Source organism: Cervus elaphus, chromosome 22, assembly GCF_910594005.1.
Source record: "Cervus elaphus chromosome 22, mCerEla1.1, whole genome shotgun sequence".
Taxonomy (NCBI): domain Eukaryota; kingdom Metazoa; phylum Chordata; class Mammalia; order Artiodactyla; family Cervidae; genus Cervus; species Cervus elaphus.
In genome coordinates, this window is record NC_057836.1 from 68,017,103 (window position 1) to 68,089,191 (window position 72,089).

Here is a 72,089-nt window from a genome sequence, read left to right on the forward strand (position 1 = left end):
ACGGTAGCAACACGAAAGAGGTCCGTGGACCAAAAATCAACTCGAGATGAGAGGTTAGTCCCTGGCTTCGACTCCAGAGGAATACCACCTTACCACAAGCACCTCAAGAGAAGGCTTCTCTCAGCTCTAGCTATGTGCTGAGTTTGCGGCCTCAAGTGGAATGGACACCGCGATGCCCTGACTCGAATTAAGGCCGGATATCCCTGCAGTGACTTGAATGCAGGCTCGTCTTGCATCTCCCAAGACGAAAGGATGTCCGAAACCCTGTGGAGACCACAGAAAAAGACCTAGTTCCCCACCTCATCGCGACCGGAGGCCTCACATCCTTTGAAAACTCCAGAGGTATGCGGAGATCAGTGCCTCCAAAGGAGACGATGCCTGACTCCTCGTGAAACTTGATAGGAGTCCCAGGATTCCTGTGGCACGTGGAAAGGGACACTTGGTCTCCCGCCTCAGCTGGAGAGGCGTCCCAATTGCCCTGCCAAGCCTCGAGGAGAATCCCGAGTTGTCCCTTGCAACTAGCCAGGAGTCCTGATGTCGCTGAAGAAACACGTGGGTGGAAGGGCCATCCCCGTCGTAACTCGAGAATATATCCGAGGTTCCCGCTGCAACTCGAGAAAAACCATGAGACTTCCCCCTCGCCGCGAGATGAGGCCCGATTCCCCTGCACTGCGTGCAGAGCAATTCCGTGTTGCACATCACACATGAAAGGAGCCTTGATTTCCTTGATGGCACTCCAGAGAAACCCCAAGAACACTGTTTCAAGGCTAGAGTGATCCTGAGGTCACTGTAGCAACACGAAAGAGCTCCGTGGACTAAGAATCAACTCGAGATGAGAGGTTAGTCCCTGGCTTCGACTCCAGAGGAATACCACCTTACCACAAGCACCTCAAGAGAAGGCTTCTCTCAGCTCTAGGTATGTGAGAGGGACACTGAGTTTGCGGCCTCAAGTTCAATGGACACCGCGATGCCCTGGCTCGAAATAAGGCCGGGTATCCCTGCAGTGACTTGAATGCAGGCTCGTCTTGCATCTCCCAAGACGAAAGGATGTCTGAATCCCCTGTGGAGACCACAGAGAAAGACCTAGTTCCCCACCTCATCGCGACCGGAGGCCTCACATCCTTTGAAAACTCCAGAGGTAGGCGGAGTTCAGTGCCTCCAAAGGAGACGATGCCTGACTCCTCCTGAAACTTGATAGGAGTCCCAGGATTCCTGTGGCACGTGGAAAGGGACCCTTGGTCTCCCGCCTCAGCTGGAGAGGCGTCCCAATTGCCCTGCCAAGCCTCGAGGAGAATCCCGAGTTGTCCCTCGCAAATAAGCAGGAGTCCTGACGTCGCTGAACAAACACGTGGGTGGAAAGGCCATCCCCGTCGTAACTCGAGAATATAACCCAGGTTCCCGCCGCAACTCGAGAAAAACCATGAGACTTCCCCCTCGCCGCGAGATGAGGCCCGATTCTCCTGCACTGCATGCAGAGCAATTCCGTATTGCACATCACACATGAAAGCAGCCTTAATTTCCTTGATGGCACTCCAGAGAAACCCCAAGAACACTGTTTCAAGGCTAGAGGGATCCTGAGGTCACTGTAGCAACACGAAAGAGCTCCGTGGACCAAAAATCAACTCGAGATGAGAGGTTAGTCCCTGGCTTCGACTCCAGAGGAATACCACCTTACCACAAGCACCTCAAGAAGAGGCTACTCTCAGCTCTCGGTATGTGAGAGGGACCCTGATTTTGCGGACTCAAGTGGAATGGACACTGCGATGCCCTGACGCGAATTAAGGCCGGATATCCCTGCAGTGACTTGAATGCAGGCTCGTCTTGCATCTCCCAGGATGAAAGGATGTCTGAATCACCTGTGTAGACCACAAAGAAAGACCTAGTTCCCCAACTCATCCCGACCGGAGGCCTCATATCCTTTGAAAACTCCAGAGGTACGCGGAGATCAGTGCCTCCAAAGGAGACGATGCCTGACTACTCGTGAAACTTGATAGGATTCCCAGAATTCCTGTGGCACGTGGAAAGGGACCCTTGGTCGCCCGCCTCAGCTGGAGAGGCGTCCCAATTGCCCTGCCAAGCCTCGAGGAGAATCCCGAGTTGTCCCTCGCAACTAGGCAGGAGTCCTGACGTCGCTGAACAAACACGTGCGTGGAAGGGCCATCCCCATCGTAATTCGAGAATATACCACAGGTTTCCGCCGCAACTCGAGAAAAACCATGAGACTTCCCCCTCGCCGCGAGATGAGGCCCGATTCCCCTGCACTGCGTGCAGAGCAATTCCGTGTTGCACATCACACATGAAAGGAGCCTTGATTTCCTTGGTGGGAATCCAGAAAAAGCCCAAGAACACTGTTTCAAGGCTAGAGGGATCCTGAGGTCACTCTAGCAACATGAAAGAGCTCCGTGGACCACAAATCAACTCGAGATGAGAGGTTTGTTCCTGGCTTCGACTCCAGAGGAATACCACCTTACCACAAGCACCTCAAGAGGAGGCTTCTCTCAGCTCTAGCTATGTGCTGAGTTTGCGGCCTCAAGTGGAATGGACACCGCGATGCCCTGACTCGAAATAAGGCCGGATATCCCTGCAGTGACTTGAATGCAGGCTCGTCTTGCATCTCCCAAGACGAAAGGATGTCTGAATCCACTGTGGAGACCAGAAAGAAAGACCTAGTTCCCCACCTCATCGCGACCAGAGGCCTCACATCCTTTGAAAACTTCAGAGGTACGCGGAGATCAGTGCCTCCAAAGGAGACGATGCCTGACTCCTCGTGAAACTTGATAGGAGTCCCAGGATTCCTGTGCACGTGGAAAGGGACCCTTGGTCTCCCGCCTCAGCTGGAGAGGCGTCCCAATTGCCCTGCCAAGCCTCGAGGAGAATCCCGAGTTGTCCCTCGCAACTAGGCAGGAGTCCTGCCGTCGCTGAACAAACACGTGGTTGGAAGGGCCATCCCCGTCGTAACTCGAGAATATACCCCAGGTTCCCGCCGCAACTCGAGAAAAACCATGAGACTTCCCCCTCGCCGCGAGATGAGGCCCGATTCCCCTGCACTGCGTGCAGAGCAATTCCGTGTTGCACATCACACATGAAAGGAGCCTTGATTTCCTTGATGGCACTCCAGAGAAACCCCAAGAACACTCTTTCAAGGCTAGAGGGATCCTGAGGTCACTGTAGCAACACGAAAGAGCTCCGTGGACCAAAAATCAACTCGAGATGAGAGGTTAGTCCCTGGCTTCGACTCCAGAGGAATACCACCTTACCACAAGCACCTCAAGAGGAGGCTTCTCTCAGCTCTAGCTATGTGCTGAGTTTGCGGCCTCAAGTGGAATGGACACCGCGATGCCCTGACTCGAAATAAGGCCGGATATCCCTGCAGTGACTTGAATGCAGGCTCGTCTTGCATCTCCCAAGATGAAAGGATGTCCGAATCCCCTGTGGAGACCACAGAAAAAGACCTAGTTCCCCACCTCATCGCGACCGGAGGCCTCACATCCTTTGAAAACTCCAGAGGTATGCGGAGATCAGTGCCTCCAAAGGAGACGATGCCTGACTCCTCGTGAAACTTGATAGGAGTCCCAGGATTCCTGTGGCACGTGGAAAGGGACCCTTGGTCTCCCGCCTCAGCTGGAGAGGCGTCCCAATTGCCCTGCCAAGCCTCGAGGAGAATTCCGAGTTGTCCCTCGCAACTAGGCAGGAGTCCTGACGTCGCTGAAGAAACACGTGGGTGGAAGGGCCATCCCCGTCGTAACTCGAGAATATATCCCAGGTTCCCGCTGCAACTCGAGAAAAACCATGAGACTTCCCCCTCGCCGCGAGATGAGGCCCGATTCCCCTGCACTGCGTGCAGAGCAATTCCGTGTTGCACATCACACATGAAAGGAGCCTTGATTTCCTTGATGGCACTCCAGAGAAACCCCAAGAACACTGTTTCAAGGCTAGAGTGATCCTGAGGTCACTGTAGCAACACGAAAGAGCTCCGTGGACTAAGAATCAACTCGAAATGAGAGGTTAGTCCCTGGCTTCGACTCCAGAGGAATACCACCTTACCACAAGTACCTCAAGAGAAGGCTTCTCTCAGCTCTAGGTATGTGAGAGGGACACTGAGTTTGCGGCCTCAAGTGGAATGGACACCGCGATGCCCTGGCTCGAAATAAGGCCGGATATCCCTGCAGTGACTTGAAGGCAGGCTCGTCTTGCATCTCCCAAGACGAAAGGATGTCTGAATCCCCTGTGGAGACCACAGAAAAAGACCTAGTTCCCCACCTCATCGCGACCGGAGGCCTCACATCCTTTGAAAACTCCAGAGGTAGGCGGAGTTCAGTGCCTCCAAAGGAGACGATGCCTGATTCCTCATGAAACTTGATAGGAGTCCCAGGATTCCTGTGGCACGTGGAAAGGGACCCTTGGTCTCCCGCCTCAGCTGGAGAGGCGTCCCAATTGCCCTGCCAAGCCTCGAGGAGAATCCCGAGTTGTCCCTCGCAAATAAGCAGGAGTCCTGACGTCGCTGAACAAACACGTGGGTGGAAGGGCCATTCCCGTCATAACTCGAGAATATAACCCAGGTTCCCGCCGCAACTCGAGAAAAACCATGAGACTTCCCCCTCGCCGCGAGATGAGGCCCGATTCTCCTGCACTGCATGCAGAGCAATTCCGTATTGCACATCACACATGAAAGCAGCCTTAATTTCCTTGATGGCACACAAGAGAAACCCCAAGAACACTGTTTCAAGGTTAGAGGGATCCTGAGGTCACTGTAGCAACACGAAAGAGGTCCATGGACCAAAAATCAACTCGAGATGAGAGGTTAGTCCCTGGCTTCGACTCCAGAGGAATACCACCTTACCACAAGCACCTCAAGAAGAGGCTACTCTCAGCTCTCGGTATGTGAGAGGGACCCTGATTTTGCGGACTCAAGTGGAATGGACACTGCGATGCCCTGACGCGAATTAAGGCCGGATATCCCTGCAGTGACTTGAATGCAGGCTCGTCTTGCATCTCCCAAGATGAAAGGATGTCTGAATCACCTGTGTAGACCACAGAGAAAGACCTAGTTCCCCAACTCATCCCGACCGGAGGCCTCATATCCTTTGACAACTCCAGAGGTACGCGGAGATCAGTGCCTCCAAAGGAGACGATGCCTGACTCCTCGTTAAACTTGATAGGTGTCCCAGGATTCCTGTGCACGTGGAAAGGGACCCTTGGTCTCCCGCCTCAGCTGGAGAGGCGTCCCAATTGCCCTGCCAAGCCTCGAGGAGAATCCCGAGTTGTCCCTCGCAACTAGGCAGGAGTCCTGCCGTCGCTGAACAAACACGTGGTTGGAAGGGCCATCCCCGTCGTAACTCGATAATATACCCCAGGTTCCCGCCTCAACTCGAGAAAAACCATGAGACTTCCCCCTCGCCGCGAGATGAGGCCCGATTCCCCTGCACTGCGTGCAGAGCAATTCCGTGTTGCACATCACACATGAAAGGAGCCTTGATTTCCTTGATGGCACTCCAGAGAAACCCCAAGAACACTCTTTCAAGGCTAGAGGGATCCTGAGGTCACTGTAGCAACAGGAAAAAGCTCCGTGGACCAAAAATCAACTCGAGATGAGAGGTTAGTCCCTGGCTTCGACTCCAGAGGAATACCACCTTACCACAAGCACCTCAAGAGGAGGCTTCTCTCAGCTCTAGCTATGTGCTGAGTTTGCGGCCTCAAGTGGAACGGACACCGCGATGCCCTGACTCGAAATAAGGCCGGATATCCCTGCAGTGACTTGAATGCAGGCTCGTCTTGCATCTCCCAAGACGAAAGGATGTCCGAATCCCCTGTGGAGACCACAGAAAAAGACCTAGTTCCCCACCTCATCGCGACCGGAGGCCTCACATCCTTTGAAAATTCCAGAGGTATGCGGAGATCAGTGCCTCCAAAGGAGACGATACCTGACTCCTCGTGAAACTTGATAGGAGTCCCAGGATTCCTGTGGCAGGTGGAAAGGGACCCTTGGTCTCCCGCCTCAGCTGGAGAGGCGTATCAATTGCCCTGCCAAGCCTCGAGGAGAATCCCGAGTTGTCCCTCGCAACTAGGCAGGAGTCCTGACGTCGCTGAACAAACACGTGGGTGGAAGGGCCATCCCCGTCGTAACTCGAGAATATATCCCAGGTTCCCTCCGCAACTCGAGAAAAACCATGAGACTTCCCCCTCGCCGCGAGATGAGGCCCGATTCCCCTGCACTGCGTGCAGAGAAATTCCGTGTTGCACATCACACATGAAAGGACCCTTGATTTCCTTGATGGCACTCCAGAGAAACCCCAAGAACACTGTTTCAAGGCTAGAGGGATCCTGAGGTCACTGTAGCAACACGAAAGAGCTCCGTGGACCAAAAATCAACTCGAGATGAGGGGTTAGTCCCTGGCTTCGACTCCAGAGGAATACCACCTTACCACAAGCACCTCAAGAGGAGGCTTCTCTCAGCTCTAGGTATGTGAGAGGGACACTGAGTTTGCGGCCTCAAGTGGAATGGACACCGCGATGCCCTGACTCGAAATAAGGCCGGATATCCCTGCAGTGACTTGAATGCAGGCTCGTCTTGCATCTCCCAAGACGAAAGGATGTCTGAATCCCCTGTGGAGACCACAGAGAAAGACCTAGTTCCCCACCTCATCGCGACCGGAGGCCTCACATCCTTTGAAAACTCCAGAGGTAGGCGGAGATCAGTGACTCCAAAGGAGACGATGCCTGACTCCTCGTGAAACTTGATAGGAGTCCCAGGATTCCTGTGCACGTGGAAAGGGACCCTTGGTCTCCCGCCTCAGCTGGAGAGGCGTCCCAATTGCCCTGCCAAGCCTCGAGGAGAATCCCGAGTTGTCCCTCGCAACTAGGCAGGAGTCCTGCCGTCGCTGAACAAACACGTGGTTGGAAGGGCCATCCCCGTCGTAACTCGAGAATATACCCCAGGTTCCCGCCGCAACTCGAGAAAAACCATGAGACTTCCCCCTCGCCGCGAGATGAGGCCCGATTCCCCTGCACTGCGTGCAGAGCAATTCCGTGTTGCACATCACACATGAAAGGAGCCTTGATTTCCTTGATGGCACTCCAGAGAAACCCCAAGAACACTCTTTCAAGGCTAGAGGGATCCTGAGGTCACTGTAGCAACACGAAAGAGCTCCGTGGACCAAAAATCAACTCGAGATGAGAGGTTAGTCCCTGGCTTCGACTCCAGAGGAATACCACCTTACCACAAGCACCTCAAGAGGAGGCTTCTCTCAGCTCTAGCTATGTGCTGAGTTTGCGGCCTCAAGTGGAATGGACACCGCGATGCCCTGACTCGAAATAAGGCCGGATATCCCTGCAGTGACTTGAATGCAGGCTCGTCTTGCATCTCCCAAGATGAAAGGATGTCCGAATCCCCTGTGGAGACCACAGAAAAAGACCTAGTTCCCCACCTCATCGCGACCGGAGGCCTCACATCCTTTGAAAACTCCAGAGGTATGCGGAGATCAGTGCCTCCAAAGGAGACGATGCCTGACTCCTCGTGAAACTTGATAGGAGTCCCAGGATTCCTGTGGCACGTGGAAAGGGACCCTTGGTCTCCCGCCTCAGCTGGAGAGGCGTCCCAATTGCCCTGCCAAGCCTCGAGGAGAATCCCGAGTTGTCCCTCGCAACTAGGCAGGAGTCCTGACGTCGCTGAAGAAACACGTGGGTGGAAGGGCCATCCCCGTCGTAACTCGAGAATATATCCCAGGTTCCCGCTGCAACTCGAGAAAAACCATGAGACTTCCCCCTCGACGCGAGATGAGGCCCGATTCCCCTGCACTGCGTGCAGAGCAATTCCGTGTTGCACATCACACATGAAAGGAGCCTTGATTTCCTTGATGGCACTCCAGAGAAACCCCAAGAACACTGTTTCAAGGCTAGAGTGATCCTGAGGTCACTGTAGCAACACGAAAGAGCTCCGTGGACTAAGAATCAACTCGAAATGAGAGGTTAGTCCCTGGCTTCGACTCCAGAGGAATACCACCTTACCACAAGCACCTCAAGAGAAGGCTTCTCTCAGCTCTAGGTATGTGAGAGGGACACTGAGTTTGCGGCCTCAAGTGGAATGGACACCGCGATGCCCTGGCTCGAAATAAGGCCGGATATCCGTGCAGTGACTTGAATGCAGGCTCGTCTTGCATCTCCCAAGACGAAAGGATGTCTGAATCCCCTGTGGAGACCACAGAGAAAGACCTAGTTCCCCACCTCATCGCGACCGGAGGCCTCACATCCATTGAAAACTCCAGAGGTACGCAGAGATCAGTGCCTCCAAAGGAGACGATGCCTGACTCCTCGTGAAACTTGATAGGAGTCCCAGGATTCCTGTGGCACATGGAAAGGGACCCTTGGTCTCCCGCCTCAGCTGGAGAGGCGTCCCAATTGCCCTGCCAAGCCTCGAGGAGAATCCCGAGTTGTCCCTCGCAACTAGGCAGGAGTCCTGACGTCGCTGAATAAACATGTGGGTGGAAGGTCCGTCCCAGTCGTAACTCGAGAATATACCCCAGGTTCCCGCCGCAACTCGAGAAAAACCATGAGACTTCCCCCTCGACGCGAGATGAGGCCCGATTCCCCTGCACTGCGTGCAGAGCAATTCCGTGTTGCACATCACACATGAAAGGAGCCTTGATTTCCTTGATGGCACTCCAGAGAAACCCCAACAACACTGTTTCAAGGCTAGAGGGATCCTGAGGTCACTGTAGCCACACGAAAGAGCACCGTGGCCCAAAAATCAACTCGAGATGAGAGGATAGTCCCTGGCTTCGACTCCAGAGGAATACCACCTTAACACAAGCACCTCAAGAGGAGGCTTCTCTCAGCTCTAGGTATGTGAGAGGGACCCTGAGTTTGCAGCCTCAAGTCGAATGGACACCACGATGCCCTGACTCGAAATAAGGCCGGATATCCCTGCAGTGACTTGAATGCAGGCTCGTCTTGCATCTCCCAAGATGAAAGGATGTCTGAATCCCCTGTGGAGACCACAGAGAAAGACCTAGTTCCCCACCTCATGGCGACCGGAGGCCTCACATCCTTTGAAAACTCCAGAGGTACGCGGAGATCAGTGCCTCCAAAGGAGACGATGCCTGACTCCTGGTGAAACTTGATAGGAGTCCCAGGATTCCTGTGGCACATGGAAAGGGACCCTTGGTCTCCCGCCTCAGCTGGAGAGGCGTCCCAATTGCCCTGCCAAGCCTCGAGGAGAATCCCGAGTTGTCCCTCGCAACTAGGCACGAGTCCTGACGTCGCTGAATAAACATGTGGGTGGAAGGTCCATCCCAGTCGTAACTCGAGAATATACCCCAGGTTCCCGACGCAACTCGAGAAAAACCATGAGACTTCCCCCTCGCTGCGAGATGAGGCCCGATTCCCCTGCACTGCGTGCAGAGCAATTCCGTGTTGCACATCACACATGAAAGGAGCCTTGATTTCCTTGATGGCACTCCAGAGAAACCCCAACAACACTGTTTCAAGGCTAGAGGGATCCTGAGGTCACTGTAGCAACACGAAAGAGCTCCGTGGACCAAAAATGAACTCGAGATGAGAGGTTAGTCCCTGGCTTCGACTCCAGAGGAATACCACCTTACCACAAGCACCTCAAGAGGAGGCTTCTCTCAGCTCTAGGTATGTGAGAGGGACACTGAGTTTGCGGCCTCAAGTGGAATGGACACCGCGATGCCCTGGCTCGAAATAAGGCCGGATATCCCTGCAGTGACTTGAATGCAGGCTCGTCTTGCATCTCCCAAGACGAAAGGATGTCTGAATCCCCTGTGGAGACCACAGAGAAAGACCTAGTTCCCCACCTCATCGCGACCGGAGGCCTCACATCCTTTGAAAACTCCAGAGGTACGCGGAGATCAGTGCCTCCAAAGGAGACGATGCCTGACTCCTCGTGAAACTTGATAGGAGTCCCAGGATTCCTGTGGCACGTGGAAAGGGACCCTAGGTCTCCCGCCTCAGCTGGAGAGGCGTCCCAATTGCCCTGCCAAGCCTCGAGGAGAATCCCGAATTGTCCCTCGCAAATAACAAGGAGTCCTGACGTCGCTGAACAAACACGTGGGTGGAAGGGTCATTCCCGTCATAACTCGAGAATATACCCCAGGTTCCCGCCGCAACTCGAGAGAAACCATGAGACTTCCCCCTCGCCGCGAGATGAGGCCCGATTCTCCTGCAATGCATGCAGAGCAATTCTGTATTGCACATCACACATGAAAGGAGCCTTAATTTCCTTGATGGCACTCCAGAGAAACCCCAAGAACACTGTTTCAAGGCTAGAGGGATTCTGAGGTCACTGTAGCAACACGAAAGAGGTCCGTGGACCAAAAATCAACTCGAAATGAGAGGTTAGTCCCTGGCTTCGACTCCAGAGGAATACCACCTTACCACAAGCACCTCAAGAAGAGGCTACTCTCAGCTCTCGGTATGTGAGAGGGACCCTGATTTTGCGGACTCAAGTGGAATGGACACTGCGATGCCCTGACGCGAAATAAGGCCGGATATCCCTGCAGTGACTTGAATGCAGGCTCATCTTGCATCTCCCAAGACGAAAGGATGTCTGAATCCCCTCTGGAGACCACAGAGAATGACCTACTTCTCCACCTCATCGCGACCGGAGGCCTCACATCCTTTGAAAACTCCAGAGGTACGCGGAGATCAGTGCCTCCAAAGGAGACGATGCCTGACTCCTCGTGAAACTTGATAGGAGTCCCAGGATTCCTGTGGCACGTGGAAAGGGACATTTGGTCTCCCGTCTCAGCTGGAGAGGCGTCCCAATTGCCCTGCCAAACCTCGAGGAGAATCCCGAGTTGTCCCTCGCAACTAGGCAGGAGTCCTCATGTCGCTGAACAAACACGTGCGTGGAAGGGCCATCCCCATCGTAATTCGAGAATATACCACAGGTTTCCGCCACAACTCGAGAAAAACCATGAGACTTCCCCCTCGCCCCGAGATGAGGCCCGATTCCCCTGCACTGTGTGCAGAGCAATTCCGTGTTGCACATCACACATGAAAGGAGTCTTAATTTCCTTGATGGCACTCCAGAGAAACCCAAAGAACACTGTTTCAAGGCTAGAGGAATCCTGAGGTCACTTTAGCAACACGAAAGAGCTCCGTTGACCAAGAATCAACTCGAGATGAGAGGTTAGTCCCTGGATTCGACTCCAGAGGAATACCACCTTACCACAAGCACCTCAAGAGGACGATTCTATCAGCTCTAGGTATGTGAGAGGGACCCTGATTTGCGGCCTCAAGTGGAATGGACACTGCGATGCCCTGACGCGAAATAAGGCCGGATATCCCTGCAGTGACTTGAATGCAGGCTCGTCTTGCATCTCCCAAAATGAACGAATGTCTGAATCCCCTGTGGAGACCACAGAGAAATACCTAGTTTCCCACCTCATGGCGACCGGAGGCCTCACATCCTTTGAAAACTCCAGAGGTACGCGGAGATCAGTGCCTCCAAAGGAGACGATGCCTGACTCCTCGTGAAACTTGATAGGAGTCCCAGGATTCCTGTGGCACGTGGAAAGGGACACTTGGTCTCCCGCCTCAGCTGGAGAGGCGTCCCAATTGCCCTGCCAAGCCTCGAGGAGAATCCCGAGTTGTCCCTCGCAACTAGGCAGGAGTCCTGATGTCGCTGAAGAAACACGTGTGTGGAAGGGCCATCCCCGTCGTAACTCGAGAATATACCCCAGGTTCCCGCCGCAACTCGAGAAAAACCATGAGACTTCCTCCTCGCCGCGAGATGAGGCCCGATTCCCCTGCACTGCGTGCAGAGCAATTCCATGTTGCACATCACATATGAAAGGAGCCTTGATTTACTTGATGGCACTCCAGAGAAACCCCAAGAACACTGTTTCAAGGCTAGAGGGATCCTGAGGTCACTGTAGCAACACGAAAGAGCTCCGTGGACCAAAAATCAACTCGAGATGAGAGGTTAGTCCCTGGCTTCGACTCCAGAGGAATACCACCTTTCCACAAGCACCTCAAGAGGAGGCTTCTCTAAGCTCTAGGTATATGAGAGGGGCCCTGAGTTTTCGGCCTCAAGTGGAATGGACACCGCGATGCCCTGACTCGAAATAAGGCCGGATATCTCTGCAGTGAATTGAATGCAGGCTCGTCTTGCATCTCCCAAGATGAAAGGATGTCTGAATCCCCTGTGGAGACCACAGAGAAAGACCTAGTTCCCAACCTCATGGCGACCGGAGGCCTCACATCCTTTGAAAACTCCAGCGGTACGCGGAGATCAGTGCCTCAAAAGGAGACGATGCCTGACTCCTCATGAAACTTGATAGGAGTCCCAGGATTCCTGTGGCATATCGAAAGGGACCCTTGGTTTCCCGCCTCAGCTGGAGAGGCGTCCCAATTGCCCTGCCAAGCCTCGAGGAGAATCCCGAGTTGTCCCTCGCAACTAGGCAGGAGTCCTGACGTCGCTGAAGAAACACGTGGGTGGAAGGGCCATCCCCGTCGTAACTCGAGAATATACCCCAGGTTCCCGCCGCAACTCGAGAAAAACCATGAGACTTCCCCTTCGCCGTGAGATGAGGCCCGATTCCCCTGCACTGCGTGCAGAGCAATTCCGTGTTGCACATCACATATGAAAGGAGGCTTGATTTCCTTGATGGCACTCCAGAGAAACCCCAAGAACACTGTTTCAAGGCTAGAGGGATCCTGAGGTCACTGTAGCAACACGAAAGAGCTCCGTGGACCAAGAATCAACTCCAGATGAGAGGTTAGTCCCTGGATTCGACTCCAGAGGAATACAACCTTACCACAAGCACCTCAAGAGGAGGATTCTCTCAGCTCTAGGTATGTGAGAGGACCCTGATTTTGCGGTCTCAAGTGGAATGGACACTGGGATGCCCTGACGCGAAATAAGGCCGGATATCCCTGCAGTGACTTGAATGCAGGCTCGTCTTGCATCTCCCATAATGAACGAATGTCTGAATCCCCTGTGGAGACCACAGAGAAAGACCTAGTTTCCTACCTCATGGCGACCGGAGGCCTCACATCCTTTGAAAACTCCAGAGGTACACGGAGATCAGTGCCTCCAAAGGAGACGATGCCTGACTCCTCGTGAAACTTGATAGGAGTCCCAGGATTCCTGTGGCACGGGGAAACGGACCCTTGGTCTCCCGCCTCAGCTGGAGAGGCGTCCCAATTGCCCTGCCAAGCCTCGAGGAGAATCCCGAGTTGTCCCTCGCAACTAGGCAGGAGTCCTGACGTCGCTGAACAAACACGTGGGTGGAAGGGCCATCCCCGTCGTAACTCGATAATATACCCCAGGTTCCTGCCGCAACTCCAGAAAAACCATGAGACTTCCCCCTCGCCGCGAGATGAGGCCCGATTCCCCTGCACTGCGTGCAGAGCAATTCCGTGTTGCACATCACATATGAAAGGAGCATTGATTTCCTTGATGGCACTCCAGAGAAACCCCAAGAACACTGTTTCAAGGCTAGAGGGATCCTGAGGTCACTCTAGCAACACGAAAGGGATCCGTGGACCAAGAATCAACTCGAGATGAGAGGTTAGTCCCTAACTTCGACTCCAGAGGAATACCACCTTACCACAAGCACCTCAAGAGGAGGCTTCTCTCAGCTCTAGGTATGTGAGAGGGACCCTGAGTTTGCGGCCTCAAGTGGAATGGACACTGCGATGCCCTGACTCGAAATAAGGGCGGATATCCCTGCAGTGACTTGAATGCAGGCTCGTCTTGCATCTCCCAAGATGAAAGGATGTCTGAATCCCCTGTGGAGACCACAGAGAAAGACCTAGTTCCCCACCTCATCGCGACCGGAGGCCTCACATCCTTTGAAAATTCCAGAGGTACGCGGAGATCAGTGCCTCCAAAGGAGACGATGCCTGACTCCTCGTGAAACTTGATAGGAGTCCCAGGATTCCTGTGGCACGTGGAAACGGACCCTTGGTCTCCCGCCTCGGATGAAGAGGCGTCCCAATTTCCCTGCCAAGCCTCGAGGAGAATCCCGAGTTGTCCCTCGCAACTAGGCAGGAGTCCTGCCATCGCTGAACAAACACGTGTGTGAAAGGGCCATCCCCGTCGTAACTCGAGAATATACCCCAGATTCCCGCCGCAACTCGAGAAAAACCATGAGACTTCCCCCTCGCCGCGAGATGAGGCCTGATTCCCCTGCACTGCGTGCAGAGCAATTCCGTGTTGCACATCACACATGAAAGGAGCCTTGATTTCCTTGATGGCACTCCAGAGAAACCCCAAGAACACTGTTTCAAGGCTAGAGGAATCCTGAGGTCACTGTAGCAACACGAAAGAGCTCCGTGGACAAAAAATCAACTCGAGATGAGAGGTTAGTCCCTGGATTCGACTCCATAGGAATACCACCTTACCACAAGCACCTCAAGAGGAGGCTTCTCTCAGCTCTAGGTATTTGAGAGGGACCCTGATTTTGCAGCCTCAAGTGGAATGGACACTGCGATGTCCTGACGCGAAATAAGGGCGGATATCCCTGCAGTGACTTGAATGCAGGCTCGTCTTGCATCTCCCAAGACGAAAGGATGTCTGAATCCCCTGTGGAGACCACAGAGAATGACCTACTTCTCCACCTCATCGCGACCGGAGGCCTCACATCCTTTGAAAACTCCAGAGGTACGCGGAGATCAGTGCCTCCAAAGGAGACGATGCCTGACTCCTCGTGAAACTTGATAGGAGTCCCAGGATTCCTGTGGCACGTGGAAAGGGACACTTAGTCTCCCGTCTCAGCTGGAGAGGCGTCCCAATTGCCCTGCCAAACCTCGAGGAGAATCCCGAGTTGTCCCTCGCAACTAGGCAGGAGTCCTCATGTCGCTGAACAAACACGTGCGTGGAAGGGCCATCCCCATCGTAATTCGAGAATATACCACAGGTTTCCGCCACAACTCGAGAAAAACCATGAGACTTCCCCCTCGCCCCGAGATGAGGCCCGATTCCCCTGCACTGTGTGCAGAGCAATTCCGTGTTGCACATCACACATGAAAGGAGTCTTAATTTCCTTGATGGCACTCCAGAGAAACCCAAAGAACACTGTTTCAAGGCTAGAGGAATCCTGAGGTCACTGTAGCAACACGAAAGAGCTCCGTTGACCAAGAATCAACTCGAGATGAGAGGTTAGTCCCTGGATTTGACTTCAGAGGAATACCACCTTACCACAAGCACCTCAAGAGGACGATTCTATCAGCTCTAGGTATGTGAGAGGGACCCTGATTTGCGGCCTCAAGTGGAATGGACACTGCGATGCCCTGACGCGAAATAAGGCCGGATATCCCTGCAGTGACTTGAATGCAGGCTCGTCTTGCATCTCCCAAAATGAACGAATGTCTGAATCCCCTGTGGAGACCACAGAGAAATACCTAGTTTCCCACCTCATGGCGACCGGAGGCCTCACATCCTTTGAAAACTCCAGAGGTACGCGGAGATCAGTGCCTCCAAAGGAGACGATGCCTGACTCCTCGTGAAACTTGATAGGAGTCCCAGGATTCCTGTGGCACGTCGATAGGGACCCTTGGTCTCCCGCCTCAGCTGGAGAGGCGTCCCAATTGCCCTGCCAAGCCTCGAGGAGAATCCCGAGTTGTCCCTCGCAACTAGGCAGGAGTCCTGATGTCGCTGAAGAAACACGTGTGTGGAAGGGCCATCCCCGTCGTAACTCGAGAATATACCCCAGGTTCCCGCCGCAACTCGAGAAAAACCATGAGACTTCCTCCTCGCCGCGAGATGAGGCCTGATTCCCCTGCACTGTTTGCAGAGCAATTCCGTGTTGCACATCACATATGAATGGAGCCTTGATTTCCTTGATGGCACTCCAGAGAAACCCCAAGAACACTGTTTCAAGGCTAGAGGGATCCTGAGGTCACTGTAGCAACACGAAAGAGCTCCGTGGACCAAAAATCAACTCGAGATGAGAGGTTAGTCCCTGGCTTCGACTCCAGAGGAATACCACCTTTCCACAAGCACCTCAAGAGGAGGCTTCTCTAAGCTCTAGGTATATGAGAGGGACCCTGAGTTTTCGGCCTCAAGTGGAATGGACACCGCGATGCCCTGACTCGAAATAAGGCCGGATATCTCTGCAGTGACTTGAATGCAGGCTCGTCTTGCATCTCCCAAGATGAAAGGATGTCTCAATCCCCTGTGGAGACCACAGAGAAAGACCTAGTTCCCAACCTCATGGCGACCGGAGGCCTCACATCCTTTGAAAACTCCAGCGGTACGCGGAGATCAGTGCCTCAAAAGGAGACGATGCCTGACTCCTCATGAAACTTGATAGGAGTCCCAGGATTCCTGTGGCATATCGAAAGGGACCCTTGGTCTCCCGCCTCAGCTGGAGAGGCGTCCCAATTGCCCTGCCAAGCCTCGAGGAGAATCCCAAGTTGTCCCTCGCAACTAGGCAGGAGTCCTGACGTCGCTGAACAAACACGTGGGTGGAAGGGCCATCCCCGTCGTAACTCGAGAATATACCCCAGGTTCCCGCCGCAACTCGAGAAAAACCATGAGACTTCCCCTTCGCCGTGAGATGAGGCCCGATTCCCCTGCACTGCGTGCAGAGCAATTCCGTGTTGCACATCACATATGAAAGGAGGCTTGATTTCCTTGATGGCACTCCAGAGAAACCCCAAGAACACTGTTTCAAGGCTAGAGGGATCCTGAGGTCACTGTAGCAACACGAAAGAGCTCCATGGACCAAGAATCAACTCCAGATGAGAGGTTAGTCCCTGGATTCGACTCCAGAGGAATACAACCTTACCACAAGCACCTCAAGAGGAGGATTCTCTCAGCTCTAGGTATGTGAGAGGACCCTGATTTTGCGGTCTCAAGTGGAATGGACACTGCGATGCCCTGACGCGAAATAAGGCCGGATATCCCTGCAGTGACTTGAATACAGGCTCGTCTTGCATCTCCCATAATGAACGAATGTCTGAATCCCCTGTGGAGACCACAGAGAAAGACCTAGTTTCCTACCTCATGGCGACCGGAGGCCTCACATCCTTTGAAAACTCCAGAGGTACACGGAGATCAGTGCCTCCAAAGGAGACGATGCCTGACTCCTCGTGAAACTTGATAGGAGTCCCAGGATTCCTGTGGCACGGGGAAACGGACCCTTGGTCTCCCGCCTCAGCTGGAGAGGCGTCCCAATTGCCCTGCCAAGCCTCGAGGAGAATCCCGAGTTGTCCCTCGCAACTAGGCAGGAGTCCTGACGTCGCTGAACAAACACGTGGGTGGAAGGGCCATCCCCGTCGTAACTCGAGAATATACCCCAGGTTCCTGCCGCAACTCCAGAAAAACCATGAGACTTCCCCCTCGCCGCGAGATGAGGCCCGATTCCCCTGCACTGCGTGCAGAGCAATTCCGTGTTGCACATCACACATGAAAGGAGCCTTGATTTCCTTGATGGCACTCCAGAGAAACCCCAAGAACACTGTTTCAAGGCTAGAGGGATCCTGAGGTCACTCTAGCAACACGAAAGGGATCCGTGGACCAAGAATCAACTCGAGATGAGAGGTTAGTCCCTAACTTCGACTCCAGAGGAATACCACCTTACCACAAGCACCTCAAGAGGAGGCTTCTCTCAGCTCTAGGTATGTGAGAGGGACCCTGATTTTGCGGCCTCAAGTGGAATGGACACTGCGATGCCCTGACTCGAAATAAGGCCGGATATCCCTGCAGTGACTTGAATGCAGGCTCGTCTTGCATCTCCCAAGACGAAAGGATGTCTGAATCCCCTGTGGAGACCACAGAGAAAGACCTAGTTCCCAACCTCATCGCGCCCGGAGGCCTCACATCCTTTGAAAACTCCAGAGGTACGCGGAGATCAGTGCCTCCAAAGGAGACGATGCCTGACTCCTCGTGAAACTTGATAGGAGTCCCAGGATTCCTGTGGCACGTGGAAGGGAGCCTTGGTCTCCCGCCTCAGCTGGAGAGGCGTCCCAATTGCCCTGCCAAGTCTCGAGGAGAATCCCGAGTTGTCCCTCGTAACTAGGCAGGAGTCCTGACGTCGCTGAACAAACACGTGGGTGGAAGGGCCATCCCCGTCGTAACTCGAGAATATACCCCAGGTTCCCGCCGCAACTCGAGAAAAACCATGAGACTTCCCCCTCGCCGCGAGATGAGGCGCGATTCCCCTGCACTGCGTGCACAGCAATTCCGTGTTGCACATCACACATGAAAGGAGCCTTGATTTCCTTGATGGCACTCCAGAGAAACCCCAAGAACACTGTTTCAAGGCTAGAGGGATCCTGAGGTCACTGTAGCAACACGAAAGAGCTCCGTGGACAAAAAATCAACTCGAGATGAGAGGTTAGTCCCTGGATTCCACTCCATAGGAATACCACCTTACCACAAGCACCTCAAGAGGAGGCTTCTCTCAGCTCTAGGTATGTGAGAGGGACCCTGATTTTGCGGCCTCAAGTGGAATGGACACTGCGATGCCCTGACGCGAAATAAGGGCGGATATCCCTGCAGTGACTTGAATGCAGGCTCGTCTTGCATCTCCCAAGACGAAAGGATGTCTGAATCCCCTCTGGAGACCACAGAGAATGACCTACTTCTCCACCTCATCGCGACCGGAGGCCTCACATCCTTTGAAAACTCCAGAGGTACGCGGAGATCAGTGCCTCCAAAGGAGACGATGCCTGACTCCTCGTGAAACTTGATAGGAGTCCCAGGATTCCTGTGGCACGTGGAAAGGGACCCTTGGTCTCCCGCCTCAGCTGGAGAGGCGTCCCAATTGCCCTGCTAAGCCTCGAGGAGAATCCCGAGTTGTCCCTCGCAACTAGGCAGGAGTCCTGACGTCGCTGAACAAACACGTGGGTGGAAGGGCCATCCCAGTCGTAACTCGAGAATATACCCCAGGTTCCCGCCGCCACTCGAGAAAAACCATGAGAGTTCCCACTCGCCTCGAGATGAGGCCCGATTCCCCTGCACTGCGTGCAGAGCAATTCCTTGTTGCACATCACACATGAAAGGAGCCTTGATTTCCTTGATGGCACTCCAGAGAAACCCCAAGAACACTGTTTCAAGGCTGGAAGGATCCTGAGGTCCCTGTAGCAGCACGAAAGAGCTCCGTGGACCATGAATCAACTCGAGATGAGAGGTTAGTCCCTGGCTTCGACTCCAGAGGAATACCACCTTACCACAAGCACCTCAAGAGGAGGCTTCTCTCAGCTCTATGTATGTGAGAGGGACCCTGAGTTTGCGGCCTCAAGTGGAATGGACACCGCGATGCCCTGACGCGAAATAAGGCCGGATATCCCTGCAGTGACTTGAATGCAGGCTCGTCTTACATCTTCCAAGACGAAAGGATGTCTGAATCCCCTGTGGAGACCACAGAGGAAGACCTAGTGCCCCACCTCATCGCGACCGGAGGCCTCACATCCTTTGAAAACTCCAGTGGTACGCGGAGATCAGTGCCTCCAAAGGAGACGATGCCTGACTCCTCGTGAAACTTGATAGGAGTCCCAGGATTCCTGTGGCACGTGGAAGGGACCCTTGGTCTCCCGCCTCAGCTGGAGAGGCGTCCCAATTGCCCTGCCAAGTCTCGAGGAGAATCCCGAGTTGTCCCTCGTAACTAGGCAGGAGTCCTGACGTCGCTGAACAAACACGTGGGTGGAAGGGCCATCCCCGTCGTAACTCGAGAATATACCCCAGGTTCCCGCCGCAACTCGAGAAAAACCATGAGACTTCCCCCTCGCCGCGAGATGAGGCGCGATTCCCCTGCACTGCGTGCAGAGCAATTCCGTGTTGCACATCACACATGAAAGGAGCCTTGATTTCCTTGATGGCACTCCAGAGAAACCCCAAGAGCACTGTTTCAAGGCTAGAGGGATCCTGAGGTCACTGTAGCAACACGAAACAGCTCCGTGGACCAAAAATCAACTCGAGATGAGAGGTTAGTCCCTGGCTTCGACTCCAGAGGAATACCACCTTACCACAAGCACCTCAAGAGGTGGCTTCTCTCAGCTCTAGATATGTGAGAGGGACCCTGATTTGGCGGACTCAAGTGGAATGGACACTGCGATGCCCTGACGCGAAATAAGGCCGGATTTCCCTGCAGTGTCTTGAATGCAGGCTCGTCTTGCATCTCCCAAGACGAAAGGATGTATGAATCCGCTGTGGAGACCACAGAGAAAGACCTAGTTCCCCACCTCATCGCGACCGGAGGCCTCACATCCTTTGAAAACTCCAGAGGTACGCGGAGATCAGTGCCTCCAAAGGAGACGATGCCTGACTCCTCGTGAAACTTGATAGGAGTCCCAGGATTCCTGTGGCACGTGGAAAGGGACCCTTGGTCTCCCGCCTCAGCTGGAGAGGCGTCCCAATTGCCCTGCCAAGCCTCGAGGAGAATCCCGAGTTGTCCCTCGCAACTAGGCAGGAGTCCTGACGTCGCTGAAGAAACACGTGGGTGGAAGGGCCATCCCCGTCGTAACTCGAGAATATACACCAGGTTCCCGCCGCAACTCGAGAAAAACCATGAGATTTCCCCTTCGCCGTGAGATGAGGCCCGATTCCCCTGCACTGCGTGCAGAGCAATTCCGTGTTGCACATCACACATGAAAGGAGCCTTGATTTCCATGATGGCACTCCAGAGAAACCCCAAGAACACTGTTTCAAGGCTAGAGGGATCCTGAGGTCACTGTAGCAACACGAAAGAGCTCCGTGGCCCAAAAATCAACTCGAGATGAGAGGTTAGTCCCTGGCTTCGAATCCAGAGGAATACCACCTTACCACAAGCACCTCAAGAGGAGGCTTCTCTCAGCTCTAGCTATGTGCTGAGTTTGCGGCCTCAAGTGGAATGGACACCGGGATGCCCTGACTCGAAATAAGGCCGGATATCCCTGCAGTGACTTGAATGCAGGCTCGTCTTGCATCTCCCAAGACGAAAGGATGTCCGAATCCCCTGTGGAGACCACAGAGAAAGACCTAGTTCCCCACCTCATCGCGACCGGAGGAATCACATCCTTTGAAAACTCCAGAGGTACGCGGAGATCAGTGCCTCCAAAGGAGACGATGCCTGACTCCTCGTGAAACTTGATAGGAGTCCCAGGATTCCTGTGGCACGTGGAAAGGGACCCTTGGTCTCCCGCCTCAGCTGGAGAGCCGTCCCAATTGCCCTGCCAATCCTCGAGGAGAATCCCGAGTTGTCCCTCGCAACTAGGCAGGTGTCCTGACGTCGCTGAAGAAACACGTGTGTGGAAGGGCCATCCCCGTCGTAACTCGAGAATATACCCCAGGTTCCCACCGCAACTCGAGAAAAATCATGAGACTTCCCCCTCGCCGCGAGATGAGGCCCGATTCCCCTGCACTGCGTGCAGAGCAATTCCGTGTTGCACATCACACATGAAAGGAGCCTTGATTTCCTTGATGGCACTCCAGAGAAACCCCAACAACACTGTTTCAAGGCTAGAGGGATCCTGAGGTCACTGTAGCAACACGAAAGAGCTCCGTGGACCAAAAATCAACTCGAGATGAGAGGTTAGTCCCTGGCTTCGACTCCAGAGGAATACCTCCTTACCACAAGCACCTCAAGAGGAGGCTTCTCTCAGCTCTAGCTATGTGCTGAGTTTGCGGCCTCAAGTGAAATGGACACTGCGATGCCGTGACGCGAAATAAGGCCGGATATCCCTGCAGTGACTTGAATGCAGGCTCGTCTTACATCTCCCAAGACGAAAGGATGTCCGAATCCCCTGTGGAGACCACAGAAAAAGACCTAGTTCCCCACCTCATCGCGACCGGAGGCCTCACATCCTTTGAAAACTCCAGAGGTACGCGAAGATGAGTGCCTCCAAAGGAGACGATGCCTGACTCCTCGTGAAACTTGATAGGAGTCCCAGGATTCCTGTGGCACGTGGAAAGGGACACTTGGTCTCCCGCCTCAGCTGGAGAGGCGGCCCAATTGCCCTGCCAAGCCTCGAGGAGAATCCCGAGTTGTCCCTCGCAACTAGGCAGGAGTCCTGACGTCGCTGAACAAACACGTGGCTGGAAGGGCCATCCCCGTCGTAACTCGAGAATATACCGCAGGGTCCCACCGCAACTCGAGAAAAACCATGAGACTTCAACCTCGCCAGGAGATGAGGCTCGATTCCCCTGCACTGCATGCAGAGCAATTCCGTGTTGCACATCAAACATGAAAGGAGCCTTGATTTCCTTGATGGCACTCCAGAGAAACCCCAAGAACACTGTTTCAAGGCTAGAGGGATCCTGAGGTCACTGTAGCAACAGGAAAGAGCTCCGTGGACCAACAATCAACTCGAGATGAGAGGTTAGTCCCTGGCTTCTACTCCAGAGGAATACCACCTTACCACAAGCACCTCAAGAGGAGGCTTCTCTCAGCTCCAGATATGTGCTGAGTTTGCGGCCTCAAGTGGAATGGACACCGCGATGCCCTGACTCGAAATAAGGCCATATATCCCTGTAGTGACTTGAATGCAGGCTCGTCTTGCATCTCCCAGGACGAAAGGATGTCTGAATCCCCTGTGGAGACCACAGAAAAAGACATAGTTCCCCACCTCAAATTGACCGGAGGCCTCACATCCTTTGAAAACTCCAGAGGTACGCGGAGATCAGTGCCTCCAAAGGAGACGACGCCTGACTCCTCGTGAAACTTGATAGGAGTCCCAGGATTGCTGTGGCACATGGAAAGGGACCCTTGGTCTCCCGCCTCAGCTGGAGAGGCGTCCCAATTGCCCTGCCAAGCCTCGAGGAGAATCCCGAGTTGTCCCTCGCAACTAGGCAGGAGTCCTGACGTCGCTGAACAAACACGTGGTTGGAAGGAACATCCCCGTCGTAACTCGAGAATATACCCCAAGTTTCCGCCACAACTCGAGGAAAACCATGAGACTTCCCCCTCGCCGCGAGATGAGGCCCGATTCCCCTGCACTGCGTGCAGAGCAATTCAGTGTTGCACATCACACATGAAAGGAGCCTTGATTTCCTTGATGGCAATCCAGAGAAACCCCAAGAACACTGTTTCAAGGCTAGAGGGATCCTGAGGTCACTGTAGCCACACGAAAGAGTTCCGTGGACCAAAAATCAACTCGAGATGAGAGGTTAGTCCCTGGCTTCGACTCCAGAGGAATAACACCTTAACAGAAGCACCTCAACAGGAGGCTTCTCTCAGCTCTAGGTATGTGAGAGGGACCCTTAGTTTGCGGCCTCAAGTGGAATGGACACCGCGATGCCCTGACTGGAAATAAGGCCGGATATCCCTGCAGTGACTTGAATGCAGGCCCGTCTTGCATCTCCCAAGACGAAAGGATGTCTGAATCCCCTGTGGAGACCTCAGAGAAAGATCTAGTTCCCCACCTCATCGCGACCGGAGGCCTCACATCCCTTGAAAACTCCAGAGGTACGCGGAGATCAGTGCCTCCAAAGGAGACGTTGCCTGACTCCTCGTGAAACTTGATAAGAGTCCCAGGATTCCTGTGGCACGTGGAAAGGGACCCTTGGTCTCCCGCCTCAGCTGGAGAGGCGTCCAAATTGCCCTGCCAAGCCTCGAGGAGAATCCCGAGTTGTTCCTCGCAACTAGGCAGGAGTCCTGAAGTCGCTGAACAAACACGTGGCTGGAAGGGCCATCCCCGTCATAACTCGAGAATATAACCCAGGTTCCCACCGCAACTCGAGAAAAACCTTGAGACTTCCCCCTCGCCGCGAGATGAGGCTCGATTCTCCTGCACTGCATCTGGAGCAATTCCGTGTTGCACATCAAACATGAAAGGAGCCTTGATTTCCTTGATGGCACTCCAGAGAAACCCCAAGAACACAGATTCAAGGCTAGAGGGATCCTGAGGTTACTGTAGCAACACGAATGAGGTCCGTGGACCAAAAATCACCTCGAGATGAGAGGTTAGTCCCTGGCTTCGACTCCAGAGGAATACCACCTTACCACAAGCACCTCAAGAGGAGGCTTCTCTCAGCTCTAGGTATGTGAGAGGGACCCTGAGTTTACGGACTCAAGTGTAATGGACACTGGGATGCCCTGACGCGAAATCAGGCCGGATATCCCCGTAGTGACTTGAATGCAGGCTCGTCATGCATCTCCCAAGATGAAAGGATGTCTGAATCCCCTGTGGAGACCATAGAGAAAGACCTAGTTCCCCACCTCATCGCGACCGGAGGCCTCACATCCTTTGAAAACTTCAGAGGTACGCGGAGATCAGTGCCTCCAAAGGAGACGATGCCTGACGCCTCGTGAAACTTGATAGGAGTCCCAGGATTCCTGTGGCACGTGGAAAGGGACCCTTGGTCTCCCGCCTCAGCTGGAGAGGCGTCCCAATTGCTCTGCCAAGCCTCGAACAGAATTCCGAGTTGTCCCTCGCAATTAGGCAGAAGTCCTGATGTCGCTGAACAAACACGTGGGTGGAAGGGCCATCCCCGTCGTAACTCGAGAATATACCCCAGGTTCCCGCCGCAACTCGAGAAAAACCATGAGACTTCCCCCTCGACGCGAGATGAGGCCTGCTTCCCCTGCACTGCGTGCAGAGCAATTCCGTGTTGCACATCACACATGAAAGGAGCCTTAATTTCCTTGATGGCACTCCAGAGAAACCCCAAGAACACTGTTTCAAGGCTAGAGGGATCCTGAGGTCACTGTAGCAACACGAAAGAGCTCCGTGGACCAAAAATCAACTCGAGATGAGAGGTTAGTCCCTGGCTTCGACTCTAGAGGAATACCACCTTACCACAAGCACCTCAAGAGGAGGCTTCTCTCAGCTCTAGGTATGTGAGAGGCACCCTGAGTTTGCGACCTCAAGTGGAATGTACACTGCGATGCCCTGACTTGAAATAAAGCCGGATATCCCTGCAGTGAATTGAATGCAGGCTCGTCTTGCAGCTCCCAAGATGAAAGGATGTCTGAATCCCGTGTGGAGACCACAGAGAAAGACCTAGTACCCCACCTCATCGCGACCGGAGGCCTCATATCCTTTGAAAACTCCAGAGGTACGCGGAGATCAGTGCCTCCAAAGGAGACGATGCCTGACTCCTCGTGAAACTTTATAGGAGTCCCAGGATTCCTGTGGCACGTGGAAAGGGACCCGTGGTCTCCCGCCTCAGATGGAGAGGCGTCCCAATTGCCCTGCCAAGCCTCGAGGAGAATCCCGAGTTGTCCCTCGCAACTAGGCAGGAGTCCTGACGTCGCTGAACAAACAAGAGGGTGGAAGGGCCATCCCCGTCGTAACTCGAGAATATACTTCAGGTTCCCGCCGCAACTCAAGAAAAACCATGAGACTTCCCCCTCGCCGCGAGATGAGGCCCGATTCCCCTGCACTGCGTGCAGAGCAATTCCGTGTTGCACATCACACATGAAAGGAGCCTTGATTTCCTTGATGGCACTCCAGAGAAACCCCAAGAACACTGTTTCAAGGCTAGAGGGATCCTGAGGTCACTGTAGCAACACGAAAGAGCTCCGTGGACCAAAAATCAACTCGAGATGAGAGGTTAGTCCCTGGCTTCGACTCCAGAGGAATACCACCTTACCACAAGCACCTCAAGAGGAGGCTTCTCTCAGCTCTAGGTATGTGAGAGGGACCCTGAGTTTGCGGCCTCAAGTAAAATGGACACCGCAATGCCCTGACTCGAAATAAGGCCGGATATCCCTGCAGTGACTTGAATGCAGGCTCGTCTTGCATCTCCCAAGACGAAAGGATGTCTGAATCCCCTGTGGAGACCACAGAGAAAGACCTAGTTCCCCACCTCATCGCGACCGGAGGCCTCACATCCTTTGAAAACTCCAGAGGTACGCGGAGATCAGTGCCTCCAAAGGAGACGACGCCTGACTCCTCGTGAAACTTGATAGGAGTCCCAGGATTCCTGTGGCACGTGGAAAGGGACCCTTGGTCTCCCGCCTCAGCTGGAGAGGCGTCCCAATTGCCCTGCCAATCCTCGAGGAGAATCCCGAGTTGTCCCTCGCAACTAGGCAGGAGTCCTGACGTCGCTGAACAAACACGTTTGTGGAAGGGCCATCCCCGTCGTAACTCGAGAATATACCCCAGGTTCCCGCCGCAACTCGAGAAAAACCATGAGACTTCCCCCTCGCCGAGAGATGAGGCCCGATTCCCCTGCACTGCGTGCAGAGCAATTCAGTGATGCACATCACACATGAAAGGAGCCTTGATTTTCTTCATAGCACTCCAGAGAAACCCCAAGAACACTGTTTCAAGGCTAGAGGGATCCTGAGGTCACTGTAGCCACACGAAAGAGCTCCGTGGCCCAAAAATCAACTCGAGATGAGAGGTTAGTCCCTGGCTTCGACTCCAGAGGAATACCACCTTAACACAAGCACCTCAACAGGAGGCTTCTCTCAGCTCTAGCTATGTGCTGAGTTTGCGGCCTCAAGTGGAATGGACACCGCGAAGCCCTGACTCGAAATAAGGCCGGATATCCCTGCAGTGACTTGAATGCAGGCTCGTCTTGCATCTCCCAAGTCGAAAGGATGTCTGAATCCCCTGTGGAGACCACAGAGAAAGACCTAGTTCCCCACCTCATAGTGACCGGAGGCCTCACATCCTTTGAAAACTCCAGAGGTAAGCGGAGATCAGTGCCTCCAAAGGAGACGATGCCTGACTCCTCGTGAAACTTGATAGGAGTCCCAGGATTCCTGTGGCACGTGGAAAGGGACACTTGGTCTCCCGCCTCAGCTGGAGAGGCGGCCCAATTGCCCTGCCAAGCCTCGAGGAGAATCCCGAGTTGTCCCTCGCAACTAGGCAGGAGTCCTGACGTCGCTGAACAAACACGTGGCTGGAAGGGCCATCCCCGTCGTAACTCGAGAATATACCGCAGGGTCCCACCGCAACTCGAGAAAAACCATGAGACTTCAACCTCGCCAGGAGATGAGGCTCGATTCCCCTGCACTGCATGCAGAGCAATTCCGTGTTGCACATCAAACATGAAAGGAGCCTTGATTTCCTTGATGGCACTCCAGAGAAACCCCAAGAACACTGTTTCAAGGCTAGAGGGATCCTGAGGTCACTGTAGCAACAGGAAAGAGCTCCGTGGACCAACAATCAACTCGAGATGAGAGGTTAGTCCCTGGCTTCTACTCCAGAGGAATACCACCTTACCACAAGCACCTCAAGAGGAGGCTTCTCTCAGCTCCAGATATGTGCTGAGTTTGCGGCCTCAAGTGGAATGGACACCGCGATGCCCTGACTCGAAATAAGGCCATATATCCCTGTAGTGACTTGAATGCAGGCTCGTCTTGCATCTCCCAGGACGAAAGGATGTCTGAATCCCCTGTGGAGACCACAGAAAAAGACATAGTTCCCCACCTCAAATTGACCGGAGGCCTCACATCCTTTGAAAACTCCAGAGGTACGCGGAGATCAGTGCCTCCAAAGGAGACGACGCCTGACTCCTCGTGAAACTTGATAGGAGTCCCAGGATTGCTGTGGCACATGGAAAGGGACCCTTGGTCTCCCGCCTCAGCTGGAGAGGCGTCCCAATTGCCCTGCCAAGCCTCGAGGAGAATCCCGAGTTGTCCCTCGCAACTTGGCAGGAGTCCTGACGTCGCTGAACAAACACGTGGGTGGAAGGAACATCCCCGTCGTAACTCGAGAATATACCCCAAGTTTCCGCCACAACTCGAGGAAAACCATGAGACTTCCCCCTCGCCGCGAGATGAGGCCCGATTCCCCTGCACTGCGTGCAGAGCAATTCAGTGTTGCACATCACACATGAAAGGAGCCTTGATTTCCTTGATGGCAATCCAGAGAAACCCCAAGAACACTGTTTCAAGGCTAGAGGGATCCTGAGGTCACTGTAGCCACACGAAAGAGTTCCGTGGACCAAAAATCAACTCGAGATGAGAGGTTAGTCCCTGGCTTCGACTCCAGAGGAATAACACCTTAACAGAAGCACCTCAACAGGAGGCTTCTCTCAGCTCTAGGTATGTGAGAGGGACCCTTAGTTTGCGGCCTCAAGTGGAATGGACACCGCGATGCCCTGACTGGAAATAAGGCCGGATATCCCTGCAGTGACTTGAATGCAGGCCCGTCTTGCATCTCCCAAGACGAAAGGATGTCTGAATCCCCTGTGGAGACCTCAGAGAAAGATCTAGTTCCCCACCTCATCGCGACCGGAGGCCTCACATCCCTTGAAAACTCCAGAGGTACGCGGAGATCAGTGCCTCCAAAGGAGACGTTGCCTGACTCCTCGTGAAACTTGATAAGAGTCCCAGGATTCCTGTGGCACGTGGAAAGGGACCCTTGGTCTCCCGCCTCAGCTGGAGAGGCGTCCAAATTGCCCTGCCAAGCCTCGCGGAGAATCCCGAGTTGTCCCTCGCAACTAGGCAGGAGTCCTGAAGTCGCTGAACAAACACGTGGCTGGAAGGGCCATCCCCGTCATAACTCGAGAATATAACCCAGGTTCCCACCGCAACTCGAGAAAAACCTTGAGACTTCCCCCTCGCCGCGAGATGAGGCTCGATTCTCCTGCACTGCATCTGGAGCAATTCCGTGTTGCACATCAAACATGAAAGGAGCCTTGATTTCCTTGATGGCACTCCAGAGAAACGCCAAGAACACAGATTCAAGGCTAGAGGGATCCTGAGGTTACTGTAGCAACACGAATGAGGTCCGTGGACCAAAAATCACCTCGAGATGAGAGGTTAGTCCCTGGCTTCGACTCCAGAGGAATACCACCTTACCACAAGCACCTCAAGAGGAGGCTTCTCTCAGCTCTAGGTATGTGAGAGGGACCCTGAGTTTACGGACTCAAGTGTAATGGACACTGGGATGCCCTGACGTGAAATCAGGCCGGATATCCCCGTAGTGACTTGAATGCAGGCTCGTCATGCATCTCCCAAGATGAAAGGATGTCTGAATCCCCTGTGGAGACCATAGAGAAAGACCTAGTTCCCCACCTCATCGCGACCGGAGGCCTCACATCCTTTGAAAACTTCAGAGGTACGCGGAGATCAGTGCCTCCAAAGGAGACGATGCCTGACGCCTCGTGAAACTTGATAGGAGTCCCAGGATTCCTGTGGCACGTGGAAAGGGACCCTTGGTCTCCCGCCTCAGCTGGAGAGGCGTCCCAATTGCTCTGCCAAGCCTCGAACAGAATTCCGAGTTGTCCCTCGCAATTAGGCAGAAGTCCTGATGTCGCTGAACAAACACGTGGGTGGAAGGGCCATCCCCGTCGTAACTCGAGAATATACCCCAGGTTCCCGCCGCAACTCGAGAAAAACCATGAGACTTCCCCCTCGCCGCGAGATGAGGCCTGCTTCCCCTGCACTGCGTGCAGAGCAATTCCGTGTTGCACATCACACATGAAAGGAGCCTTAATTTCCTTGATGGCACTCCAGAGAAACCCCAAGAACACTGTTTCAAGGCTAGAGGGATCCTGAGGTCACTGTAGCAACACGAAAGAGCTCCGTGGACCAAAAATCAACTCGAGATGAGAGGTTAGTCCCTGGCTTCGACTCTAGAGGAATACCACCTTACCACAAGCACCTCAAGAGGAGGCTTCTCTCAGCTCTAGGTATGTGAGAGGCACCCTGAGTTTGCGACCTCAAGTGGAATGTACACTGCGATGCCCTGACTTGAAATAAAGCCGGATATCCCTGCAGTGAATTGAATGCAGGCTCGTCTTGCAGCTCCCAAGATGAAAGGATGTCTGAATCCCGTGTGGAGACCACAGAGAAAGACCTAGTACCCCACCTCATCGCGACCGGAGGCCTCATATCCTTTGAAAACTTCAGAGGTACGCGGAGATCAGTGCCTCCAAAGGAGACGATGCCTGACTCCTCGTGAAACTTTATAGGAGTCCCAGGATTCCTGTGGCACGTGGAAAGGGACCCGTGGACTCCCGCCTCAGATGGAGAGGCGTCCCAATTGCCCTGCCAAGCCTCGAGGAGAATCCCAAGTTGTCCCTCGCAACTAGGCAGGAGTCCTGACGTCGCTGAACAAACACGTGGGTGGAAGGGCCATCCCCGTCGTAACTCGAGAATATACCCCAGGTTCCCGCCGCAACTCGAGAAAAACCATGAGACTTCCCCTTCGCCGTGAGATGAGGCCCGATTCCCCTGCACTGCGTGCAGAGCAATTCCGTGTTGCACATCACATATGAAAGGAGGCTTGATTTCCTTGATGGCACTCCAGAGAAACCCCAAGAACACTGTTTCAAGGCTAGAGGGATCCTGAGGTCACTGTAGCAACACGAAAGAGCTCCATGGACCAAGAATCAACTCCAGATGAGAGGTTAGTCCCTGGATTCGACTCCAGAGGAATACAACCTTACCACAAGCACCTCAAGAGGAGGATTCTCTCAGCTCTAGGTATGTGAGAGGACCCTGATTTTGCGGTCTCAAGTGGAATGGACACTGCGATGCCCTGACGCGAAATAAGGCCGGATATCCCTGCAGTGACTTGAATACAGGCTCGTCTTGCATCTCCCATAATGAACGAATGTCTGAATCCCCTGTGGAGACCACAGAGAAAGACCTAGTTTCCTACCTCATGGCGACCGGAGGCCTCACATCCTTTGAAAACTCCAGAGGTACACGGAGATCAGTGCCTCCAAAGGAGACGATGCCTGACTCCTCGTGAAACTTGATAGGAGTCCCAGGATTCCTGTGGCACGGGGAAACGGACCCTTGGTCTCCCGCCTCAGCTGGAGAGGCGTCCCAATTGCCCTGCCAAGCCTCGAGGAGAATCCCGAGTTGTCCCTCGCAACTAGGCAGGAGTCCTGACGTCGCTGAACAAACACGTGGGTGGAAGGGCCATCCCCGTCGTAACTCGAGAATATACCCCAGGTTCCTGCCGCAACTCCAGAAAAACCATGAGACTTCCCCCTCGCCGCGAGATGAGGCCCGATTCCCCTGCACTGCGTGCAGAGCAATTCCGTGTTGCACATCACATATGAAAGGAGCATTGATTTCCTTGATGGCACTCCAGAGAAACCCCAAGAACACTGTTTCAAGGCTAGAGGGATCCTGAGGTCACTCTAGCAACACGAAAGGGATCCGTGGACCAAGAATCAACTCGAGATGAGAGGTTAGTCCCTAACTTCGACTCCAGAGGAATACCACCTTACCACAAGCACCTCAAGAGGAGGCTTCTCTCAGCTCTAGGTATGTGAGAGGGACCCTGAGTTTGCGGCCTCAAGTGGAATGGACACTGCGATGCCCTGACTCGAAATAAGGCCGGATATCCCTGCAGTGACTTGAATGCAGGCTCGTCTTGCATCTCCCAAGACGAAAGGATGTCTGAATCCCCTGTGGAGACCACAGAGAAAGACCTAGTTCCCAACCTCATCGCGCCCGGAGGCCTCACATCCTTTGAAAACTCCAGAGGTACGCGGAGATCAGTGCCTCCAAAGGAGACGATGCCTGACTCCTCGTGAAACTTGATAGGAGTCCCAGGATTCCTGTGGCACGTGGAAGGGAGCCTTGGTCTCCCGCCTCAGCTGGAGAGGCGTCCCAATTGCCCTGCCAAGTCTCGAGGAGAATCCCGAGTTGTCCCTCGTAACTAGGCAGGAGTCCTGACGTCGCTGAACAAACACGTGGGTGGAAGGGCCATCCCCGTCGTAACTCGAGAATATACCCCAGGTTCCCGCCGCAACTCGAGAAAAACCATGAGACTTCCCCCTCGCCGCGAGATGAGGCGCGAGTCCCCTGCACTGCGTGCACAGCAATTCCGTGTTGCACATCACACATGAAAGGAGCCTTGATTTCCTTGATGGCACTCCAGAGAAACCCCAAGAACACTGTTTCAAGGCTAGAGGGATCCTGAGGTCACTGTAGCAACACGAAAGAGCTCCGTGGACAAAAAATCAACTCGAGATGAGAGGTTAGTCCCTGGATTCCACTCCATAGGAATACCACCTTACCACAAGCACCTCAAGAGGAGGCTTCTCTCAGCTCTAGGTATGTGAGAGGGACCCTGATTTTGCGGCCTCAAGTGGAATGGACACTGCGATGCCCTGACGCGAAATAAGGGCGGATATCCCTGCAGTGACTTGAATGCAGGCTCGTCTTGCATCTCCCAAGACGAAAGGATGTCTGAATCCCCTCTGGAGACCACAGAGAATGACCTACTTCTCCACCTCATCGCGACCGGAGGCCTCACATCCTTTGAAAACTCCAGAGGTACGCGGAGATCAGTGCCTCCAAAGGAGACGATGCCTGACTCCTCGTGAAACTTGATAGGAGTCCCAGGATTCCTGTGGCACGTGGAAAGGGACCCTTGGTCTCCCGCCTCAGCTGGAGAGGCGTCCCAATTGCCCTGCTAAGCCTCGAGGAGAATCCCGAGTTGTCCCTCGCAACTAGGCAGGAGTCCTGACGTCGCTGAACAAACACGTGGGTGGAAGGGCCATCCCAGTCGTAACTCGAGAATATACCCCAGGTTCCCGCCGCCACTCGAGAAAAACCATGAGAGTTCCCACTCGCCTCGAGATGAGGCCCGATTCCCCTGCACTGCGTGCAGAGCAATTCCTTGTTGCACATCACACATGAAAGGAGCCTTGATTTCCTTGATGGCACTCCAGAGAAACCCCAAGAACACTGTTTCAAGGCTGGAAGGATCCTGAGGTCCCTGTAGCAGCACGAAAGAGCTCCGTGGACCATGAATCAACTCGAGATGAGAGGTTAGTCCCTGGCTTCGACTCCAGAGGAATACCACCTTACCACAAGCACCTCAAGAGGAGGCTTCTCTCAGCTCTATGTATGTGAGAGGGACCCTGAGTTTGCGGCCTCAAGTGGAATGGACACCGCGATGCCCTGACGCGAAATAAGGCCGGATATCCCTGCAGTGACTTGAATGCAGGCTCGTCTTACATCTTCCAAGACGAAAGGATGTCTGAATCCCCTGTGGAGACCACAGAGGAAGACCTAGTGCCCCACCTCATCGCGACCGGAGGCCTCACATCCTTTGAAAACTCCAGTGGTACGCGGAGATCAGTGCCTCCAAAGGAGACGATGCCTGACTCCTCGTGAAACTTGATAGGAGTCCCAGGATTCCTGTGGCACGTGGAAGGGACCCTTGGTCTCCCGCCTCAGCTGGAGAGGCGTCCCAATTGCCCTGCCAAGTCTCGAGGAGAATCCCGAGTTGTCCCTCGTAACTAGGCAGGAGTCCTGACGTCGCTGAACAAACACGTGGGTGGAAGGGCCATCCCCGTCGTAACTCGAGAATATACCCCAGGTTCCCGCCGCAACTCGAGAAAAACCATGAGACTTCCCCCTCGCCGCGAGATGAGGCGCGATTCCCCTGCACTGCGTGCAGAGCAATTCCGTGTTGCACATCACACATGAAAGGAGCCTTGATTTCCTTGATGGCACTCCAGAGAAACCCCAAGAGCACTGTTTCAAGGCTAGAGGGATCCTGAGGTCACTGTAGCAACACGAAACAGCTCCGTGGACCAAAAATCAACTCGAGATGAGAGGTTAGTCCCTGGCTTCGACTCCAGAGGAATACCACCTTACCACAAGCACCTCAAGAGGTGGCTTCTCTCAGCTCTAGATATGTGAGAGGGACCCTGATTTGGCGGACTCAAGTGGAATGGACACTGCGATGCCCTGACGCGAAATAAGGCCGGATTTCCCTGCAGTGTCTTGAATGCAGGCTCGTCTTGCATCTCCCAAGACGAAAGGATGTATGAATCCGCTGTGGAGACCACAGAGAAAGACCTAGTTCCCCACCTCATCGCGACCGGAGGCCTCACATCCTTTGAAAACTCCAGAGGTACGCGGAGATCAGTGCCTCCAAAGGAGACGATGCCTGACTCCTCGTGAAACTTGATAGGAGTCCCAGGATTCCTGTGGCACGTGGAAAGGGACCCTTGGTCTCCCGCCTCAGCTGGAGAGGCGTCCCAATTGCCCTGCCAAGCCTCGAGGAGAATCCCGAGTTGTCCCTCGCAACTAGGCAGGAGTCCTGACGTCGCTGAAGAAACACGTGGGTGGAAGGGCCATCCCCGTCGTAACTCGAGAATATACACCAGGTTCCCGCCGCAACTCGAGAAAAACCATGAGATTTCCCCTTCGCCGTGAGATGAGGCCCGATTCCCCTGCACTGCGTGCAGAGCAATTCCGTGTTGCACATCACACATGAAAGGAGCCTTGATTTCCATGATGGCACTCCAGAGAAACCCCAAGAACACTGTTTCAAGGCTAGAGGGATCCTGAGGTCACTGTAGCAACACGAAAGAGCTCCGTGGCCCAAAAATCAACTCGAGATGAGAGGTTAGTCCCTGGCTTCGAATCCAGAGGAATACCACCTTACCACAAGCACCTCAAGAGGAGGCTTCTCTCAGCTCTAGCTATGTGCTGAGTTTGCGGCCTCAAGTGGAATGGACACCGGGATGCCCTGACTCGAAATAAGGCCGGATATCCCTGCAGTGACTTGAATGCAGGCTCGTCTTGCATCTCCCAAGACGAAAGGATGTCCGAATCCCCTGTGGAGACCACAGAGAAAGACCTAGTTCCCCACCTCATCGCGACCGGAGGAATCACATCCTTTGAAAACTCCAGAGGTACGCGGAGATCAGTGCCTCCAAAGGAGACGATGCCTGACTCCTCGTGAAACTTGATAGGAGTCCCAGGATTCCTGTGGCACGTGGAAAGGGACCCTTGGTCTCCCGCCTCAGCTGGAGAGCCGTCCCAATTGCCCTGCCAATCCTCGAGGAGAATCCCGAGTTGTCCCTCGCAACTAGGCAGGTGTCCTGACGTCGCTGAAGAAACACGTGTGTGGAAGGGCCATCCCCGTCGTAACTCGAGAATATACCCCAGGTTCCCACCGCAACTCGAGAAAAATCATGAGACTTCCCCCTCGCCGCGAGATGAGGCCCGATTCCCCTGCACTGCGTGCAGAGCAATTCCGTGTTGCACATCACACATGAAAGGAGCCTTGATTTCCTTGATGGCACTCCAGAGAAACCCCAACAACACTGTTTCAAGGCTAGAGGGATCCTGAGGTCACTGTAGCAACACGAAAGAGCTCCGTGGACCAAAAATCAACTCGAGATGAGAGGTTAGTCCCTGGCTTCGACTCCAGAGGAATACCACCTTACCACAAGCACCTCAAGAGGAGGCTTCTCTCAGCTCTAGCTATGTGCTGAGTTTGCGGCCTCAAGTGAAATGGACACTGCGATGCCGTGACGCGAAATAAGGCCGGATATCCCTGCAGTGACTTGAATGCAGGCTCGTCTTACATCTCCCAAGACGAAAGGATGTCCGAATCCCCTGTGGAGACCACAGAAAAAGACCTAGTTCCCCACCTCATCGCGACCGGAGGCCTCACATCCTTTGAAAACTCCAGAGGTACGCGAAGATGAGTGCCTCCAAAGGAGACGATGCCTGACTCCTCGTGAAACTTGATAGGAGTCCCAGGATTCCTGTGGCACGTGGAAAGGGACACTTGGTCTCCCGCCTCAGCTGGAGAGGCGGCCCAATTGCCCTGCCAAGCCTCGAGGAGAATCCCGAGTTGTCCCTCGCAACTAGGCAGGAGTCCTGACGTCGCTGAACAAACACGTGGCTGGAAGGGCCATCCCCGTCGTAACTCGAGAATATACCGCAGGGTCCCACCGCAACTCGAGAAAAACCATGAGACTTCAACCTCGCCAGGAGATGAGGCTCGATTCCCCTGCACTGCATGCAGAGCAATTCCGTGTTGCACATCAAACATGAAAGGAGCCTTGATTTCCTTGATGGCACTCCAGAGAAACCCCAAGAACACTGTTTCAAGGCTAGAGGGATCCTGAGGTCACTGTAGCAACAGGAAAGAGCTCCGTGGACCAACAATCAACTCGAGATGAGAGGTTAGTCCCTGGCTTCTACTCCAGAGGAATACCACCTTACCACAAGCACCTCAAGAGGAGGCTTCTCTCAGCTCCAGATATGTGCTGAGTTTGCGGCCTCAAGTGGAATGGACACCGTGATGCCCTGACTCGAAATAAGGCCATATATCCCTGTAGTGACTTGAATGCAGGCTCGTCTTGCATCTCCCAGGACGAAAGGATGTCTGAATCCCCTGTGGAGACCACAGAAAAAGACATAGTTCCCCACCTCAAATTGACCGGAGGCCTCACATCCTTTGAAAACTCCAGAGGTACGCGGAGATCAGTGCCTCCAAAGGAGACGACGCCTGACTCCTCGTGAAACTTGATAGGAGTCCCAGGATTGCTGTGGCACATGGAAAGGGACCCTTGGTCTCCCGCCTCAGCTGGAGAGGCGTCCCAATTGCCCTGCCAAGCCTCGAGGAGAATCCCGAGTTGTCCCTCGCAACTAGGCAGGAGTCCTGACGTCGCTGAACAAACACGTGGGTGGAAGGAACATCCCCGTCGTAACTCGAGAATATACCCCAAGTTTCCGCCACAACTCGAGGAAAACCATGAGACTTCCCCCTCGCCGCGAGATGAGGCCCGATTCCCCTGCACTGCGTGCAGAGCAATTCAGTGTTGCACATCACACATGAAAGGAGCCTTGATTTCCTTGATGGCAATCCAGAGAAACCCCAAGAACACTGTTTCAAGGCTAGAGGGATCCTGAGGTCACTGTAGCCACACGAAAGAGTTCCGTGGACCAAAAATCAACTCGAGATGAGAGGTTAGTCCCTGGCTTCGACTCCAGAGGAATAACACCTTAACAGAAGCACCTCAACAGGAGGCTTCTCTCAGCTCTAGGTATGTGAGAGGGACCCTTAGTTTGCGGCCTCAAGTGGAATGGACACCGCGATGCCCTGACTGGAAATAAGGCCGGATATCCCTGCAGTGACTTGAATGCAGGCCCGTCTTGCATCTCCCAAGACGAAAGGATGTCTGAATCCCCTGTGGAGACCTCAGAGAAAGATCTAGTTCCCCACCTCATCGCGACCGGAGGCCTCACATCCCTTGAAAACTCCAGAGGTACGCGGAGATCAGTGCCTCCAAAGGAGACGTTGCCTGACTCCTCGTGAAACTTGATAAGAGTCCCAGGATTCCTGTGGCACGTGGAAAGGGACCCTTGGTCTCCCGCCTCAGCTGGAGAGGCGTCCAAATTGCCCTGCCAAGCCTCGAGGAGAATCCCGAGTTGTTCCTCGCAACTAGGCAGGAGTCCTGAAGTCGCTGAACAAACACGTGGCTGGAAGGGCCATCCCCGTCATAACTCGAGAATATAACCCAGGTTCCCACCGCAACTCGAGAAAAACCTTGAGACTTCCCCCTCGCCGCGAGATGAGGCTCGATTCTCCTGCACTGCATCTGGAGCAATTCCGTGTTGCACATCAAACATGAAAGGAGCCTTGATTTCCTTGATGGCACTCCAGAGAAACCCCAAGAACACAGATTCAAGGCTAGAGGGATCCTGAGGTTACTGTAGCAACACGAATGAGGTCCGTGGACCAAAAATCACCTCGAGATGAGAGGTTAGTCCCTGGCTTCGACTCCAGAGGAATACCACCTTACCACAAGCACCTCAAGAGGAGGCTTCTCTCAGCTCTAGGTATGTGAGAGGGACCCTGAGTTTACGGACTCAAGTGTAATGGACACTGGGATGCCCTGACGCGAAATCAGGCCGGATATCCCCGTAGTGACTTGAATGCAGGCTCGTCATGCATCTCCCAAGATGAAAGGATGTCTGAATCCCCTGTGGAGACCATAGAGAAAGACCTAGTTCCCCACCTCATCGCGACCGGAGGCCTCACATCCTTTGAAAACTTCAGAGGTACGCGGAGATCAGTGCCTCCAAAGGAGACGATGCCTGACGCCTCGTGAAACTTGATAGGAGTCCCAGGATTCCTGTGGCACGTGGAAAGGGACCCTTGGTCTCCCGCCTCAGCTGGAGAGGCGTCCCAATTGCTCTGCCAAGCCTCGAACAGAATTCCGAGTTGTCCCTCGCAATTAGGCAGAAGTCCTGATGTCGCTGAACAAACACGTGGGTGGAAGGGCCATCCCCGTCGTAACTCGAGAATATACCCCAGGTTCCCGCCGCAACTCGAGAAAAACCATGAGACTTCCCCCTCGACGCGAGATGAGGCCTGCTTCCCCTGCACTGCGTGCAGAGCAATTCCGTGTTGCACATCACACATGAAAGGAGCCTTAATTTCCTTGATGGCACTCCAGAGAAACCCCAAGAACACTGTTTCAAGGCTAGAGGGATCCTGAGGTCACTGTAGCAACACGAAAGAGCTCCGTGGACCAAAAATCAACTCGAGATGAGAGGTTAGTCCCTGGCTTCGACTCTAGAGGAATACCACCTTACCACAAGCACCTCAAGAGGAGGCTTCTCTCAGCTCTAGGTATGTGAGAGGCACCCTGAGTTTGCGACCTCAAGTGGAATGTACACTGCGATGCCCTGACTTGAAATAAAGCCGGATATCCCTGCAGTGAATTGAATGCAGGCTCGTCTTGCAGCTCCCAAGATGAAAGGATGTCTGAATCCCGTGTGGAGACCACAGAGAAAGACCTAGTACCCCACCTCATCGCGACCGGAGGCCTCATATCCTTTGAAAACTCCAGAGGTACGCGGAGATCAGTGCCTCCAAAGGAGACGATGCCTGACTCCTCGTGAAACTTTATAGGAGTCCCAGGATTCCTGTGGCACGTGGAAAGGTACCCGTGGTCTCCCGCCTCAGATGGAGAGGCGTCCCAATTGCCCTGCCAAGCCTCGAGGAGAATCCCGAGTTGTCCCTCGCAACTAGGCAGGAGTCCTGACGTCGCTGAACAAACAAGAGGGTGGAAGGGCCATCCCCGTCGTAACTCGAGAATATACTTCAGGTTCCCGCCGCAACTCAAGAAAAACCATGAGACTTCCCCCTCGCCGCGAGATGAGGCCCGATTCCCCTGCACTGCGTGCAGAGCAATTCCGTGTTGCACATCACACATGAAAGGAGCCTTGATTTCCTTGATGGCACTCCAGAGAAACCCCAAGAACACTGTTTCAAGGCTAGAGGGATCCTGAGGTCACTGTAGCAACACGAAAGAGCTCCGTGGACCAAAAATCAACTCGAGATGAGAGGTTAGTCCCTGGCTTCGACTCCAGAGGAATACCACCTTACCACAAGCACCTCAAGAGGAGGCTTCTCTCAGCTCTAGGTATGTGAGAGGGACCCTGAGTTTGCGGCCTCAAGTAAAATGGACACCGCAATGCCCTGACTCGAAATAAGGCCGGATATCCCTGCAGTGACTTGAATGCAGGCTCGTCTTGCATCTCCCAAGACGAAAGGATGTCTGAATCCCCTGTGGAGACCACAGAGAAAGACCTAGTTCCCCACCTCATCGCGACCGGAGGCCTCACATCCTTTGAAAACTCCAGAGGTACGCGGAGATCAGTGCCTCCAAAGGAGACGACGCCTGACTCCTCGTGAAACTTGATAGGAGTCCCAGGATTCCTGTGGCACGTGGAAAGGGACCCTTGGTCTCCCGCCTCAGCTGGAGAGGCGTCCCAATTGCCCTGCCAATCCTCGAGGAGAATCCCGAGTTGTCCCTCGCAACTAGGCAGGAGTCCTGACGTCGCTGAACAAACACGTTTGTGGAAGGGCCATCCCCGTCGTAACTCGAGAATATACCCCAGGTTCCCGCCGCAACTCGAGAAAAACCATGAGACTTCCCCCTCGCCGAGAGATGAGGCCCGATTCCCCTGCACTGCGTGCAGAGCAATTCAGTGATGCACATCACACATGAAAGGAGCCTTGATTTTCTTCATAGCACTCCAGAGAAACCCCAAGAACACTGTTTCAAGGCTAGAGGGATCCTGAGGTCACTGTAGCCACACGAAAGAGCTCCGTGGCCCAAAAATCAACTCGAGATGAGAGGTTAGTCCCTGGCTTCGACTCCAGAGGAATACCACCTTAACACAAGCACCTCAACAGGAGGCTTCTCTCAGCTCTAGCTATGTGCTGAGTGTGCGGCCTCAAGTGGAATGGACACCGCGAAGCCCTGACTCGAAATAAGGCCGGATATCCCTGCAGTGACTTGAATGCAGGCTCGTCTTGCATCTCCCAAGTCGAAAGGATGTCTGAATCCCCTGTGGAGACCACAGAGAAAGACCTAGTTCCCCACCTCATAGTGACCGGAGGCCTCACATCCTTTGAAAACTCCAGAGGTAAGCGGAGATCAGTGCCTCCAAAGGAGACGATGCCTGACTCCTCGTGAAACTTGATAGGAGTCCCAGGATTCCTGTGGCACGTGGAAAGGGACACTTGGTCTCCCGCCTCAGCTGGAGAGGCGGCCCAATTGCCCTGCCAAGCCTCGAGGAGAATCCCGAGTTGTCCCTCGCAACTAGGCAGGAGTCCTGACGTCGCTGAACAAACACGTGGCTGGAAGGGCCATCCCCGTCGTAACTCGAGAATATACCGCAGGGTCCCACCGCAACTCGAGAAAAACCATGAGACTTCAACCTCGCCAGGAGATGAGGCTCGATTCCCCTGCACTGCATGCAGAGCAATTCCGTGTTGCACATCAAACATGAAAGGAGCCTTGATTTCCTTGATGGCACTCCAGAGAAACCCCAAGAACACTGTTTCAAGGCTAGAGGGATCCTGAGGTCACTGTAGCAACAGGAAAGAGCTCCGTGGACCAACAATCAACTCGAGATGAGAGGTTAGTCCCTGGCTTCTACTCCAGAGGAATACCACCTTACCACAAGCACCTCAAGAGGAGGCTTCTCTCAGCTCCAGATATGTGCTGAGTTTGCGGCCTCAAGTGGAATGGACACCGCGATGCCCTGACTCGAAATAAGGCCATATATCCCTGTAGTGACTTGAATGCAGGCTCGTCTTGCATCTCCCAGGACGAAAGGATGTCTGAATCCCCTGTGGAGACCACAGAAAAAGACATAGTTCCCCACCTCAAATTGACCGGAGGCCTCACATCCTTTGAAAACTCCAGAGGTACGCGGAGATCAGTGCCTCCAAAGGAGACGACGCCTGACTCCTCGTGAAACTTGATAGGAGTCCCAGGATTGCTGTGGCACATGGAAAGGGACCCTTGGTCTCCCGCCTCAGCTGGAGAGGCGTCCCAATTGCCCTGCCAAGCCTCGAGGAGAATCCCGAGTTGTCCCTCGCAACTAGGCAGGAGTCCTGACGTCGCTGAACAAACACGTGGGTGGAAGGAACATCCCCGTCGTAACTCGAGAATATACCCCAAGTTTCCGCCACAACTCGAGGAAAACCATGAGACTTCCCCCTCGCCGCGAGATGAGGCCCGATTCCCCTGCACTGCGTGCAGAGCAATTCAGTGTTGCACATCACACATGAAAGGAGCCTTGATTTCCTTGATGGCAATCCAGAGAAACCCCAAGAACACTGTTTCAAGGCTAGAGGGATCCTGAGGTCACTGTAGCCACACGAAAGAGTTCCGTGGACCAAAAATCAACTCGAGATGAGAGGTTAGTCCCTGGCTTCGACTCCAGAGGAATAACACCTTAACAGAAGCACCTCAACAGGAGGCTTCTCTCAGCTCTAGGTATGTGAGAGGGACCCTTAGTTTGCGGCCTCAAGTGGAATGGACACCGCGATGCCCTGACTGGAAATAAGGCCGGATATCCCTGCAGTGACTTGAATGCAGGCCCGTCTTGCATCTCCCAAGACGAAAGGATGTCTGAATCCCCTGTGGAGACCTCAGAGAAAGATCTAGTTCCCCACCTCATCGCGACCGGAGGCCTCACATCCCTTGAAAACTCCAGAGGTACGCGGAGATCAGTGCCTCCAAAGGAGACGTTGCCTGACTCCTCGTGAAACTTGATAAGAGTCCCAGGATTCCTGTGGCACGTGGAAAGGGACCCTTGGTCTCCCGCCTCAGCTGGAGAGGTGTCCAAATTGCCCTGCCAAGCCTCGCGGAGAATCCCGAGTTGTCCCTCGCAACTAGGCAGGAGTCCTGAAGTCGCTGAACAAACACGTGGCTGGAAGGGCCATCCCCGTCATAACTCGAGAATATAACCCAGGTTCCCACCGCAACTCGAGAAAAACCTTGAGACTTCCCCCTCGCCGCGAGATGAGGCTCGATTCTCCTGCACTGCATCTGGAGCAATTCCGTGTTGCACATCAAACATGAAAGGAGCCTTGATTTCCTTGATGGCACTCCAGAGAAACGCCAAGAACACAGATTCAAGGCTAGAGGGATCCTGAGGTTACTGTAGCAACACGAATGAGGTCCGTGGACCAAAAATCACCTCGAGATGAGAGGTTAGTCCCTGGCTTCGACTCCAGAGGAATACCACCTTACCACAAGCACCTCAAGAGGAGGCTTCTCTCAGCTCTAGGTATGTGAGAGGGACCCTGAGTTTACGGACTCAAGTGTAATGGACACTGGGATGCCCTGACGCGAAATCAGGCCGGATATCCCCGTAGTGACTTGAATGCAGGCTCGTCATGCATCTCCCAAGATGAAAGGATGTCTGAATCCCCTGTGGAGACCATAGAGAAAGACCTAGTTCCCCACCTCATCGCGACCGGAGGCCTCACATCCTTTGAAAACTTCAGAGGTACGCGGAGATCAGTGCCTCCAAAGGAGACGATGCCTGACGCCTCGTGAAACTTGATAGGAGTCCCAGGATTCCTGTGGCACGTGGAAAGGGACACTTGGTCTCCCGCCTCAGCTGGAGAGGCGTCCCAATTGCTCTGCCAAGCCTTGAACAGAATTCCGAGTTGTCCCTCGCAATTAGGCAGAAGTCCTGATGTCGCTGAACAAACACGTGGGTGGAAGGGCCATCCCCGTCGTAACTCGAGAATATACCCCAGGTTCCCGCCGCAACTCGAGAAAAACCATGAGACTTCCCCCTCGCCGCGAGATGAGGCCTGCTTCCCCTGCACTGCGTGCAGAGCAATTCCGTGTTGCACATCACACATGAAAGGAGCCTTAATTTCCTTGATGGCACTCCAGAGAAACCCCAAGAACACTGTTTCAAGGCTAGAGGGATCCTGAGGTCACTGTAGCAACACGAAAGAGCTCCGTGGACCAAAAATCAACTCGAGATGAGAGGTTAGTCCCTGGCTTCGACTCTAGAGGAATACCACCTTACCACAAGCACCTCAAGAGGAGGCTTCTCTCAGCTCTAGGTATGTGAGAGGCACCCTGAGTTTGCGACCTCAAGTGGAATGTACACTGCGATGCCCTGACTTGAAATAAAGCCGGATATCCCTGCAGTGAATTGAATGCAGGCTCGTCTTGCAGCTCCCAAGATGAAAGGATGTCTGAATCCCGTGTGGAGACCACAGAGAAAGACCTAGTACCCCACCTCATCGCGACCGGAGGCCTCATATCCTTTGAAAACTTCAGAGGTACGCGGAGATCAGTGCCTCCAAAGGAGACGATGCCTGACTCCTCGTGAAACTTTATAGGAGTCCCAGGATTCCTGTGGCACGTGGAAAGGGACCCGTGGTCTCCCGCCTCAGATGGAGAGGCGTCCCAATTGCCCTGCCAAGCCTCGAGGAGAATCCCGAGTTGTCCCTCGCAACTAGGCAGGAGTCCTGACGTCGCTGAACAAACAAGAGGGTGGAAGGGCCATCCCCGTCGTAACTCGAGAATATACTTCAGGTTCCCGCCGCAACTCAAGAAAAACCATGAGACTTCCCCCTCGCCGCGAGATGAGGCCCGATTCCCCTGCACTGCGTGCAGAGCAATTCCGTGTTGCACATCACACATGAAAGGAGCCTTGATTTCCTTGATGGCACTCCAGAGAAACCCCAAGAACACTGTTTCAAGGCTAGAGGGATCCTGAGGTCACTGTAGCAACACGAAAGAGCTCCGTGGACCAAAAATCAACTCGAGATGAGAGGTTAGTCCCTGGCTTCGACTCCAGAGGAATACCACCTTACCACAAGCACCTCAAGAGGAGGCTTCTCTCAGCTCTAGGTATGTGAGAGGGACCCTGAGTTTGCGGCCTCAAGTAAAATGGACACCGCAATGCCCTGACTCGAAATAAGGCCGGATATCCCTGCAGTGACTTGAATGCAGGCTCGTCTTGCATCTCCCAAGACGAAAGGATGTCTGAATCCCCTGTGGAGACCACAGAGAAAGACCTAGTTCCCCACCTCATCGCGACCGGAGGCCTCACATCCTTTGAAAACTCCAGAGGTACGCGGAGATCAGTGCCTCCAAAGGAGACGACGCCTGACTCCTCGTGAAACTTGATAGGAGTCCCAGGATTCCTGTGGCACGTGGAAAGGGACCCTTGGTCTCCCGCCTCAGCTGGAGAGGCGTCCCAATTGCCCTGCCAAGCCTCGAGGAGAATCCCGAGTTGTCCCTCGCAGCTAGGCAGGAGTCCTGACGTCGCTGTACAAACACGTGTGTGGAAGGGCCATCCCCGTCGTAACTCGAGAATATACCCCAGGTTCCCGCCGCAACTCGAGAAAAACCATGAGACTTCCCCCTCGCCGCGAGATGAGGCTCGATTCCCCTGCACTGCATGCAGAGCAATTCCGTGTTGCACATCAAACATGAAAGGAGCCTTGATTTCCTTGATGGCACTCCAGAGAAACCCCAAGAACACTGTTTCAAGGCTAGAGGGATCCTGAGGTCACTGTAGCAACACGAAAGAGCTCCGTGGACCAAAAATCATCTCGAGATGAGAGGTTAGTCCCTGGCTTCGACTCCAGAGGAATACCACCTTACACAAGCACCTCAAGAGGAGGCTTCTCTCAGCTCTAGGTATGTGAGACGGACCGTGAGTTTGCGGCCTCAAGTGGAATTTACACCGCGATGCCCTGACTCGAAATAAGGCCGGATATCCCTGCAGTGATTTGAATGCAGGCTCGTCTTGCATCTCCCAAGACGAAAGGATGTCTGGATCACCTGTGTAGACCACAGAGAAAGACCTAGTTCCCCACCTCATCGCGACCGGAGGCCTCACATCCTTTGAAAACTCCAGAGGTACGCGAAGATGAGTGCCTCCAAAGGAGACGATGCCTGACTCCTCGTGAAACTTGATAGGAGTCCCAGGATTCCTGTGGCACGTGGAAAGGGACCCTTGGTCTCCCACCTCAGCTGGAGAGGCATCACTATTGCTCTGCAAGCCTCGAGGAGAATCCCGAGTTGTCCCTCGCAACTAGGCAGGAGTCCTGACGTCTCTGAAGAAACACGTGGGTGGAAGAGCCATCCCTGTCGTAACTCGAGAATATACCCCAGGTTCCCGCCGCAACTCGAGAAAAACCATGAGACTTCCCCCTCGCCGCGAGATGAGGCCCGATTCCCCTGCACTGCGTGCAGAGCAATTCTGTGTTGCACATCATACATGAAAGGAGCCTTGATTTCCTTGATGGCACTCCAGAGAAACCCCAAGAACACTGTTTCAAGGCTAGAGGGATCCTGAGGTCACTGTAGCAACACGAAAGAGCTCCGTGGACCAAAAATCAACTCGAGATGAGAGGTTAGTCCCTGGCTTCGACTCCAGAGGAATACCACCTTACCACAAGCACCTCAAGAGGAGGCTTCTCTCAGCTCTAGATATGTGAGAGGGACCCTGATTTTGCGGCTTTAAGTGGAATGGACACCGCGATGCACTGACGTGAAATAAGGCCGGATATCCCTGCAGTGACTTGAATGCAGGCTCGTCTTGCATTTCCCAAGATGAAAGGATGTCTGAATCCCCTGTGGAGACCACAGAGAAAGACCTAGTTCCCCACCTCATGGCGAGCGAAGGCCTCACATCCTTGGAAAACTCCAGAGGTACGCGGAGATCAGTGCCTCTAAAGGAGACGATGCCTGACTCCTCGTGAAACTTTATAGGAGTCCCAGGATTTCTTTGGCACATGGAAAGGGACACTTCGTCACCCGCCTCAGCTGGAGAGGCCTCCCAATCGCCCTGCCACGCCTCGAGGAGAATCCCGAGTTGTCCCTCGCAACTAGGCAGGAGTCCTGCCGTCGCTGAACAAACACGTGGGTGGAAGGGCCATCCCCGTCGTAACTCGAGAATATACCCCAGGTTCCCGTCGCAACTCGAGAAAAACCATGAGACTTCCCCCTCGCCGCGAGATGAGACCCGATTCCCCTGCACTGCGTGCAGAGAAATTCCGTGTTGCACATCACACATGAAAGGAGCCTTGATTTCCATGGTGGCACTCCAGAGAAACCCCAAGAACACTGTTTCAAGGCTAGAGGGATCCTGAGGTCACTGTAGCAACACGAAAGAGCTCCGTGGACCAAAAATCATCTCGAGATGAGAGGTTAGTTCCTGGCTTCGACTCCAGAGGAATACCACCTTACCACAAGCACCTCAAGAGGAGGCTTCTCTCAGCTCTAGGTATGTGACAGGGACCCTGAGTTTGCAGCCTCAAGTGGAATGGAAACCGCGATGCCCTGACTCGAAATAAGGCCGGATATCCCTGCAGTGACTTGAATGCAGGCTCGTCTTGCATCTCCCAAGACGAAAGGATGTCTGAATCCCCTGTGGAGACCACAGAGAAAGACCTAGTTCCCCACCTCATGGCGACCGGAGGCCTCACATCCTTTGAAAACTCCAGAGGTACCCAGAGATCAGTGTCTCCAAAGGAGACGATGCCTGACTCCTCGTGAAACTTGATTGGAGTCCCAGGATTCCTGTGGCACGTGGAAAGGGACCCTTGGCCTCCCGCCTCAGCTGGAGAGGCGTCCCAATTGCCCTGCCAAGCCTCGAGGAGAATCGCGAGTTGTCCCTCGCAACTAGGCAGGAGACCTGACGGCACTGAACTAACACGTGTGTGGAAGGGCCATCCCCGTCGTAACTCGAGAATATACCCCAGGTTCCCGCCTCAACTCGAGAAAAACCATGAGACTTCCCCCTCGCCGAGAGATGAGGCCCGATTCCCCTGCACTGCGTGCAGAGCAATTCAGTGATGCACATCACACATGAAAGGAGCCTTGATTTCCTTCATAGCACTCCAGAGAAACCCCAAGAACACTGTTTCAAGGCTAGAGGGATCCTGAGGTCACTGTAGCCACACGAAAGAGCTCCGTGGCCCAAAAATCAACTCGAGATGAGAGGTTAGTCCCTGGCTTCGACTCCAGAGGAATACCACCTTAACACAAGCACCTCAACAGGAGGCTTCTCTCAGCTCTAGCTATGTGCTGAGTTTGCGGCCTCAAGTGGAATGGACACCGCGAAGCCCTGACTCGAAATAAGGCCGGATATCCCTGCAGTGACTTGAATGCAGGCTCGTCTTGCATCTCCCAAGTCGAAAGGATGTCTGAATCCCCTGTGGAGACCACAGAGAAAGACCTAGTTCCCCACCTCATAGTGACCGGAGGCCTCACATCCTTTGAAAACTCCAGAGGTAAGCGGAGATCAGTGCCTCCAAAGGAGACGATGCCTGACTCCTCGTGAAACTTGATAGGAGTCCCAGGATTCCTGTGGCACGTGGAAAGGGACCCTTGGTCTCCCGCCTCAGCTGGAGAGGCGGCCCAATTGCCCTGCCAAGCCTCGAGGAGAATCCCGAGTTGTCCCTCGCAACTAGGCAGGAGTCCTGACGTCGCTGAACAAACACGTGGCTGGAAGAGCCATCCCCGTCGTAACTCGAGAATATACCGCAGGGTCCCACCGCAACTCGAGAAAAACCATGAGACTTCAACCTCGCCGGGAGATGAGGCTCGATTCTCCGGCACTGCATGCAGAGCAATTCCGTGTTGCACATCAAACATGAAAGGAGCCTTGATTTCCTTGATGGCACTCCAGAGAAAACCCAAGAACACTGTTTCAAGGCTAGAGGGATCCTGAGGTCACTGTAGCCACACGAAAGAGCTCCGTGGACCAACAATCAACTCGAGATGAGAGGTTAGTCCCTGGCTTCTACTCCAGAGGAATACCACCTTACCACAAGCACCTCAAGAGGAGGCTTCTCTCAGCTCCAGATATGTGCTGAGTTTGCGGCCTCAAGTGGAATGGACACCGCGATGCCCTGACTCGAAATAAGGCCATATATCCCTGTAGTGACTTGAATGCAGGCTCGTCTTGCATCTCCCAGGACGAAAGGATGTCTGAATCCCCTGTGGAGACCACAGAAAAAGACATAGTTCCCCACCTCAAATTGACCGGAGGCCTCACATCCTTTGAAAACTCCAGAGGTACGCGGAGATCAGTGCCTCCAAAGGAGACGACGCCTGACTCCTCGTGAAACTTGATAGGAGTCCCAGGATTGCTGTGGCACATGGAAAGGGACCCTTGGTCTCCCGCCTCAACTGGAGAGGCGTCCCAATTGCCCTGCCAAGCCTCGAGGAGAATCCCGAGTTGTCCCTCGCAACTAGGCAGGAGTCCTGACGTCGCTGAACAAACACGTGGGTGGAAGGAACATCCCCGTCGTAACTCGAGAATATACCCCAGGTTTCCGCCACAACTCGAGGAAAACCATGAGACTTCCCCCTCGCCGCGAGATGAGGCCCGATTCCCCTGCACTGCGTGCAGAGCAATTCAGTGTTGCACATCACACATGAAAGGAGCCTTGATTTCCTTGATGGCAATCCAGAGAAACCCCAAGAACACTGTTTCAAGGCTAGAGGGATCCTGAGGTCACTGTAGCCACACGAAAGAGTTCCGTGGACCAAAAATCAACTCGAGATGAGAGGTTAGTCCCTGGCTTCGACTCCAGAGGAATAACACCTTAACAGAAGCACCTCAACAGGAGGCTTCTCTCAGCTCTAGGTATGTGAGAGGGACCCTTAGTTTGCGGCCTCAAGTGGAATGGACACCGCGATGCCCTGACTGGAAATAAGGCCGGATATCCCTGCAGTGACTTGAATGCAGGCCGGTCTTGCATCTCCCAAGACGAAAGGATGTCTGAATCCCCTGTGGAGACCTCAGAGAAAGATCTAGTTCCCCACCTCATCGCGACCGGAGGCCTCACATCCCTTGAAAACTCCAGAGGTACGCGGAGATCAGTGCCTCCAAAGGAGACGTTGCCTGACTCCTCGTGAAACTTGATAAGAGTCCCAGGATTCCTGTGGCACGTGGAAAGGGACCCTTGGTCTCCCGCCTCAGCTGGAGAGGCGTCCAAATTGCCTTGCCAGGCCTCGCGGAGAATCCCGAGTTGTCCCTCGCAACTAGGCAGGAGTCCTGAAGTCGCTGAACAAACACGTGGCTGGAAGGGCCATCCCCGTCATAACTCGAGAATATAACCCAGGTTCCCACCGCAACTCGAGAAAAACCTTGAGACTTCCCCCTCGCCGCGAGATGAGGCTCGATTCTCCTGCACTGCATCTGGAGCAATTCCGTGTTGCACATCAAACATGAAAGGAGCCTTGATTTCCTTGATGGCACTCCAGAGAAACGCCAAGAACACAGATTCAAGGCTAGAGGGATCCTGAGGTTACTGTAGCAACACGAATGAGGTCCGTGGACCAAAAATCACCTCGAGATGAGAGGTTAGTCCCTGGCTTCGACTCCAGAGGAATACCACCTTACCACAAGCACCTCAAGAGGAGGCTTCTCTCAGCTCTAGGTATGTGAGAGGGACCCTGAGTTTACGGACTCAAGTGTAATGGACACCGCGATGCCCTGACGCGAAATCAGGCCGGATATCCCCGTAGTGACTTGAATGCAGGCTCGTCATGCATCTCCCAAGATGAAAGGATGTCTGAATCCCCTGTGGAGACCATAGAGAAAGACCTAGTTCCCCACCTCATCGCGACCGGAGGCCTCACATCCTTTGAAAACTTCAGAGGTACGCGGAGATCAGTGCCTCCAAAGGAGACGATGCCTGACGCCTCGTGAAACTTGATAGGAGTCCCAGGATTCCTGTGGCACGTGGAAAGGGACCCTTGGTCTCCCGCCTCAGCTGGAGAGGCGTCCCAATTGCTCTGCCAAGCCTCGAACAGAATTCCGAGTTGTCCCTCGCAATTAGGCAGAAGTCCTGATGTCGCTGAACAAACACGTGGGTGGAAGGGCCATCCCCGTCGTAACTCGAGAATATACCCCAGGTTCCCGCCGCAACTCGAGAAAAACCATGAGACTTCCCCCTCGCCGCGAGATGAGGCCTGATTCCCCTGCACTGCGTGCAGAGCAATTCCGTGTTGCACATCACACATGAAAGGAGCCTTAATTTCCTTGATGGCACTCCAGAGAAACCCCAAGAACACTGTTTCAAGGCTAGAGGGATCCTGAGGTCACTGTAGCAACACGAAAGAGCTCCGTGGACCAAAAATCAACTCGAGATGAGAGGTTAGTCCCTGGCTTCGACTCTAGAGGAATACCACCTTACCACAAGCACCTCAAGAGGAGGCTTCTCTCAGCTCTAGGTATGTGAGAGGCACCCTGAGTTTGCGACCTCAAGTGGAATGTACACTGCGATGCCCTGACTCGAAATAAAGCTGGATATCCCTGCAGTGACTTGAATGCAGGCTCGTCTTGCATCTCCCAAGACGAAAGGATGTCTGAATCCCCTGTGGAGACCACAGAGAAAGACCTAGTTCCCCACCTCATCGCGACCGGAGGCCTCACATCCTTTGAAAACTCCAGAGGTACGCGGAGATCAGTGCCTCCAAAGGAGACGACGCCTGACTCCTCGTGAAACTTGATAGGATTCCCAGGATTCCTGTGGCACGTGGAAAGGGACCCTTGGTCTCCCGCCTCAGCTGGAGAGGCGTCCCAATTGCCCTGCCAAGCCTCGAGGAGAATCCCGAGTTGTCCCTCGCAACTAGGCAGGAGTCCTGACGTCGCTGAACAAACACGTGTGTGGAAGGGCCATCCCCGTCGTAACTCGAGAATATACCCCAGGTTCCCGCCGCAACTCGAGAAAAACCATGAGACTTCCCCCTCGCCGCGAGATGAGGCTCGATTCCCCTGCACTGCATGCAGAGCAATTCCGTGTTGCACATCAAACATGAAAGGAGCCTTGATTTCCTTGATGGCACTCCAGAGAAACCCCAAGAACACTGTTTCAAGGCTAGAGGGATCCTGAGGTCACTGTAGCAACAGGAAAGAGCTCCGTGGACCAAAAATCAACTCGAGATGAGAGGTTAGTCCCTGGCTTCGACTCCAGAGGAATACCACCTTACACAAGCACCTCAAGAGGAGGCTTCTCTCAGCTCTAGGTATGTGAGACGGACCGTGAGTTTGCGGCCTCAAGTGGAATTTACACCGCGATGCCCTGACTCGAAATAAGGCCGGATATCCCTGCAGTGATTTGAATGCAGGCTCGTCTTGCATCTCCCAAGACGAAAGGATGTCTGGATCACCTGTGTAGACCACAGAGAAAGACCTAGTTCCCCACCTCATCGCGACCGGAGGCCTCACATCCTTTGAAAACTCCAGAGGTACGCGAAGATGAGTGCCTCCAAAGGAGACGATGCCTGACTCCTCGTGAAACTTGATAGGAGTCCCAGGATTCCTGTGGCACGTGGAAAGGGACCCTTGGTCTCCCACCTCAGCTGGAGAGGCATCACTATTGCTCTGCAAGCCTCGAGGAGAATCCCGAGTTGTCCCTCGCAACTAGGCAGGAGTCCTGACGTCTCTGAAGAAACACGTGGGTGGAAGAGCCATCCCTGTCGTAACTCGAGAATATACCCCAGGTTCCCGCCGCAACTCGAGAAAAACCATGAGACTTCCCCCTCGCCGCGAGATGAGGCCCGATTCCCCTGCACTGCGTGCAGAGCAATTCTGTGTTACACATCATACATGAAAGGAGCCTTGATTTCCTTGATGGCACTCCAGAGAAACCCCAAGAACACTGTTTCAAGGCTAGAGGGATCCTGAGGTCACTGTAGCAACACGAAAGAGCTCCGTGGACCAAAAATCAACTCGAGATGAGAGGTTAGTCCCTGGCTTCGACTCCAGAGGAATACCACCTTACCACAAGCACCTCAAGAGGAGGCTTCTCTCAGCTCTAGATATGTGAGAGGGACCCTGATTTTGCGGCTTTAAGTGGAATGGACACCGCGATGCACTGACGTGAAATAAGGCCGGATATCCCTGCAGTGACTTGAATGCAGGCTCGTCTTGCATTTCCCAAGATGAAAGGATGTCTGAATCCCCTGTGGAGACCACAGAGAAAGACCTAGTTCCCCACCTCATGGCGAGCGAAGGCCTCACATCCTTGGAAAACTCCAGAGGTACGCGGAGATCAGTGCCTCCAAAGGAGACGATGCCTGACTCCTCGTGAAACTTTATAGGAGTCCCAGGATTTCTTTGGCACATGGAAAGGGACACTTCGTCACCCGCCTCAGCTGGAGAGGCCTCCCAATCGCCCTGCCACGCCTCGAGGAGAATCCCGAGTTGTCCCTCGCAACTAGGCAGGAGTCCTGCCGTCGCTGAACAAACACGTGGGTGGAAGGGCCATCCCCGTCGTAACTCGAGAATATACCCCAGGTTCCCGTCGCAACTCGAGAAAAACCATGAGACCTCCCCCTCGCCGCGAGATGAGGCCCGATTCCCCTGCACTGCGTGCAGAGAAATTCCGTGTTGCACATCACACATGAAAGGAGCCTTGATTTCCATGGTGGCACTCCAGAGAAACCCCAAGAACACTGTTTCAAGGCTAGAGGGATCCTGAGGTCACTGGAGCAACACGAAAGAGCTCCGTGGACCAAAAATCATCTCGAGATGAGAGGTTAGTTCCTGGCTTCGACTCCAGAGGAATACCACCTTACCACAAGCACCTCAAGAGGAGGCTTCTCTCAGCTCTAGGTATGTGAGAGGAACCCTGAGTTTGCGGCCTCAAGTGGAATGGACACCGCGATGCCCTGACTCGAAATAAGGCTGGATATCCCTGCAGTGACTTGAATGCAGGCTCGTCTTGCATCTCCCAAGACGAAAGGATGTCTGAATCCCCTGTGGAGACCACAGAGAAAGACCTAGTTCCCCACCTCATCGCGACCGGAGGCCTCACATCCTTTGAAAACTTCTGAGGAACACGGAGATCAGTGCCTCCAAAGGAGACGATGCCTGACTCCTCGTGAAACTTGATAGGAGTCCCAGGATTCCTGTGCACGTGGAAAGGGACCCTTGGTCTCCCGCCTCAGCTGGAGAGGCGGCCCAATTGCCCTGCCAAGCCTCGAGGAGAATCCCGAGTTGTCCCTCGCAACTAGGCAGGAGTCCTGCCGTCGCTGAACAAACACGTGGCTGGAAGGGCCATGCCCGTCATAACTCGAGAATATACCGCAGGGTCCCGCCGCAACTCGAGAAAAACCATGAGACTTCAACCTCGCCAGGAGCTGAGGCTCGATTCTCCGGCACTGCATGCAGAGCAATTCCGTGTTGCACATCAAACATGAAAGGAGCCTTGATTTCCTTGATGGCACTCCAGAGAAACCCCAAGAACACTGTTTCAAGGCTAGAGGGATCCTGAGGTCACTGTAGCAACATGAAAGAGCTCCGTGGACCAACAATCAACTCGAGATGAGAGGTTAGTCCCTGGCTTCGACTCCAGAGGAATACCACCTTACCACAAGCACCTCAAGAGGAGGCTTCTCTCAGCTCCAGATATGTGCTGAGTTTGCGGCCTCAAGTGGAATGGACACCGCGATGCCCTGACTCGAAATAAGGCCATATATCCCTGCAGTGACTTGAATGCAGGCTCGTCTTGCATCTCCCAAGACGAAAGGATGTCTGAATCCCCTGTGGAGACCACAGAAGAAGACCTAGTTCCCCACCTTAAATTGACCGGAGGCCTCACATCCTTTGAAAACTCCAGAGGTACGCGGAGATCAGTGCCTCCAAAGGAGACGATGCCTGACTCCTCGTGAAACTTGATAGGAGTCCCAGGATTCCTGTGGCACGTGGAAAGGGACCCTTGGTCTCCCGCCTCAGCTGGAGAGGCGTCCCAATTGCCCTGCCAAGCCTCGAGGAGAATCCCGAGTTGTCCCTCGGAACTAGGCAGGAGTCCTGACGTCGCTGAACAAACACGTGTGTGGAAGGGCCATCCCCGTCGTAACTCGAGAATATACCCCAGGTTCCCGCCGCAACTCGAGAAAAACCATGAGACTTCCCCCTCGCCGCGAGATGAGGCTCGATTCCCCTGCACTGCATGCAGAGCAATTCCGTGTTGCACATCAAACATGAAAGGAGCCTTGATTTCCTTGATGGCACTCCAGAGAAACCCCAAGAACACTGTTTCAAGGCTAGAGGGATCCTGAGGTCACTGTAGCAACAGGAAAGAGCTCCGTGGACCAAAAATCAACTCGAGATGAGAGGTTAGTCCCTGGCTTCGACTCCAGAGGAATACGACCTTACACAAGCACCTCAAGAGGAGGCTTCTCTCAGCTCTAGGTATGTGAGAGGGACCCTGAGTTTGCGGCCTCAAGTGGAATGGACACCGCGATGCCCTGACTCGAAATAAGGCCGGATATCCCTGCAGTGACTTGAATGCAGGCTCGTCTTGCATCTCCCAAGACGAAAGGATGTCTGAATCACCTGTGTAGACCACAGAGAACGACCTAGTTCCCCACCTCATCGCGACCGGAGGCCTCACATCCTTTGAAAACTCCAGAGGTACGCGAAGATGAGTGCCTCCAAAGGAGACGATGCCTGACTCCTCGTGAAACTTGATAGGAGTCCCAGGATTCCTGTGGCACGTGGAAAGGGACCCTTGGTCTCCCACCTCAGCTGGAGAGGCATCCCTATTGCTCTGCCAAGCCTCGAGGAGAATCCCGAGTTGTCCCTCGCAACTAGGCAGGAGTCCTGACGTCGCTGAACAAACACGTGGGTGGAAGAGCCATCCCTGTCGTAACTCGAGAATATACACCAGGTTCCCGCCGCAACTCGAGAAAAACCATGAGACTTCCCCCTCGCCGCGAGATGAGGCCCGATTCCCCTGCCCTGCGTGCAGAGCAATTCTGTGTTGCACATCATACATGAAAGGAGCCTTGATTTCCTTGATGGCACTCCAGAGAAAACCCAAGAACACTGTTTCAAGGCTAGAGGGATCCTGAGGTCACTGTAGCCACACGAAAGAGCTCCGTGGACCAAAAATCAACTCGAGATGAGAGGTTAGTCCCTGGCTTCGACTCCATAGGAATACCACCTTACCACAAGCACCTCAAGAGGAGGCTTCTCTCAGCTCTAGGTATGTGAGAGGGACCCTGATTTTGCGGCTTTAAGTGGAATGGACACCGCGATGCACTGACGTGAAATAAGGCCGGATATCCCTGCAGTGACTTGAATGCAGGCTCGTCTGGCATTTCCCAAGATGAAAGGATGTCTGAATCCCCTGTGGAGACCACAGAGAAAGACCTAGTTCCCCACCTCATGGCGAGCGAAGGCCTCACATCCTTGGAAAACTCCAGAGGTACGCGGAGATCAGTGCCTCCAAAGGAGACGATGCCTGACTCCTCGTGAAACTTTATAGGAGTCCCAGGATTTCTGTGGCACATGGAAAGGGACACTTCGTCACCCGCCTCAGCTGGAGAGGCCTCCCAATCGCCCTGCCACGCCTCGAGGAGAATCCCGAGTTGTCCCTCGCAACTAGGCAGGAGTCCTGCCGTCGCTGAACAAACACGTGGGTGGAAGGGCCATCCCCGTCGTAACTCGAGAATATACCCCAGGTTCCCGTCGCAACTCGAGAAAAACCATGAGACCTCCCCCTCGCCGCGAGATGAGGCCCGATTCCCCTGCACTGCGTGCAGAGAAATTCCGTGTTGCACATCACACATGAAAGGAGCCTTGATTTCCATGGTGGCACTCCAGAGAAACCCCAAGAACACTGTTTCAAGGCTAGAGGGATCCTGAGGTCACTGTAGCAACACGAAAGAGCTCCGTGGACCAAAAATCATCTCGAGATGAGAGGTTAGTCCCTGGCTTCGACTCCAGAGGAATACCACCTTACCACAAGCACCTCAAGAGGAGGCTTCTCTGAGCTCTAGCTATGTGAGAGGGACCCTGAGTTTGCGGCCTCAAGTGGAATGGACACCGCGATGCCCTGACTCGAAATAAGGCCGGATATCCCTGCAGTGACTTGAATGCAGGCTCGTCTTGCATCTCCCAAGACGAAAGGATGTCCGAATTCCCTGTGGAGACCACAGAAAAAGACCTAGTTCCCCAGCTCATCGCGACCGGAGGCCTCACATCCTTTGAAAACTTCAGAGGTACGCGGAGATCAGTGCCTCCATAGGAGACGATGCCTGACTCCTCATGAAACTTGATAGGAGTCCCAGGATTCCTGTGGCACGTGGAAAGGGACCCGTGGTCTCCCTCCTCAGCTGGAGAGGCGGCCCAATTGCCCTGCCAAGCCTCGAGGAGAATCCCGAGTTGTCCCTCGCAACTAGGCAGGAGTCCTGACGTCGCTGAACAAACACGTGGGTGGAAGGTCCATCCCCGTCGTAACTCGAGAATATTCCCCAGGTTCCCGCCGCAACTCGAGAAAAACCATGAGACTTCCCCCTCGCCGCGAGATGAGGCCGGATTCCCCTGCCCTGCGTCCAGAGCAATTCCGTGTTGCACATCACACATGAAAGGAGCCTTGATTTCCTTGATGGCACTCCAGAGAAACCCCAAGAACACTGTTTCAAGGCTAGAGGGATCCTGAGGTCACAGTAGCAACACGAAAGTGCTCGGTGGACCAAGAATCAACTCGAGATGAGAGGTTAGTCCCTGGCTTCGACTCCAGAGGAATACCACCTTACCACAAGCACCTCAAGAGGAGGCTTCTCTCAGCTCTAGGTATGTGAGAGGAACCCTGAGTTTGCGGCCTCAAGTGGAATGGACACCGCGATGCCCTGACTCGAAATAAGGCTGGATATCCCTGAGGTGACTTGAATGCAGGCTCGTCTTGCATCTCCCAAGACGAAAGGATGTCTGAATCCCCTGTGGAGACCACAGAGAAAGACCTAGTTCCCCACCTCATCGCGACCGGAGGCCTCACATCCTTTGAAAACTTCAGAGGAACACGGAGATCAGTGCCTCCAAAGGAGACGATGCCTGACTCCTCGTGAAACTTGATAGGAGTCCCAGGATTCCTGTGCACGTGGAAAGGGACCCTTGGTCTCCCGCCTCAGCTGGAGAGGCGGCCCAATTGCCCTGCCAAGCCTCGAGGAGAATCCCGAGTTGTCCCTCGCAACTAGGCAGGAGTCCTGACGTCGCTGAACAAACACGTGGCTGGAAGGGCCATGCCCGTCATAACTCGAGAATATACCGCAGGGTCCCGCCGCAACTCGAGAAAAACCATGAGACTTCAACCTCGCCAGGAGCTGAGGCTCGATTCTCCGGCACTGCATGCAGAGCAATTCCGTGTTGCACATCAAACATGAAAGGAGCCTTGATTTCCTTGATGGCACTCCAGAGAAACCCCAAGAACACTGTTTCAAGGCTAGAGGGATCCTGAGGTCACTGTAGCAACACGAAAGAGCTCCGTGGACCAACAATCAACTCGAGATGAGAGGTTAGTCCCTGGCTTCGACTCCAGAGGAATACCACCTTACCACAAGCACCTCAAGAGGAGGCTTCTCTCAGCTCCAGATATGTGCTGAGTTTGCGGCCTCAAGTGGAATGGACACCGCGATGCCCTGACTCGAAATAAGGCCGGATATCCCTGCAGTGACTTGAATGCAGGCTCGTCTTGCATCTCCCAAGACGAAAGGATGTCCGAATTCCCTGTGGAGACCACAGAAAAAGACCTAGTTCCCCAGCTCATCGCGACCGGAGGCCTCACATCCTTTGAAAACTTCAGAGGTACGCGGAGATCAGTGCCTCCATAGGAGACGATGCCTGACTCCTCATGAAACTTGATAGGAGTCCCAGGATTCCTGTGGCACGTGGAAAGGGACCCGTGGTCTCCCGCCTCAGCTGGAGAGGCGGCCCAATTGCCCTGCCAAGCCTCGAGGAGAATCCCGAGTTGTCCCTCGCAACTAGGCAGGAGTCCTGACGTCGCTGAACAAACACGTGGGTGGAAGGTCCATCCCCGTCGTACCTCGAGAATATTCCCCAGGTTCCCGCCGCAACTCGAGAAAAACCATGAGACTTCCCCCTCGCCGCGAGATGAGGCCGGATTCCCCTGCCCTGCGTCCAGAGCAATTCCGTGTTGCACATCACACATGAAAGGAGCCTTGATTTCCTTGATGGCACTCCAGAGAAACCCCAAGAACACTGTTTCAAGGCTAGAGGGATCCTGAGGTCACAGTAGCAACACGAAAGTGCTCGGTGGACCAAGAATCAACTCGAGATGAGAGGTTAGTCCCTGGCTTCGACTCCAGAGGAATATCACCTTACCACAAGCACCTCAAGAGGAGGCTTCTCTCAGCTCTAGGTATGTGAGAGGAACCCTGAGTTTGCGGCCTCAAGTGGAATGGACACCGCGATGCCCTGACTCGAAATAAGGCTGGATATCCCTGAGGTGACTTGAATGCAGGCTCGTCTTGCATCTCCCAAGACGAAAGGATGTCTGAATCCCCTGTGGAGACCACAGAGAAAGACCTAGTTCCCCACCTCATCGCGACCGGAGGCCTCACATCCTTTGAAAACTTCAGAGGAACACGGAGATCAGTGCCTCCAAAGGAGACGATGCCTGACTCCTCGTGAAACTTGATAGGAGTCCCAGGATTCCTGTGTACGTGGAAAGGGACCCTTGGTCTCCCGCCTCAGCTGGAGAGGCGGCCCAATTGCCCTGCCAAGCCTCGAGGAGAATCCCGAGTTGTCCCTCGCAACTAGGCAGGAGTCCTGACGTCGCTGAACAAACACGTGGCTGGAAGGGCCATGCCCATCATAACTCGAGAATATACCGCAGGGTCCCGCCGCAACTCGAGAAAAACCATGAGACTTCAACCTCGCCAGGAGCTGAGGCTCGATTCTCCGGCACTGCATGCAGAGCAATTCCGTGTTGCACATCAAACATGAAAGGAGCCTTGATTTCCTTGATGGCACTCCAGAGAAACCCCAAGAACACTGTTTCAAGGCTAGAGGGATCCTGAGGTCACTGTAGCAACACGAAAGAGCTCCGTGGACCAACAATCAACTCGAGATGAGAGGTTAGTCCCTGGCTTCGACTCCAGAGGAATACCACCTTACCACAAGCACCTCAAGAGGAGGCTTCTCTCAGCTCCAGATATGTGCTGAGTTTGCGGCCTCAAGTGGAACGGACACCGCGATGCCCTGACTCGAAATAAGGCCATATATCCCTGCAGTGACTTGAATGCAGGCTCGTCTTGCATCTCCCAAGACGAAAGGATGTCTGAATCCCCTGTGGAGACCACAGAAGAAGACCTAGTTCCCCACCTTAAATTGACCGGAGGCCTCACATCCTTTGAAAACTCCAGAGGTACGCGGAGATCAGTGCCTCCAAAGGAGACGACGCCTGACTCCTCGTGAAACTTGATAGGAGTCCCAGGATTCCTGTGGCACGTGGAAAGGGACCCTTGGTCTCCCGCCTCAGCTGGAGAGGCGTCCCAATTGCCCTGCCAAGACTCGAGGAGAATCCCGAGTTGTCCCTCGCAACTAGGCAGGAGTCCTGACGTCGCTGAACAAACACGTGTGTGGAAGGGCCATCCCCGTCGTAACTCGAGAATATACCCCAGGTTCCCGCCGCAACTCGAGAAAAACCATGAGACTTCCCCCTCGCCGCGAGATGAGGCTCGATTCCCCTGCACTGCATGCAGAGCAATTCCGTGTTGCACATCAAACATGAAAGGAGCCTTGATTTCCTTGATGGCACTCCAGAGAAACCCCAAGAACACTGTTTCAAGGCTAGAGGGATCCTGAGGTCACTGTAGCAACAGGAAAGAGCTCCGTGGACCAAAAATCAACTCGAGATGAGAGGTTAGTCCCTGGCTTCGACTCCAGAGGAATACCACCTTACACAAGCACCTCAAGAGGAGGCTTCTCTCAGCTCTAGGTATGTGAGAGGGACCCTGAGTTTGCGGCCTCAAGTGGAATTTACACCGCGATGCCCTGACTCGATATAAGGCCGGATATCCCTGCAGTGACTTGAATGCAGGCTCGTCTTGCATCTCCCAAGACGAAAGGATGTCTGAATCACTTGTGTAGACCACAGAGAACGACCTAGTTCCCCACCTCATCGCGACCGGAGGCCTCACATCCTTTGAAAACTCCAGAGGTACGCGAAGATGAGTGCCTCCAAAGGAGACGATGCCTGACTCCTCGTGAAACTTGATAGGAGTCCCAGGATTCCTGTGGCACGTGGAAAGGGACCCTTGGTCTCCCACCTCAGCTGGAGAGGCATCCCTATTGCTCTGCCAAGCCTCGAGGAGAATCCCGAGTTGTCCCTCGCAACTAGGCAGGAGTCCTGACGTCGCTGAAGAAACACGTGGGTGGAAGAGCCATCCCTGTCGTAACTCGAGAATATACCCCAGGTTCCCGCCGCAACTCGAGAAAAACCATGAGACTTCCCCCTCGCCGCGAGATGAGGCCCGATTCCCCTGCACTGCGTGCAGAGCAATTCTGTGTTGCACATCATACATGAAAGGAGCCTTGATTTCCTTGATGGCACTCCAGAGAAACCCCAAGAACACTGTTTCAAGGCTAGAGGGATCCTGAGGTCACTGTAGCCACACCAAAGAGCTCCGTGGACCAAAAATCAACTCGAGATGAGAGGTTAGTCCCTGGCTTCGACTCCATAGGAATACCACCTTACCACAAGCACCTCAAGAGGAGGCTTCTCTCAGCTCTAGGTATGTGAGAGGGACCCTGATTTTGCGGCTTTAAGTGGAATGGACACCGCGATGCACTGACGTGAAATAAGGCCGGATATCCCTGCAGTGACTTGAATGCAGGCTCGTCTTGCATTTCCCAAGATGAAAGGATGTCTGAATCCCCTGTGGAGACCACAGAGAAAGACCTAGTTCCCCACCTCATGGCGAGCGAAGGCCTCACATCCTTGGAAAACTCCAGAGGTACGCGGAGATCAGTGCCTCCAAAGGAGACGATGCCTGACTCCTCGTGAAACTTGATAGGAGTCCCAGGATTCCTGTGGCACGTGGAAAGGGACGCTTGGTCGCCCGCCTCAGCTGGAGAGGCGTCCCAATCGCCCTGCCACGCCTCGAGGAGAATCCCGAGTTGTCCCTCGCAACTAGGCAGGAGTCCTGACGTCGCTGAACAAACACGTTTGTGGAAGGGCCATCCCCGTCGTAACTCGAGAATATACCCCAGGTTCCCGCCGCAACTCGAGAAAAACCATGAGACTTCCCCCTCGCCGAGAGATGAGGCCCGATTCCCCTGCACTGCGTGCAGAGCAATTCAGTGATGCACATCACACATGAAAGGAGCCTTGATTTCCTTCATAGCACTCCAGAGAAACCCCAAGAACACTGTTTCAAGGCTAGAGGGATCCTGAGGTCACTGTAGCCACACGAAAGAGCTCCGTGGCCCAAAAATCAACTCGAGATGAGAGGTTAGTCCCTGGCTTCGACTCCAGAGGAATACCACCTTACCACAAGCACCTCAAGAGGAGGCTTCTCTCAGCTCTAGCTATGTGCTGAGTTTGCGGCCTCAAGTGGAATGGACACCGCGATGCCCTGACTCGAAATAAGGCCGGATATCCCTGCAGTGACTTGAATGCAGGTCCGTCTTGCATCTCCCAAGACGAAAGGATGTCTGAATCCACTGTGGAGACCTCAGAGAAAGATCTAGTTCCCCACCTCATCGCAACCGGAGGCCTCACATCCTTTGAAAACTCCAGAGGTACGCGGAGATCAGTGCCTCCAAAGGAGACGTTGCCTGACTCCTCGTGAAACTTGATAAGAGTCCCAGGATTCCTGTGGCACGTGGAAAGGGACCCTTGGTCTCCCGCCTCAGCTGGAGTGGCGTCCCAATTGCCCTGCCAAGCCTCGAGGAGAATCCCGAGTTGTCCCTCGCAACTAGGCAGGAGTCCTGAAGTCGCTGAACAAACACGTGGCTGGAAGGGCCATCCCCGTCATAACTCGAGAATATAACCCAGGTTCCCACGGCAACTCGAGAAAAACCTTGAGACTTCCCCCTCGCCGCGAGATGAGGCTCGATTCTCCTGCACTGCATCTGGAGTAATTCCGTGTTGCACATCAAACATGAAAGGAGCCTTGATTTCCTTGATGGCACTCCAGAGAAACCCTAAGAACACAGATTCAAGGCTAGAGGGATCCTGAGGTTACTGTAGCAACACGAATGAGGTCCGTGGACCAAAAATCACCTCGAGATGAGAGGTTAGTCCCTGGCTTCGACTCCAGAGGAATACCACCTTACCACAAGCACCTCAAGAGGAGGCTTCTCTCAGCTCTAGGTATGTGAGAGGGACCCTGAGTTTACGGACTCAAGTGTAATGGACACTGCGATGCCCTGACGCGAAATCAGGCCAGATATCCCTGTAGTGACTTGAATGCAGGCTCGTCATGCATCTCCCAAGATGAAAGGATGTCTGAATCCCCTGTGGAGACCATAGAGAAAGACCTAGTTCCCCACCTCATCGCGACCGGAGGCCTCACATCCTTTGAAAACTTCAGAGGTACGCGGAGATCAGTGCCTCCAAAGGAGACGACGCCTGACTCCTCGTGAAACTTGATAGGAGTCCCAGGATTCCTGTGGCACGTGGAAAGGGACCCTTGGTCTCCCGCCTCAGCTGGAGAGGCGTCCCAATTGCCCTGCCAAGCCTCGAGGAGAATCCCGAGTTGTCCCTCGCAACTAGGCAGGAGTCCTGACCTCGCTGAACAAACACGTGGGTGGAAGGGACATCCCCGTCGTAACTCGAGAATATACCCCAGGTTCCCGCCGCAACTCGAGAAAAACCGTGAGACTTCCCACTCGCCGCGAGATGAGGTTCGATTCCCCTGCACTGCATGCAGAGCAATTCCGTGTTGCACATCAAACATGAAAGGAGCCTTGATTTCCTTGATGGCACTCCAGAGAAACCCCAAGAACACTGTTTCAAGGCTAGAGGGATCCTGAGGTCACTGTAGCAACACGAAAGAGCTCCGTGGACCAAAAATCAACTCGAGATGAGAGGTTAGTCCCTGGCTTCGACTCCAGAGGAATACCACCTTACACAAGCACCTCAAGAGGAGGCTTCTCTTAGCTCTAGGTATGTGAGAGGGACCCTGAGTTTGCGGCCTCAAGTGGAATTTACACCGCGATGCCCTGACTCGAAATAAGGCCGGATATCCCTGCAGTGACTTGAATGCAGGCTCGTCTTGCATCTCCCAAGACGAAAGGATGTCTGAATCACCTGTGTAGACCACAGAGAAAGACCTAGTTCCCCACCTCATCGCGACCGGAGGCCTCATATCCTTTGAAAACTCCAGAGGTACGCGGAGATCAGTGCCTCCAAAGGAGACGATGCCTGACTCCTCGTGAAACTTTATAGGAGTCCCAGGATTCCTGTGGCACGTGGAAAGGGACCCTTGGTCTCCCGCCTCAGCTGGAGAGGCGTCCCAATTGCCCTGCAAGCCTCGAGGAGAATTCCGACTTGTCCCTCGCAACTAGGCAGGAGTCCTGCCGTCGCTGAACAAACACGTGTGTGGAAGGCCCATCCCCGTCGTAACTCGAGAATATACCCCAGGTTCCCGCCGCAACTCGAGAAAAACCATGAGACTTCCCCCTCGCCGCGAGATGAGGCCCGATTCCCCTGCACTGCATGCAGAGCAATTCCATCTTGCACATCACACATGAAAGGAGCCTTGATTTCCTTGATGGCACTCCAGAGAAACCCCAAGAACACTGATTCAAGGCTAGAGGGATCCTGAGGTCACTGTAGCAACACGAAAGAGCTCCGTGGACCAAGAATCAACTCGAGATGAGAGGTTAGTCCCTGGCTTCGACTCCAGAGGAATACCACCTTTCCACAAGCACCTCAAGAGGAGGCTTCTCTCAGCTCTAGGTATGTGAGAGGGACCCTGAGTTTGCGGCCTCAAGTGGAATGGACACTGCGATGCCCTGACGCGAAATAAGGCCGGATATCCCTGCTATGACTTGAATGCAGGCTCGTCTTGCATCTCCCAAGACGAAAGGATGTCTGAATCCCCTGTGGAGACCACAGAGAAAGACCTAGTTCCCCACCTCATCGCGACCGGAGGCCTCACATCCTTTGAAAACTCCAGAGGTACGCGGAGATCAGTGCCTCCAAAGGAGACGATGCCTGACTCCTCGTGAAACTTGATAGGATTCCCAGGATTCCGGTGGCACGTGGAAAGGGACACTTGGTCTCCCGCCTCAGCTGGAGAGGCGTCCCAATTGCCCTGCCAAGCCTCGAGGAGAATCCCGAGTTGTCCCTCGCAACTAGGCAGGAGTCCTGACGTCGCTGAACAAACACGTGGCTGGAAGGGCCATCCCCGTCTTAACTCGAGAATATACCCCAGATTCCCGCCGCAACTCGAGAAAAACCATGAGACTTCCCCCTCGCCGCGAGATGAGGCCCGATTCCCCTGCACTGCGTGCAGAGCAATTCCGTGTTGCACATCACACAGGAAAGGAGCCTTGATTTCCTTGATGGCACTCCAGAGAAACCCCAAGAACACTGTTTCAAGTCTAGAGGGATCCTGAGGTCACTGTAGCAACACGAAGAGCTCCGTGGACCAAGAATCAACTCGAGATGGGAGGTTAGTCCCTGGCTTCGACTCCAGAGGAATACCACCTTACCACAAGCACCTCAAGAGGAGGCTTCTCTCAACTCTAGCTATGTGCTGAGTTTGCGGCCTCAAGTGGAATGGACACCGCGATGCCCTGACTCGAAAGAAGGCCGGATATACCTGCAGTGACTTGAATGCAGGCTCGTCTTGCACCTCCCAAGACGAAAGGATGTCCGAATCCCCTGTGGAGACCACAGAGAAAGACCTAGTTCCCCACCTCATCACGACCGGAGGCCTCACATCCTTTGAAAACTCCAGAGGTACGCGGAGATCAGTGCCTCCAAAGGAGACGATGCCTGACTCCTCGTGAAACTTGATAGAAGTCCCAGGATTCCTGTGGCACGTGGAAAGGGACACTTGGTCTCCCACCTCAGCTGGAGAGGCATCCCTATTGCTCTGCCAAGCCTCGAGGAGAATCCCGAGTTGTCCCTCGCAACTAGGCAGGAGTCCTGACGTCGCTGAAGAAACACGTGGGTGGAAGAGCCATCCCTGTCGTAACTCGAGAATATACCCCAGGTTCCCGCCGCAACTCGAGAAAAATCATGAGACTTCCCCCTCGCCGCGAGATGAGGCCCGATTCCCCTGCACTGCGTGCAGAGCAATTCTGTGTTGCACCTCATCCATGAAAGGAGCCTTGATTTCCTTGATGGCACTCCAGAGAAACCCCAAGAACACTGTTTCAAGGCTAGAGGGATCCTGAGGTCACTGTAGCAACACGAAAGAGCTCCGTGGACCAAAAATCAACTCGAGATGAGAGGTTAGTCCCTGGCTTCGACTCCATAGGAATACCACCTTACCACAAGCACCTCAAGAGGAGGCTTCTCTCAGCTCTAGGTATGTGAGAGGGACCCTGATTTTGCGGCTTTAAGTGGAATGGACACCGCGATGCACTGACGTGAAATAAGGCCGGATATCCCTGCAGTGACTTGAATGCAGGCTCGTCTTGCATTTCCCAAGATGAAAGGATGTCTGAATCCCCTGTGGAGACCACAGAGAAAGACCTAGTTCCCCACCTTATGGCGAGCGAAGGCCTCGCATCCTTGGAAAACTCCAGAGGTACGCGGAGATCAGTGCCTCCAAAGGAGACGATGCCTGACTCCTCGTGAAACTTTATAGGAGTCCCAGGATTTCTGTGGCACATGGAAAGGGACACTTCGTCACCCGCCTCAGCTGGAGAGGCCTCCCAATTGCCCTGCCACGCCTCGAGGAGAATCCCGAGTTGTCCCTCGCAACTAGGCAGGAGTCCTGCCGTCGCTGAACAAACACGTGGGTGGAAGGGCCATCCCCGTCGTAACTCGAGAATATACCCCAGGTTCCCGTCGCAACTCGAGAAAAACCATGAGACCTCCCCCTCGCCGCGAGATGAGGCCCGATTCCCCTGCACTGCGTGCAGAGAAATTCCGTTTTGCACATCACACATGAAAGGAGCCTTGATTTCCATGGTGGCACTCCAGAGAAACCCCAAGAACACTGTTTCATGGCTAGAGGGATCCTGAGGTCACTGGAGCAACACGAAAGAGCTCCGTGGACCAAAAATCATCTCGAGATGACAGGTTAGTCCCTGGCTTCGACTCCAGAGGAATACCACCTTACCACAAGCACCTCAAGAGGAGGTTTCTCTCAGCTCTAGGTATGTGAGAGGGACCCTGAATTTGCGGTCTCAAGTGGAATGGACACTGCGATGCCCTGACTCGAAATAAGGCCGGATATCCCTGCAGTGACTTGAATGCGGGCGCGTCTTGCCTCTCCCAAGACAAAAGGATGTCTGAATCCCCTGTGGAGACCTCAGAGAAAGATCTAGTTCCCCACCTCATCGCGACCGGAGGCCTCACATCCTTTGAAAATTCCAGAGGTACGCGGAGATCAGTGCCTCCAAAGGAGACGATGCCTGACTCCTCGTGAAACTTGATAGGAGTCCCAGGATTCCTGTGGCACATGGAAAGGGACACTTGGTCTCCCGCCTCAGCTGGAGAGGCGTCCCAATTGCCCTGCCAAGCCTCGAGGAGAATCCCGAGTTGTCCCTCTCAAATAAGCAGGAGTCCTGACGTCGCTGAACAAACACGTGGGTGGAAGGGCCATTCCCGTCTAACTCGAGAATATACCCCAGGGTCCCGCCGCAACTCGAGAAAAACCATGAGACTTCCCCCTCGCCGCGAGATGAGGCCCGATTCTCCTGCACTGCATGCAGAGCAATTCCGTATTGCACATCAAACATGAAAGGAGCCTTGATTTCCTTGATTGCACTCCAGAGAAAACCCAAGAACACTGTTTCAAGGCTAGAGGGATCCTGAGGTTACTGTAGCAACACGAAAGAGGTCCGTGGACCAAAAATCAACTCGAGATGAGAGGTTAGTCCCTGGCTTAGACTCCAGAGGAATACCACCTTACCACAAGCACCTCAAGAGGAGGCTTCTCTCAGCTCTCGGTATGTGAGAGGGACCCTGAGTTTGCGGCCTCAAGTGGAATGGACACCGCGATGCCCTGACTCGAAATAAGGCCGAATATCCCTGCAGTGATTTGAATGCAGGCTCGTCTTGCATCTCCCAAGACGAAAGGATGTCCGAATACCCTGTGGTGACCACAGAAAAAGACCTAGTTCCCCACCTCATCGCGACCGGAGGCCTCACATCCTTTGAAAACTCCAGAGGTACGCGGAGATCAGTGCCTCCAAAGGAGACGATGCCTGACTCCTCGTGAAACTTGATAGGAGTCACAGGATTCCTGTGGCACGTGGAAAGGGACCCTTGGTCTCCCGCCTCAGCTGGAGAGGCGTCCCAATTGCCCTGCCAAGCCTCGAGGACAATCCCGAGTTGTCCCTCGCAACTAGGCAGGAGTCCTGCCATCGCTGAACAAACACGTGTGTGGAAGGGCCATCCCCGTCGTAACTCGAGAATATACCCCAGGTTCCCGCCGCAATTCGAGAAAAACCATGAGACTTCCCCCTCGCCGCGAGATGAGGCCCGATTCTCCTGCACTGCATGCAGAGCAATTCCGTATTGCACATCAAACATGAAAGGAGCCTTGATTTCCTTGATTGCACTCCAGAGAAAACCCAAGAACACTGTTTCAAGGCTAGAGGGATCCTGAGGTTACTGTAGCAACACGAAAGAGGTCCGTGGACCAAAAATCAACTCGAGATGAGAGGTTAGTCCCTGGCTTAGACTCCAGAGGAATACCACCTTACCACAAGCACCTCAAGAGGAGGCTTCTCTCAGCTCTCGGTATGTGAGAAGGACCCTGATTTTGCGGACTCAAGTGGAATGGACACTGCGATGCCCTGACGCGAAATAAGGCCGGATATCCCTGCAGTGACTTGAATGCAGGCTCGTCTTGCATCTCCCAAGATGAAAGGATGTCTGAATCCCCTGTGGAGACCACAGAGAAAGACCTAGTTCCCCACCTCATCCCGACCGGAGGCCTCATATCCTTTGACAACTCCAGAGGTACGCGGAGATCAGTGCCTCCAAAGGAGACGATGCCTGACTCCTCGTGAAACTTGATAGGAGTCCCAGGATTCCTGTGGCACGTGGAAAGGGACCCTTGGTCTCCCGCCTCAGCTGGAGAGGCGTCCCAATTGCCCTGCCAAGCCTCGAGGAGAATCCCGAGTTGTCCCTCGCAACTAGGCAGGAGTCCTGACCTCGCTGAACAAACAAGTGGGTGGAAGGGCCATCCCCGTCGTAACTCGAGAATATACCCCAGGTTCCCGCCGCAACTCGAGAAAAACGATGAGACTTCCCCCTCGCCGCGAGATGAGGCCCGATTCCCCTGCACTGCGTGCAGAGCAATTCCGTGTTGCACATCACACATGAAAGGAGCCTTGAATTCCTTGATGGCACTCCAGAGAAACCCCAAGAACACTGTTTCAAGGCTAGAGGGATCCTGAGGTCACTGTAGCAACACGAAAGAGCTCCGTGGACCAAAAATCAACTCGAGATGAGAGGTTAGTCCCTGGCTTCGACTCCAGGGGAATACCACCTTACCACAAGCACCTCAAGAGGAGGCTTCTCTCAGCTCTAGGTATGTGAGAGGGACCCTGAGTTTGCGGCCTCAAGTGGAATGGACACCGCGATGCCCTGACTCGAAATAAGGCCGAATATCCCTGCAGTGATTTGAATGCAGGCTCGTCTTGCATCTCCCAAGACGAAAGGATGTCCGAATACCCTGTGGTGACCACAGAAAAAGACCTAGTTCCCCACCTCATCGCGACCGGAGGCCTCACATCCTTTGAAAACTCCAGAGGTACGCGGAGATCAGTGCCTCCAAAGGAGACGATGCCTGACTCCTCGTGAATCTTGATAGGAGTCCCAGGATTCCTGTGGCACGTGGAAAGGGACCCTTGGTCTCCCGCCTCAGCTGGAGAGGCCTCCCAATTGCCCTGCCAAGCCTCGAGGAGAATCCCGAGTTGTCCCTCGCAAGTAGGCAGGAGTCCTGACGTCGCTGAAGAAACAAGTGTGTGGAAGGGCCATCCCCGTCGTAACTCGAGAATATACCCCAGGGTCCCGCCGCAATTCGAGAAAAAACATGAGACTTCCCCCTCTCCGCGAGATGAGGCCCGATTCCCCTTCACTGCGTGCAGAGCAAATCCGTGTTGCACATCACACATGAAAGGAGCCTTGATTTCCTTGATGGCACTCCAGAGAAACCTCAAGAACACTGTTTCAAGGCTAGAGGGATCCTGAGGTCACTGTAGCAAAACGAAAGTGCTCCATGGACCAAAAATCAACTCGAGATGAGAGGTTAGTCCCTGGCTTCGACTCCAGAGGAATACCACCTTACCACAAGCACCTCAAGAGGAGGCTTCTCTCAGCTCTAGCTATGTGAGAGGGACCCTGAGTTTGCGTCCTCAACTGGAATGGACACTGCGATGCCCTGACTCGAAATAAGGCCGGATATCCCTGCAGTGACTTGAATGCAGGCTCGTCTTGCATCTCCAAGACGAAAGGGTGTCTGAATCCCCTGTGGAGACCACAGAGAAAGACCTAGTTCCCCACCTCATCGCGACCGGAGGCCTCACATCCTTTGAAAACTCCAGAGGTACGCGGAGATCAGTGCCTCCAAAGGAGACGATGCCTGACTCCTCGTGAAACTTGATAGGATTCCAAGGATTCCGGTGGCACGTGGAAAGGGACACTTGGTCTCCCGCCTCAGCTGGAGAGGCGTCCCAATTGCCCTGCCAGCCTCGAGGAAAATCCCGAGTTGTCCCTCGCAACTAGGCAGGAGTCCTGACGTCGCTGAAGAAACACGTGGGTGGAAGGGCCATCCCCGTCGTAACTCGAAAATATACCCCAGGTTCCCGCCACAACTCGAGAAAAACCATGAGACTTCCCCCTCGCCGTGAGATGAGGCCCGATTCCCCTGCACTGCATGCAGAGCATTCCGTGTTGCACATCAAACAAGAAAGGAGCCTTGATTTCCTTGATGGCACTCCAGAGAAACCCCAAGAACACTGTTTCAAGGCTAGAGGGATCCCGAAGTCACTGTAGCAACACAAAGAGCTCCGTGGACCAAAAATCAACTCGAGATGAGAGGTTAGTCCCTGGCTTCGACTCCAGAGGAATACCACCTTACCACAAGCACCTCAAGAGGAGGCTTCTCTCAGCTCTAGGTATGTGAGAGGGACCCTGAGTTTGCGGCCTCAAGTGGAATGAAAACCGCGATGCCCTGACTCGAAATAAGGCCGGATATCCCTGCAGTGACTTGAATGCAGGCTCGTCTTGCATCTCCCAAGACGAAAGGATGTCTGAATCCCCTGTGGAGACCACAGAGAAAGACCAAGTTCCCCACCTCATCGCGACCGGAGGCCTCACATCCTTTGAAAACTCCAGAGGTACGCAGAGATCAGTGTCTCCAAAGGAGACGATGCCTGACTCATCGTGAAGCTTGATAGAAGTCCCAGGATTCCTGTGGCACGTGGAAAGGGACCCTTTGCCTCCCGCCTCAGCTGGAGAGACGTCCCAATTGCCCTGCCAAGCCTCGAGGAGAACCCCGAGTTGTCCCTCGCAACTAGGCAGGAGTCCTGACTTCGCTGAAGAAACACGTGGGTGGAAGGGACATCCCCGTCGTAACTCGAGAATATACCCCAGGTTCCCGCCGCAACTCGAGAAAAACCATGAGACTTCCCCCTCGCCGCGAGATGAGGCCCGATTCCCCTACACTGCGTGCAGAGTAATTCCGTGTTGCACATCACACATGAAAGGAGCCTTGATTTCGTTGACGGCACTCCAGCGAAACCCCAAGAACACTGTTTCAAGGCTAGAGGGATCCTGAGGTCACTGTAGCAACACGAAAGAGCTCCGTGGAACAAAAATCAACTCGAGATGAGAGCTTAGTCCCTGGCTTCGACTCCAGAGGAATACCACCTTACCACAAGCACCTCAAGAGGAGGCTTCTCTCAGCTCTAGCTATGTGAGAGGGACCCTGAGTTTGCGGCCTCAAGTGGAATGGACACCGCGATGCTCTGGCTCGAAATAAGGCCGCATATCCCTGCAGTGACTTGAATGCAGGCTCGTCTTGCATCTCCCAAGACGAAAGGATGTCTGAATCCCCTGTGGAGACCACAGAGAAAGACCTAGTTCCCCACCTCATCGCGACCGGAGGCCTCACATCCTTTGAAAACTCCAGAGGTACGCGGAGATCAGTGCCTCCAAAGGAGACGATGCCTGACTCCTCGTGAAACATGATAGGAGTTCCAGGATTCCTGTGGCACGTGGAAAGGGACCCTTGGTCTCCCGCCTCAGCTGGAGAGGCGTCCCAATTGCCCTGCCAAGCCTCGAGGGGAATCCCGAGTTGTCCCTCGCAATAGGCAGGAGTCCTGACGTCGCTGAAGAAACACGTGTGTGGAAGGGCCATCCCCGTCGTAACTCGAGAATATACCCCAGGTTCCCGCCGCAACTCGAGAAAAACCATGAGACTTCCCCCTCGCCGCGAGATGAGGCCCGATTCCCCTGCACTGCGTGCAGAGCAATTCCGTGTTGCACATCACACATGAAAGGAGCCTTGATTTCCTTGATGGCACTCCAGAGAAACCCCAAGAACACTGTTTCAAGGCTAGAGGGATCCTGTGTCACTGTAACAACACGAAAGAGCTCCGTGGACCAAAAATCAACTAGAGATGAGAGGTTAGTCCCTGGCTTCGACTCCAGAGGAATACCACCTTACCACAAGCACCACAAGAGGAGGCTTCTCTCAGCTCTAGGTATGTGAGAGGAACCCTGATTTTGCGGCCTCAAGTGGAATGGACACCGCGATGCCCTGACTCGAAATAAGGCCTGATATCCCTGCAGTGACTTGAATGCAGGCTCGTCTTGCATCTCCCAAGACGAAAGGATGTCTGAATCCCCTGTGGACACCACAGAGAAAGACCTAGTTCCCCACCTCATCGCGACCGGAGGCCTCACATCCTTTGAAAACTCCAGAGGTACGCGGAGATCAGTGCCTCCAAAGGAGACGATGCCTGACTCCTCGTGAAACTTGATAGGATTCCAAGGATTCCTGTGGCACGTGGAAAGGGACACTTGGTCTCCCGCCTCAGCTGGAGAGGCGTCCCAATTGCCCTGCCAAGCCTCGAGGAGAATCGCGAGTTGTCCCTCGCAACTAGGCAGGAGTCCTGACGTCACTGAACAAACACGTGTGTGGAAGGGCCATCCCCGTCGTAACTCTAGAATATTCCCCAGGTTCCCGCCGCAACTCGAGAAAAACCATGAGACTTCCCCTCGCCGCGAGATGAGGCCCGATTCCCCTGCAC